The sequence below is a fragment of the Bos indicus x Bos taurus genome, chromosome 18 (assembly GCF_003369695.1).
Source record: "Bos indicus x Bos taurus breed Angus x Brahman F1 hybrid chromosome 18, Bos_hybrid_MaternalHap_v2.0, whole genome shotgun sequence".
Classification (NCBI taxonomy): domain Eukaryota; kingdom Metazoa; phylum Chordata; class Mammalia; order Artiodactyla; family Bovidae; genus Bos; species Bos indicus x Bos taurus.
The window spans coordinates 11964004-12032871 of NC_040093.1; the positions used below are offsets into that span (position 1 = coordinate 11964004).

The following is a 68868-nucleotide window of genomic DNA, read 5'->3' on the forward strand; positions in this document are numbered from 1 at the left end:
CCTAGGTATTTTATCTTTTAGTTAAAAGTTTTGTACCACCAGTGGTAAATACCTTTCCCACTGTAACCATCTCCATAGTAATGCAGTTTCCTCTTGGTATCTTTTTTTTTTTAAGTCTTTGCTGAATTTGTCACAACACTGCCTGTGTTTTGGTTTTTGGCCCCCGAGGCATGTGGGATCTTATCTCCCCAAGCAGGGATGGAACCCACATCCCCTGCATTGGAAGGCAAAGTCTTAACCACTGGACTGCCAGGGAAGTCCCTACCTCTTGATATCTTAAGTCTCATTACCCTAAAATAATGGCTTGCTCTTTTTTTTAAAAAGTCCCAATTTGCTGTTTGAATCAAAAACTTGCTGTGTAACTGTTGGCAGTCCTGTTTGCATCCCTGATGCGGAAGATAGCAATCCAGGCTCATCTGTTCTAACAGGATCCTGTCTTGTGGATTGTTGAAGCATATTACTCCTGACTGATAGACTCTCCCCTTCCCTGGGTTGTAGACTTCTGCAGGTGCCTGGAGGCACCACCAACATGGATCCAATCATAAATGTTATCTTGTAGCTTTGACCTTTCCGGAGAGTTATTTAGTTACATCTCCTGATCATTGCTGTGTGACCCAGAAAAAAGATTCATATCTGATTCTGTGCAAAACTGTGTATTGTGCACGAACATAGCCACTAATGAGTCCACTGAGTTGAAAAATTGTTTTCAATGTTTTCTATTATGCCAAAATCCTTAGTGGGTAGTTATAGAAGTGTTTGATAAGAGTGTTGAATGATATTTAGGGAAATCATTTGGGGCTTTTGGGTGGAGAAAGAGGTGTCTTATTTCCTCAATTGAAACAGTTATTTATTCTCCAATTTTCTATTTTGTGCTTTTGGGGGAATGGATTAGATTTGGGTGATGAGGGATGGCTGTTTAAAGAGATAAACACCTACATATGTAATAAATTGCGTATACAATCTATTTAGAAAATACATGTACATATAAAGAATATGTAGTGGCCAAATTCTGCATTCTGGAGGGTCAACATTATTGAGTATAACTTACATACAATAAACTGCATCAGTCAAAGCACAAAGTGGGAGGAGGATTGTTTTTTGCCTCGAGAACTGTGGGATCTTAGTTCCCTGACCAAGGATCGAACCCACGCTCCATGCAGTGGAAGCTCAGAGTCCTAACCTCAGGACCACCGGGGGAGTTGAAGGATGAGTTTTGACAGATACTTACACTCGTGAAAAACCACCACCACAAAACACAGTATTCCCACTGCCTCCCCAGATTTCCTCATGCTCCTTTGCAGTTATTTCCTTCCTTCGCCCCGGGTCCAGCCACCACTAATCTGCTTTTGATTCTGAAGGATTTCCTTTTGTCTCTTAGAATTTCACAGTAGCAGAATCATACAGTATGGAGCTTTCTGCATCAGTTCCTTTGACTCAGCATAATGCTTTAGAAATTCAGTCATGTCTTCACATGTATCAGGAGTTCATCCCTCCCCCTGTCCACCTTAATTACTGAGAAGTATTCCATTGTCTGGATGTATACAGCTTGTTTCATGTGTTCAAGGACATTGCATCGTTTCCAGTTGGGAGTTGCCGGGCATAAAAGTGCACTTGTAAACATGTCTTTGTGTGCCATTCGCTTTTCAGACCAAATACTCTGTAATGTCCAGTGGTGATACACAAGAGACGCTACTTAGTAAATGCATTGGCCCATCTGACAGCCACTGAGACATTTCCTCCCACTGTGCCTAGTGTTAACCCTGGGCTGCTGGGTCAGGGGGAGATCTAGGGCGGGGTCCCCAGAGAGAGCCAGGGTAATAGGGTACTCTTGGTGGTCCAGCGGTCGGGGCTCTGCACTTCCACGGAAGGAGGCATGGGTTCCATCCCTGGTCTGGGAAATAAGATCCCCCATGCTGCACAGGGACACAAAAATTAAATTAAACATGAGGGACTCTTGGCAGAGACCATTTACCAATGAATTAATAACCCGTAAGTTAATGCTTTTGTGTTTAAACCACAGGCAGGGCCACACCAGTGCTTGTGCTGACTTCCATGTCAGCTCTGGGAAAGTCCTCTCAGTTCTCCTGAAATGAGGTTCATAGGTAATATAACCCACTCACACCTGATATTAAAATGATTCCAAAAAGCAGCAAGGTCCTGCTATGCAACACAGAGAACTAGATTCAGTATCCTACAATAAGCCATAACAGAAAGGAGTGTGTGTGTGTGTGTACAACTGAATCACTTTGCTGCACAGCAGTGATTAACATAACATTGTAAATCAACTATATTTGGATCAGAAATAAAAATTTAAAAAGCAAATCCTTTCACACACACAAAATAATCCCATATTGCCCAAACTGTAAGAAAAAGGAGAAATAAAAGAATAGGAATTTGGGACTTTGCTGGTGGTCCAGTGGTTAAGAATCCACCTTCCGACGCAGGGGATATGGATTTGATCCCTGATTGCGGAACTAAGATCCCACATTGTGGTAGGCCACCCTCCCTTCGTGGTGCCTCAGATGGTAAAGAATCTGCTTGCCATGCAGGAGACACAGGTTTGATCCCTGGGTGAGGAAGATCCCCTGGAGAAGGGAATGGTTTACCTTGGTTTCTTGCCTGGAGAATTCCATGGACAGAGAAGCCTGGTAGGCTACAGTCCTGCCAGGGGTTGCAAAGAGTCTGACACGACTAAGTGCCTAACTCTAGCTGCTGCTGCTAAGTCGCTTCAGTTGTGTTCGACTCTGTGCAACCCCAGAGACGACAGCCCACCAGGCTCCCCTGTCCCTGGGATTCTCCAGGCAAGAACACTGGGCCAGCCCGCCATTACTAAGCCCGAGAGCTCTTGAGCCCATGCTCCACAATAAGAGAAACCTGTGTACCGCAAGGAAGACCCAGTGCAGCCAAAATAGCAAATAAATAAAAACTTTAAAAAAACGATAAAAATTTATAATATGTATTTCAATATGCAGATATGTGGGGCCATCTCCCCAGAAGCTGAGAAAAACCAAACATTTACACCTGTAAAGTAGGCAGCTCCCTAGTCTGCTATAAACACGCAACATAAGTATCAAGTTACTGAGAACCAGGTGGAACATGATTTTTTGATATTGTTGACAATCCCTGGCCAAGCTTTGAACAAAACCTGATACTTCCCTCATCTTTCATGGTAGTTGCACTTCCTGGAAAATTCAGAACTAGTGAAAACCATCCAATAAGGACTTTGTGTTTGCCCAAGGAGAGTCTAGTTCTGGACTTGGATAATTCTTAACCAGGGTTTTCCAAGTAGGGCTGAAATTTCATTCATTTGTGCTAATGTGGATGGGCTGGTTGTTAAAATATTGAAAAAGCTTCCGTTCTGGCTGGTGAACAGTATAAGAGTAATTGAGAAAGCAGTAAAATTCAAAAAGACAAATTGCAACAAACTTATTAGTTCAAGTTAGTTGTTTTGATAGGTTTTCTGTCATCCCATTACTTAGTTGAATATAAAGATATTGAGCAAAGTGATTACACAATATTTTAAGGGCTAGAAAAGTCTCAAACGTAATTGCTGTAAGTTCAGGAACTGCAGAGAGTTCGAAAAAAAAAAACCACCAACACACTAAGTTTGAGTCTAAGAGAAATTCTTTATCTACTGAGATCTCAAGTTTCTAATGATTCTCATTTAATGGAAAGTTGCTAGAAGCATATGATGTGGTTCCTTTCTCAAACCACAGCTAAGAAAAGGTTGTTTTAAATATATATATGTACATATATTTCATGTATATATGCATATACAGCTGTGTCAATCAAGAAGTCACACCAACAATTTCTAAATGAAACAAAACCATTACCATAATTTAAGTGATTTGAGCTTCAAGTTAGGTTCTTGGCAATAAGAAGTATGGATATATAGATAATTTTGATCATTTTGAGAATTAAAAAATATTTTAAAATGTGATATATATATTGATTTATACATTTATATTACCATACCAGTTGCAAAATATTTTGAATATCACCAGTCCTTCGTGAATGCCTGATGGGACATTTTGAAACACTATGTGACAAGGGTCCCTGCTTCGTTGTGTGCAGGTGCCCTGCGTATAAGACATTTCCCTGGACTGTGCAGAGAGCCAAGAACACTGTCCAACCACATCGATAACCTGAATCATCCCCGTAAGTTTCCAGAATGTTCCCTGGGAACCCAACAGACTGCCAGCAGTTGGCAGGTTCAGTGGTTAGAAACAGAGGCTGCATTATAAGAGGTCAGGCTTGGGATGTCTGAGCCTCTGGAGATTGGGCCGAAGTGGCATTTAGCTTCTCTTGCTGGTGAAGCCTTCTCCTCCAAGGGCTTCACACTTCTGCAAGATCACCAATCCCTCCACTGGTTCAGAGAAGCAGTGACTTGCCTACGGTCACAAAGAAAGACAAGAGCCACACTTGGTCCTGACTCACAACCCCTTTACTCCTGCAGGTCAAGGATCACCGTTACCTACTTCTCAGGTGCATACTGAGGTGCAGGGAAGCAGAGTCCCTCATGGCCCAAGTTCATAATGGGAGGACACAGCAGTCCTTGGATTTGAACCCAGGCCTCTCCCTTTTCAGAGCCTGTGCTCTCAAAGCCAAGTGCACATACCCAAGGGGTGTGCAGGACATGTCACTGGGATAAGGCTGATCAACAAAGCCCTCTCTATTTTTTAATTTTAAAATGGAATAAGTTGAGCTGTATTACTAATATACAGAATGCCAGTAGTGCCTGGATATAATTTAGCAATAAACACGCATATTGGAGGTACATGTCCAAGCAGGATTTCCTCTGAGGTGCCCGATCACCAGAGGAAGGCTGCCACCGCGTCACCTGCTAAGTGGTTTGGCTTCCCAAGCCCCCACCTTGGGGTACCACATCTGCAAAGACGATGTGGGCAACGGCAGTGAAGTCTCCAGACTGACAGCCTGGGTTCGAGTCCCCCACTCTGACACTTCCCAAGCTGTCCGGCCTTGGACAAGAGACTATCAGTTTTCTCCTCTGTAAAATTAAAATAATAGCAGCTCTCACCTCAGACGGTAGAGGTGAGGGATAAGTCAGTTACTCCGTGTGAAATGTTGAGAACGAAGCCTGATATACAGTAAGTGCTCAGTAAATGTGAGCTATGAGGACTGTTCATCCTGCCTTGCGAGTGGGCGAACAGGTGCAGAGAGCTAAAATAATGAGGTAACCCAGTTTAGTGGCCTGGGGTTGGGATCCAGAACCATATCTGCATCTCTGAGCTCTGAGCCTGCTTCCTTCTCTGCAAGATGGGGTGAATAGCAGCATGCACCCCCCCAGGGCTCGCCCAAGAGGGAAGGAGGTCATTTTCTGAAAAAAAAAAAAAAAAAAAAAGGGGGTGGTGGTGGTGGTGTGCGGATTGTTATCCTGTCCAGCCAGGCTCAAGAGACCAGAGCGAAGACCAAAGTCTCAAAAGACTTTAAAGCCAGTGAACCCAGGTCCTGGGCTTATGCTTGCCTTGGCACCAAGGTAGGACAAGGTCGCCCTCTAGTGGCGAAAGCAACTCAACAGCCAAGCGTCCTGGGCTCTGCGCTAGACTCCGAGGGTTCGCGCGCAAAACCGAAGGAAACCCGAGGCACAGAAAAATTGCAACAAGACAGTCTGACCCCAGAACCTACACTCATATTCTCCTTCTCTTTCAAAAACTGTCCCAGCCCCAGAGCCCTGGTTCTGGAACTCTTGGGTAGGGTGCATCCTTGACATCCGGGGCTTGGCGGTTTCGCATCCCTGGCCCGCCCACCAAACGCCAGCTGCACCAAGCAGAGGACAGCGCCCTGTGCCTGAATGTTCTCTGGACGCCGGGAGCAGGCACGGCAGCTTCAACTGCTTCCCCCCAAACTCAGGAGCGCCGGGTTGGGATATTCGGGGTTCTCGATGACCCCGGGGCCGAACTTGAGTTCCAGGAAGCGGCGGTAGTTGTTAGGCGCCTGCGCCACGAAGCCTGCAAAGGGCAGGGGCACGAGAGGTTGCAGGAAGTGTTCGGGGAACTCGACATCCTGCCGGTGGTCCAGCCACGTGTCCTTGGTCATGACCCCGTTCCGGGGGTAGAAGGGCCACAGGTCCACGTGCAGGTGGTTGCTCTCGCTGTACTGCACGCGGAAGAAGTCGCCCTCCACCGCCTTCTCCCACACGAAGCCGCGCTCGTCCACCACCGAGCCTGCCTCGGCGCCCCGAAGCTGCTCGCAGTTGCCCACGTCCTCCAGGTAGATGCCCAGGTCCACATCGTAGTCCCATGGGATGATGTCCCCGTGGCGGGCCGCCCCCAGCAGCGAGCCGCCTTCCAGCCAGTAGCGCACGCCAGCCGCCTCCAGCACGCCCACCACGTAGCGGGCCGTCTCGCGCAGTGCGCGCAGGCAGCATGGGGGCGTCCAGCGCTCCTCATACAGGTAGGCCGGCGTGTCGCCCACCACCGTCCCGAAGCAGCGCGGGGTCTCTTTGTTGCAGCCGAACCACTCGAGCCGCCCGCCCTCCCAGCTTACCAGGCGGACGCCCAGCGCTCGCAGCAGCGCCGCCCGCCGTGCGCGCCCCTCACGCTCCGCCTTCCAGCGCGCATGGGCCGTGGCCAGTGGAGGCTGGCGCGCCACGCCGAAGGGCAGGTCCAGCATTTGCACCGTCCAGCCGCGGAGGGCGGTCTGCAGGAAGAGGCCGGTGCCCACGGGCCGGGCCAGGGGTGCCGAGAGATTGAAGAGGTCGCGGGCGCGCAGGAGCACCACGGCGTCCCCGTCCAGGGCGTCGCAGCGCGGTGCGGAGGGTGCTGGGCCGTAGCGGGCGGTCCACTCCCGCAGGCTGACGTTCAGGGCCAGGCACCGGGCTGGGTTGGCCGAAGCGATGGGAGCGGCCACCAGGCGTGCGCCGCCCGCTCGGAGCACCTCGACCATGCGCTCCAGCTGGCCTGGTGCCTCGGCCCTTGCCCCGTCGGGCACCAGGGCCACGTACTCGGTGGCCACGTACGTCTCCGGGCGCGAGGCTGAGGCGGGTCGGTCCAGGGCGGGCTGGAGCAGCGCCAGGCGAACGTTGGGAATGCGGGGCAGGGCCAGGGGCGGGTAAGGGAGCGTGTCGGCCACCACCACCACCGGCTGGGTGGGCTCTTGCTGCAGGAAAGAGTCCACCAGCTCGGGTACCGCGTTGTCAAAGGCCTCGAACTCTCGCACCAAGATGGTGACACGGGGGCCAGAGGTGGATCCACGGCGAGAACCCCTGGTCCGGGAGCTCCTGGGCTGGTGATGCAGCCATGAGACGTAGAACAGGACCAGAAGGTTGAGGGTGATGGCGGCTGCCAGGGCAGCCTGGCAGCGGGTGAGCCGCATGGGGCTGAAGTCAGGCCCTAGCCGAGCTTCCGGGGTATCCTGGGGTGGGGGTGGGGTGATAAAAGGGGAGACTGGAACTGGTGTCAGAAACTCCCCCACCCATCCTCAGCCCTGTCTTCCTCTCCCAGCCCTTTCTTTATTTTTCAGTTCTGACTTTTCCTCCTACAGGAAGCCCTCCCTGATCCCAGGCTGAGTCTGGGATCCTTCAGCCCCCTCTCTGGTCTCCTTTAGCCTCCCCCAGGTTCTCTGACTCTAGCTTACCACTCTAATTCATTACGGGTAGGGACAAAGCTGTGTGAGGGGGGTCCAGAGCCTGTCTTTGTCACTGTTGGGTCCCCACAGCCACCCAGCCCAGAGCCAGGGACACACTAGATGCTCAGAAGTTTTTATCAAATGAACCACCTTCCCGTCTTCCTTGTTCAATCCCACCATTTTATTCATTGTCAACTTCTTCAGTTTCGGGTTCAGTTACAAATGCCCAGACCCCTTCATTGCCTGCTCTTACCCCAGGTCTTTCCTTCCTTCCCCTCCCACACTGTGGCCCTGGGGTCAGAGCTGTGGCCATCCAGCCCCTCTCCCCTACTGTCTCCTCCTCACTTCCTCAAATCCTGTGCCATCTGGCCATCTCTTTCCTGATGATCAGCCAGATGGTTTTGCAAGAAAAGCTAGAAGTTTTAAGTCAGAAATTCCAATTTGTAACGTTGGCCACTAATTAATTTTCTTTTTTAATGGAATGGGTCAAACTCAAAGAAACAGGAAGTAGATGGTGGTTGCCAGGGACCATGGGGGAAGGAGAAAGGGAATTGTTAGTTAATGGGAATGGAATTCCAGTTTTGCAAGACAAAAAAGTTCTGGAGATTGCTTCCCCAATAGTATGAATATACATAACTCTACTAAACTCTACACTTGAAAACAGTTAAGATGACAAATCTTGCTATGTGTCTTTTGTTACAATTAAAAAATAATTTTTTAAAAAGTAGAGTATGTGCATGCTAAATCGCTTTACTCGTGTCCAACTCTTTGTGACCCTATGGACTGTAGCCTACCACACTCCTCTGTCCTTGGGATTCTCCAGGCAAGAATACTGGAGTGGTTTGCCATTTGCTTCTCCAGGGAAACTTCCCGATCCAGGGATTGAACCTGCATCTCTTAGGTCTCCTGCATTGGCAGGCAGGTTCTTTATCACTAGAGCCACCTGGGAAGCTGCTCTCCCCACCCCCAAAAAAGTAGAGTGGGCTGCATCAAAGGAAAGGCTGTACTCCATAGAGCACCCTCTACGGTCTGTTCACTGGTCACATTTCTAGGCAACCCCCAGGTGGCGCTGTCTCCCTTCCTCATCACAACTTGACGCTTGCGCGGGTTTCCAGCATAGAAGGAATAACTAACTCGCCCCATTTTGAGCAGATACTCAAGAAACAGTTTCCTCACGAAGGATCATCTTAGGTTCAATCCGTCCCAGAAAGGGAGACATTAGAGACCCAGCTAATCTTCCTCCCTCCTGAGTACTTCTGACCCCTCCTCTTCATTCCCCCAGCTCCTGCTTCAATCCAGGTTCACCCAGATCCCCACTCAGCCTCCTCCTGGTCTCCTGACCAAGCCCCTTCCTCATGGTAGCCACAGGGGTCTGCAGAAAGCACACCTTCTCTTGCTCAGAATCTGCCATGGCTCCCTAGTGCTCTGGGGAGAAAGTCTAAGTTTCTCACAATGTCCCACAAGGTGTGACCTGCCTGCCCAGCCCTGTCTCCTGCCACACTTCCTCGAATTCTGAGCCTAAGCCATCTTGGGCTTTGCTTCAAACAGATCTTATTCACCCCCACCACACACGATTTTTAAATTTTTTCTGGCCATACTGCACTGCTTGTGGGAGCTTAGCTCCCTGACCAGGGATTGAACCCAGGCCCACAGCTGTGAAAGCTCAGAGCCCTAACCACTAGACCACCAGGGAATTCCCAAACAGTCTTATTTCTAAGCCTTTCCATATCCTGTTCCTCCTGCCTGGAAGAGTCTCTCTTGAACACCTTCTCCCCATGCCTCTCTTCCTCTGGAGAACTCCTGCTTATGTTCAGGCTTCAGCTCAGATGCCCCCCTCCTCCAGGAAGCCCTCCCTGAACCACCAGCTGAGTGAGAAATTCCCTCTAGGCTCCTAGAGCCCTTGGGCTGCCCATTCTGGTTTGCCACTGTCTGGGAATGGGTCTGTCTGCCCCCACTAGACTGTGAGCCCCAAGAGGACAGAGCCAGGGCTGTCTTGATCACCGCTGTGTTCCTTGCATGCAGCTGGACACTGAAAATGTACTTGGAGAAAAGATGATGACCTGGGACATGGTTTCTGTGTGTCTGTGTAGCCCACTCAGGTCCCCAGGGCTGCACGGGGGCTATGTACCTGGGGCCCTGCCCTGGTCTCCCTGTCTCTTCTCTTTCACCCACCAGGAACACCCTCCCATCCCCTTCAGCCATCCAGGCCTGCTTGTCCTTCTCTGATCCAATTCAGATGGCGCTTAAGAATCTGCGTTGCACTTTCAGAGTGACTTGTTATTCTTTAGGACCTTGGAATTGACTTCTGGACCTTCCATGGACCCCTCCTTCCTTTCACCCTTCAGCATCTATTTGTGGAACTCTACAACACAGAGGGCACTGTCCTAGGCAGTGGGGACCCAGCCGTGGACACATAACATAAGAGACAGACGAGACTCCTGAGCTCGGACAACGCACATTACAGTAGGGGGAGGAGACTTTGAAACCACAGAATGTTTGGGGTCTTAAAAACCTGAGAATTTTAGCGCTCAGGTACACAGAAGCACAGAACAGACCCTTAGGTGGTTTCAGAATCGTCTAACAATTCTAAAGAGACCATCCTGGGACTTCCCTGGTGGTCCAGTGGTTAAGACTCTGTGCTTCCAATGCGGGTTCAATCTCTGGTCAGGGAACTGAGAATTGCACATGCCGCTGTGTAGCCAAAAAGTAAAAATTAAAAATTGAGGACTGCTTGGCTTCACTTACAAAAAAAATAGAGACCATCCTGCTGCTTCACCCTTGTCCTCTATGGTCTGGGTCCCACTCGGGGCCCAGAGGGATCCTGTTCCACTTTGACTTAGATCCTGTCCTGCCCGCGTCTGCTCTCAAACCTTCTGTGGCTGGAGACTGACTCAAATGGAGGGCCAGAGTCTTCACGGGGACCCACAGAGCCCCACGTGACCCCTGCCCTCTCCCACTCAGCTGCAGTCACGTGGACCACCATTCTCCAAATACACCCAGGAGACCTCAGCTGCAGCACTCACTTGTTCCGTCTGCCTGGACGCTCTCCCGGCCCAGCAGCAGCTGCATGCCCCCCACCCCCGCCTCGCCAGCCATCAGATCTTGGCCCCTTCCTTTGGCAACCCTACTTAAAACGCCTCACCCTATCACCCTCATACTTCCTATGTCTTTTTTCCTCTCCTAATAGTTCTCATGTAGATGTGACTTATCTTGTGTCTTGTTTTGTCTGTTTTGTTTCATGTTGTATACCTGGAACATGGCTCAGTACCCTGCCCACTCCAGGTGCTCAATAAATTTGCGTGGAAAGAATGACTGATTCCTGTTATTCAAATGTGGAACCTGAGCCCCAGAGAGAGGAAGGTCAGAGGGAGCAGAATCCAGGTCTCCATCCCCCAGCCCTGACTTTCACTAGGCACTGTCTGGCTGACTCTGGGCCAGGAGGTGCCCAATAGAACACAGGACGGGAGCTGGTTTCTCAGAGACCAGTGGGTGTGAGAGCCAAACGAGGAGATGATGGGACCAGCGAAGAGAGAGAGAGGACTCATCTAGTACCGTGACAAGTTCGGTCTTGGCTTCCCCAACTGTAAAGACTCAAAAACACTGGGGCCAAGTGGGTGAAACGAGGCTTCTGAAAGATCATAACAGGATCATAATAATATCAGCAATTCTAGCCACTCATGCTGTGCCAGACTGTATTCTAAGCATTTTACCAGTATAAACTCGTTTAATCTTCACATTTGATCACATTAAAAGATGAGGAAACTGAGGCACAGAAAAGTGAAGTCACTTGCTGCAGGTCACACAGAGGGGAAGTGGCCAACCCAGGACTGGATGGGGAAGCTGGGTTCAGAGTTCTGATTTTAGCCAATAAACTTGGCTGTCTCTTTTGGGTCCACAAAGACAGTCTGACTCTCAGCCCATCTTCAGTGAGACAACCCTCTTTCCCCAGTCCTCACCTAACAGGTGCTTTCAAAGCTGAATATGACCTGTTAATTAATTTAACTCGTTACTCAACAAACAGGTATTTATTGAGTGTCCTCTGTGTTCTGGAGACCCAGGATGAACCAGACAGTGGTTGGGCAGGTCCTTCCAGAGGCTGTAAGACAGACAAAATCCCTGCAAACAACTTATAGACAGAGCAGGAAAACAAAAGCGGGTGTGAGCGAGAAAAAGTGGTCAGTGAGGAGAGGATTGTTAAGCTGAGACTGTCCTGCCATTGCCCACGAAACAGTGTAAGAGGATCGATACTCACTTCAGGCCAGGCTTCACCTGGCCTGAGTCTCAATGGCTGCATCTGTAGAATGGTAATGTGATGGATAAAGAAAACGTCTGACGTGTGGAGAAACCTTTGGGGACAAGGGCAGTTTCCCCATGAGTGCTGGTAACACTGAGGGATTTCTTACCTTTTAGGTTGCAGGATGAGGGAGCTTCAGGGGGGCGGTTCCAGCCCAGCTCAGCTGCACCGCTGAGGGAAGGAGAAACCAGGAGACCCCAAATCAGTCAATTTCACACAACAGAACACAATTTCATCTCACCTACAAAAGTGAGATGGGAAGGATGTCATAGCAACGTATAACCACCCCTTCTTTCATAAATGTGTCCAGAAAGGTCAGACTCGGAGTGACAGAAGGTGTTACCATGACAACCCCTTCCCTAGACCCACTCCATCCTGAGAGACAATCTTAAAGTGTCCTTTACCGTGGTGGGTCTTAGGGTCACTGGAAGGGGGACTGCCCCCATTACCATAGTAACCAGGACTTCGCTTTGCTTGTTTCTCACCTCTCTGGGGATGGTCCAGGCCTTGTAACCATAGCAACTACTTCTCAGCAGAGCATCTCCTCTAAATAAAAACACCTGGTTGGTTTGGTCCACAGACCTCCCACGATGGGAAAGGGGGAGATGGTTACCATGGTAATGCCAACTGTGTGGCTGGGGGGAGGGGCTGGGAAAGAGCTGCTTCCCTCAGCAGTGTCCTTGGGGCTGGGGTCCTTTCTACCTGAGTGCTAGGTGAGGTTGCCATAGTAACCGATGAGGGTAGGGGCATAAGGACCACCAGGGACTTGGGTTACCTTAGCAACCTCTTCCTGGTGCAGGGCCAGGAGAGAGTTGGAGCTCCATAACCACAAAGGTGGAAGGGAGGGGAGGCTAAGGGTGTTCCAGACTGGGAGGAGTTACCATGACAACCGACCTGGGCCAAAAATCAGGATGGGGTCATTGCTGAAACCACCCCTGGTGGTAGTTCTTTCCCTCAAAGAGTGACAGTGATTGTGGAGGAGAGTGCTATTTGGGTCTGGAGAGGGCTAGAGTCTTTCTTTGGGGTGAAACGGGAGGAGGGGGGGTAGAAAGCGGTCCCTCCCCAAGTACCGCGTTTCCCAGGGGCGACCCTCGCGCGGGGCCTGGATCGCGTTTGCCCTCCTCCGGGCGCGCGCCCCCTTTCCGCCCCGCGCCCCCTCCCACGCGCGCGCCTTCGGGGTCGACCCGGGTGGGCGAGGCGCGCGCCCGACTTCGTTCCCGTCACCCGCCCCCCGGCCCCCACCGAGCGCGCGCGCGAGGACTGGCGCGGCCGCGCAGGCGCGCGAGGCACAGCGGGCGCGCGGGCCGGCCCCGGGGCCTCCATGATGGAGGAGCGAGCGGCCGCCGCCGTCGCCGCCGCCGCCTCCTCCTGCCGCCCGCTGGGCTCCGGCGCGGGCCCCGGCCCGACGGGGGCGGCCCTGGTCTCCGTCCCCGCCCCCGGGCCCGGCCCGGCTGCCAAGGGAGGCGGTGGCGGCGGAGGCAGCCCCGGTCCCACAGCGGGACCGGAGCCCCTGAGCCTGCCCGGGATCCTACACTTTATCCAGCACGAGTGGGCGCGCTTCGAAGCGGAGAAAGCCCGCTGGGAGGCCGAGCGCGCCGAGCTGCAGGTGAGCACACCCCCGGGACCCCCGACCCTCGCCCGCCCGGCCCGGCCCAGCCTCACCCGCCGCCGCCGCCGCCGCCATCTTGGAGCAATGGCCGCCGGGACGGCCGGGGGGGCGGGAGGGGACGGCGACCGGCCGGGAGCCGGAGTGAGGGGCCGGCCGAGGGGCGTCCGGAGGGCACCCGGGCGGCCGGCGGCGGGAGGGGGGCCCGCGCGGTCGCCGGGAGAAGGCGGCGCGGGCGACTCGAGCCTGCTGAAGGGGGAGTAGGAGTGAACCGGCTGGCGGAAAGGTTCCTGAGAAAGTGGCCTCGGGAGGCCGAGGGGACCCCAGGAGAGCTCAGCGAAGGGCGTTGGGAGAGGATGGAGGGGTCTTGTATACGAGTGAGCCAAAAGCTCCCAGGGTGCCGCACGAGGGACTCCGCATTCCGTCCCCGACCAGGTGCGCTTTGGAGGTGGAGCCCGATGGACCCCGGGTGGGTGAGAGGGGGCGTCGGGGGTGACCTGGGATCAGCCGGGGGCGAGACCGGGGCGGGGAGCCCGTGTGAGTCGAGAGAGGAAGTCCGGGAGCCCGGGACGGGTGGGTGTTTCGGAGCGTTTGGACTGGAGGGACTGAATGACGGCTGTGTTGAGGACTCCAAGGATGCGGAGCAAGGTCTCCGGGCGGGAGGTGGGGGGGCGTGAAGGTGTGTGACCTCTCTGAGGAGGAGGAAACTTTGGGGAGCCCCGGCAGGCCTGGCTTCCGAGTGCAGGGTAGGGGTCCCAGGGTTGGAAGCACAAATGGAGGCAGGACGTGAGCCAGGAGCCTGTGTTGGAAGAGAACGGAGAGCCGAAACTCTTTGGGGATATGGAGGCGTGGGGGCCCCCGCCGTGAGATGGGAGGTGTGTGGGATGTCAGATGGAGAACCCCCGAACTGGAGTATGGGAGGGTCAAACTTGGCCAGCTGTGGAGAGGGGCGGTGGGATGGAGACAGTGAAGAGGAATCGGGGGACCTGGGGCATGGCATGGGGAGCCTTTTTGTAGGAGCAGGAAGACAGCCAGAGGAAACATTTCAGAAAGATCCTGGGGTGGGAGGTGTTCGTGGAAGTTTCTGGGAAAGGATCCTATGGTTTGTGGAGTAGATTCGGGGAGGGAGGTGTCCTGAGATGTTTGGAAGAGGCTGAGGAGCTGGGCTGGGTTTTGTGACCTTGAGAAGTGTGGGTCAGTTGGCACAGTGTCCTGAGGAGCCTGGTATCCCAGTGGCAAGGATTTGGAGGGTTGGGGCATTGTTAGCAGAAGTCAGTATCTCCTTCTAGCATCTGGTCTTTCCTCTTCTGAGTTGCTGTTTCGTATCTGGTTGAGGTGGGGACCCAAGTAAATAACCAGATTAGAATTTTCTTCCTAGGATGACTAAAGAGAGCATCGCACACTTCTCCCACCCCGAAAGGGATCTTCACTGTGTGGTAGCTGAGGCTTGGGGTTAGGGTGGGAGAGAAAGCCTTATGTAAGTACCCCTTGCTATGGTATCCCATCTCCACTTCCCAAGCGCTTGCCCAGGGTCTTATTAGATCTTCTCAATACCCCCATTGTGGAGACAGGGCCAAGGACATTGCCCTTATTTAGCAATTATAATAGCAGCTGCTATTTATTGAGTATGTATTATGGGCAAGACACTGTATTAGACACGGCAGATACATGGTATCGCTTAGTCCTTGCAACATTCTGGGAGGGTGGGGGATGTTATTCCCCTTCCCTTCCTTTTCAAAAATAATCAAAAGAGGAAGTGGAGATTTGGAGAAGGTCAGTAATATATCGAGGGTCACAGCCTGTGGGTGGCAGGGGTGGTCTCTGGGCTTTCAAGCCCATGGATTATACCCATCTGACGCCCAGGACAGATGACAAGCTTGTTTCAGGGCAGCTCAGTGACCTTCCCAGGATCATCCACGCGGTCATAGCAGACCAGGGTACCCTACAGCACCCACCATGCTGCTGCCTCATCTTTGAGACCAGCAAGAGGAGAGATGCGTGTGCTCCTGCACTTAGTGATCCTTCTTGGAGGCTGAGCGGAAGTGGTGGTTTGTGCCCCGTTGGGCTGTCCTTTGTCCGGGCTCCAGCGTCACTTATTTTGTACTCTTTTGTTGTCGTTGTTCTGTTACATTAGTAAATTTCAAGGATCTCAGAAGTGCCTGTGTGTATAGATGTACACACACACCCAAGTGAGTGAGAAGGGAAGGAGCCGCTCCCCCAAACCCTATCATTGCTATAAAAGTAATTTAGCTCTGTGTGTGTAATATATGAAATCCTATTCCGTTCGGTTTTAGTCGCTCAGTCGTGTCTGACTCTTTGTGACCCCATGGACTGCATCACGCCAGGCCTCCCTGTCCATCACCAGCTCCCGGAGTTTACTCAAACTCATGTCCATCGAGTCGGTGATGCCATCCAGCCATCTCGTTCTCTGTCGTCCCCTTCTCCTCCTGCCTTTTACATCCTATTACATGCATCATTTTGTGACTTATTTTCACGTACTTATACATCTTTTGCGCTTCTTTCGTATGAGCACACAGAGCGCTTATTATTTTGGGGAACTGCACCCCGCGGGTGTCTGCGCCCACAGCTCATTTAGTTTGTGTCCCCTTAATGGATTTTTTGGTAGTTTCCAGGTTTTGCCCATTGGAAGTGGCTGCAGGGACTGTCCTCGTATTCCCTCTTGTGTGAGTGTACAGCAGAATAAACAGGTGGGGTGGAGGAATAGACGTGTTTATAAACTGGTGATTGGTTCTGCCAAGTTGTCCCACATTTACACTCCCCGCAGCAGCACCTCTTTTTATACACTTTTACTTGAGCACTTATCACTTAGAGAGGTGTGACTTCTCCCGCGAGAGCCTTCAAGGCCTGGACTGCGTCAGATTCCCCATAAACCCCGAATACCTCTTCTCCAAATAGCTTCTTTGTGCAGCTGCTCCTGGCACCAGACAATCAGTGTGGGGGAATGGCAGAAAAGGCAACTTCTTGGGAGGTCCTGCCAGGAGGCACCCGGAAGATGGGAGCAGGGAGCTGGCATCGTGGGGGGATTCTGAGAAGGAGGTGATAAGGTTTCTGCCCTTCAGAAACTTCCAGGCTAACGGAGAAGGCTGGTTTGCGCAGGGGGTTACAGAGGTTCGCACGCAGTTGATATTTCAGTGGTGTGGCTGTGGCACTTCTGCAAAGAGCTGTGAGCTTTTTTGAGGACAAGAGGAACCTCGAGGGGGTGGGGGTGGGGGTCTGACTGGACATTCAGGGATGAGCAGGGGCAGCGAGTACACTGTTGCAGGTGGAGAAGATGGGGAGCTGGTCCCCGCCCCCTGCCCCTCCACCGCCCCCGCCAGCCTCACAAGGAGCTCTGAGGGATCCACAGGGACTCAACCCTGCCAGAGCCTGGGGAGGAGGGAGTGGAGTGCAGGAGACACAGGGCCAGATGGGACTGAAGGGCCCGGGAGCTGGGGGACGAAAGCTTGGGATGGGGAGAGTCAGCAAGGGCTCCGGGGAGGACTGAGATAGCCAGGTTCCTCCCGTGCCGCCTGGATGGGGAGGGAACAGCCGGAGGAGAGGCTGCCGCCCTGTCTCAGTGGCAGTGGGCGGAGGTGCTGGTTGGGTAGAGAACTTCCAGATGCCAGCCTTGCCTGCCAGCCTGCCGCGGCCCCGGCAGGTCAGGCAGCCGCGGCCGTGTGGCTGTGACCGCTGGTGTGCGCAGGGTGGGAGGGCCGGGCCCCCAGCGCTTCCCCTCTCTGTGGCATTCCACCAGCTCAGGACACTTCACCCACGTGTTTCTGGTTCTCCTTCTCCTTTCTTTGCCGGAGGAACTGGGAAGGGGACCACAGAGCAGAGTGATATTCTCGCATCATCATTGGATGGGCGCTCAGGGAGCAAGGGAGGCCATGGGGGGTGAGCAGGGCGTGACTCTGACCCTGCTTCTCCCCCTCCATTTTCTTCCCCCACAGGTGAGGGCCACCTCCTTAGTACCCTAAACCCACTCCTCACCCCCCTGCCTGTTCCTGGTTTGAGCCCCCGTCATTTCTCTCTAGGATCTGCCTCCTTCTGTGACTGGTTTCTGGGCCTTTAGCTTGTCCCTCTCCCTGCCCCTGCCCCTGAGCAGGTTTGATGACATCTCTCGTCTGCTGAAAAAGCCCTTCCATAGCTTCCCCTGTGTTTTACGGTGGGTTTCAAACTCGTTTGCATGGTCTGTGATTCTTTGTCAGGCCGACAAGCTTCTCTTGACTTCCCTCACTAACCCTTTTACGCATTCTCAGATGGAGCCGTACCGGCCCTTGTAGAGTTTGCCGTTCTCTACCAGCTGCGCATTCCACCCCTGGCCGCCTGCTAACCAGGCTCAGGTCTCAGCTGAACTGTCACTTCTTCACAGAGGTGTCCCTCCTCCCCACCCTCCTCTGTTCCCTCCTGGGGTGCGAGTCGAGTCGTGTGTTAGCTGTGGCTGCTTGTGCCCGGCCCGTGCCCTGGACTGAGGGCTCTGTGGGGCCAGGAGGCGCTCATCTTCTCTGTTACTCCGCCAGCCCCGCACCCTGAACCTGTCCCATCACAGGCGGTCACCAGTGTCTAGTGGGGAACGCCTGTGGGCTCAGCAGGCGGGGCAGGCACCCAGTATCAGAAACTTGTGGGTGGAAGCCCAGAGTGGCGAGGGCATAGGGAGACGGGGACCTGGGGCATGTGTTTGGTGATCAACCTCGTCTTCTCCGCCACTGCCCTCACCTTCTAAAACTCACTCCGGACAGCGTTGATTTGGGTGGCTGAGAAGATCCACAAAGGACATAAATTCAAACTCCGAAGATGTTGATCACGTGTGGCCTTAGATATTTATGAACACACCTGTTGATTTAAAGCGTAGAGAAAAGAAGTATTGGGAGGAGTCCCTTTCTCTCAGTGGACAGGTGAGGTTTATTTTCTGTAGCACATCTGTGACACATACTTATTTGTTCACTGCTGGTCCCACACCCTCCTCTAAAATATGAACTTCATCTTGTTCAGTTCTGTGTCCAGGATTGTATCTGATACATAGTAAATATTTGTGGAGTGAATGAAAGATGCTTTTGTTGTGCGTTAACATGTGCGAAGAAAGGAAGTCTGCCCTTGCAGTTATACTTACGGGGCAAACTCATTAGAAGTGGGACTGCCAGGACAAAAGGAGTGTGTATTTAACATGTTTGCGGATGTGGCCAGATTGCCCGCTGGAGGGGTTTGTGAACTTGTGGCCCCCCCGGCGGTGCCCGAGTGTGCCTTTTCCTCTGGCCCTGCACTCAGGGCAGTGCTCAGCAGTACTCAGCCCACATTTGATTCTTTACTGACCTGAGGGAGAGACCTGGTCCCTGGAGCAGGAGGCGGGTGACGGGAGGCATTTGGGCACAGGGCCGTATGGGGCATAAGTGCCAGGGGCAGGGAGGTCGGGGCTCTTCGAGCCCCAGGGTGAGGAGAAAGCATGTTCATGGGCATCTGAGAGGCCACCAACCACGGACAGTCCTGGAGCAAGGCTTTGGGAATGTTCACCGCCTGGCAAAGGTGTCTGGGGGCTCTCCTGAGGGAGCTGCGGAAGTTCTTCAGCAAGCTCGTGATGTGTGAGGGTCGGCTCCAGGACGACGCAGCTGCCGGGGTGGGCAGGAGGCCTGTCAGCCACGGACACCTCTGCTCCATGGTCTCAGGTCTCGAGGATCCTAGCTCCCGTGAAGAACCGGGCCCCGGGACTTTTCTGGTGGTCCAGTGGTTTAGAATCTGCCTTCCAAAGCAGAGGATGTGAGTTTGATCGCTGGTCGGGGAACTGGGATTCTACATGCAGCCAGGTAGCTAAGCCCACAAGGGAAGCCTGTGGACCACAAGGAGAGATCCCACATGCCTGCATGCCAGAACTGAGACCCAATGCAGCCAAATAATTAAGTACTTTGAGAGAATAAAAATAACAAGAGGTGGGAGCTGACATTTGTTAGCCCTTCATCTGTGCCAGGCTTTGGACTGAGAACAACTTAACACGTGAGGAGCAGGCACTCTCAGGAGCCCCATTTTTTGGAAGGGGAAGGGGAGGTTCAGAGAGGGCTGATGACCCGCCTAAGATTGTGCCTTGTGGAAGTGGCCGAGCCAGGGCTGAAGCTCGGGTGGTCCCAGCCTGGGTCAGAGGAGCACTTGAGGGGAAGCCAGGGAGGAGCACGGCACTCAGGGCTCTGGCACTGGGCTTCCGGAACATGGTCGGGGGCCAGGAGCATGCCTGGAAGGCAGTTGGTGTCTCCAAAAGGCCCGTTGACAGGCCAGAGCAGACGGGGGCAGACCGGGCCAGCAGACAGTGTGAAGTGGTTGGCAGGGGTCCAGGGTCATGTCTGTGACATGTCTCCCTTCCTCTGGGCTGACTCCCCCAGGACGGTCGGCCCCACCGTGGAGGTCAGGCGGCGAAGCTGTTGCATTGCAGCGGGAGCCGAGCCGAACCACCCACTCCTGTCCCTAGACTCCAGAAGCAGCTTCCCACACCCCCCAGAGACAGAAGCTCTGCTTGAACAGTGCTGTGCCACCTCCCCCAACAACCTCGGGGACGGCACCTGCCCGGGGATGGGGGAGGAGGCGCCCAGGGCTCTTAATACCTACCGCCCCCACTTTCTCCCCAGAGGTGGGGGCCCAGGGAGCCCCAAGCTGTTCCCATTTAGTCTCTCTTCAGTCGTCTCATCGCGGGTGACAGGGAAACAGATCCAGCCGCCCTCTCATTGCCCCGCTGAACCCTGGCTCAGGGTCTCCACTCTTGAAGAACTGGCTGCTGCATGTCCCGGGGGTGGGGGTGCTGGAGCTGTCTGCCCCGAGCGAGCACGGGACACAGGTCGGCGAGCCTGAGCCCTGCCGTCCCCCACCCCCTTCTGTCCACCCGCAGGCTCAGGTGGCCTTCCTCCAGGGAGAGAGGAAGGGGCAGGAGAATCTCAAGACGGACCTGGTGCGGCGGATCAAGATGCTGGAATACGCGTTGAAGCAGGAGAGGTGAGCCCTGCCGTGCCCTGGCTGCCTGCCCTCAGGGATCGAGCCCCTGGGAGAATCCTCTCCTCCATGACTCAGTACTGCACGGTCCAGGAGAGGGGGGCAGAACAGGCCCTCGTGGGTGGGGTTCAGGGCAGACCGCAAGCAACGGCTTCATCATGGTGGCGGCCCACCACATGGCAGACAGCACACAGTCCTCGTCTCATCCCTCCCTTCCAGGGGCCCGATGGGTGCAGGTGAGGCTTCTGGAGGGAGAGGACTTCTTCAAGGACTCTAGAGCTGGGACAGCAGCCCGGTGTGCCCGGCTCCCAAGCAGCGGGCTCGCCACAGTGCCATCTGTGCCACCGCCTCCGCCACGGCTGCTTCCCAGTCAGGCAGGGCGGAGGGCGGAGGAGAGCGAGAACCCGGGCTCTGGGATTCTGGAGGCGAGGGCTGGCCCTGTCGACGCTTCGGTGCCTCTCATTCATTCATCATTTGACCTTTTAGGGCCAAATACCATAAATTGAAATTTGGGACAGACCTGAACCAGGGAGAGAAGAAGCCAGAACTGTCGGAACCAGGTACCCACGCCAGCCTGATCCTCCCCGCATGCCCGCCCCCTGCAAACCGAGCGTGACAGAGCAGAGATGGACTCCTGAGTCTCAAATGCTCCACGGAGAGCAGCTTGGCCGGGACCGGGAGTGGTTGGGTCTCACTCATGGTGCCCTTCTGTTGGGGGGCAGGGGGCAGGGAAGGCCTGGGAGTCCCGCCCGCTGACCCTCTCTCTCAGGCAGACAGACGCACGAGGCCCCTGGGAGTCGGAGCTCCTAGGAAAAGGGCAGGGAAGGCCTGGGAGTCCTGCCCGCTGTCCCTCTGTCTGTCTGAGGCAGACAGACACACGAGGCCCCTCGGAGCTCCTAGAAAGAGGCATCAGTTCACCATCGGGGAAGTAGGGAGGGTGTTCAGGTGGAGGGAGGAGGGTCCAGGAGCGCGGAGACGTGGAAGAGTGTGGTGTGTTCACAAGGTGAGGCTGCGGCAGCCATCGTTCTTCATGTCGAACGCTGACCAGAGCGCCTTCCACAAGGACAGGTCTGTGTTGACCAATACAGTCCAGGCACCTAGCTGGCCACATAATAGATGCCTGATAAATATTCGATGAGGAAAGTAAACAGGCTGCCTCATTCAGTCCTCACAGCAGTCCCAAGAGGTGGGTGCTGTGATTGTTAACTTCGTTTCTCAGATAAGGAAACTGAGGCTCAGAGAGGTAAACCGACCTGCTCAGGCCACATAGCCGGGAAGTGGCTGAGGCAGACTGGGCGTCATCTGCCTGTTCGTTCAGAGCCAAGCCCGTTTGCTGTGTGGGGAAATAGCAGAACAGAGTCTGAAGACAGTCCGGGGACGGTCTGGGGAGTGACCCAAAGAGACCAGAGAGGAGGAGGGCAGGGGAAGAGGGAGGCTCCGGGCCCTCCCAGCATGTGGCTCCACAGTGACCGACTTGGGTTTGAGGGTGAGGACAGGGCTGGTGGAGGAGGTGGTGGGCGCCTGGATGGTGCCCTCAAGACAGCCCGCCTCCTTTCTCTCTACCCTGCAGTCTCCAATGGCCCCGTGGAGTCGGTCACCCTGGAGAACAGCCCGCTGGTGTGGAAGGAGGGGCGGCAGCTTCTCCGACAGTGAGTGCGCGCCGGGCCAGGGCGGAGGCTGGGCCACGGAGATAAGCCCGGGGACGCCACAGTCCTTCCTGTCCCCACTGGGGACCATGAGTTCTCAGGATCCCTGCTGGCCACAGCCGAGAGGGCCCATCACCCTGTGGGGGTGGAGCGTGGGAAGACTCCTGGCAGGAGGCAGCCCTGGGAGACCCCCACACTTGGAAAGCAATCCCACATGCCCTTTTCCCCTCCCCAGGATGTAATGTTAAGATTTTTTTGCTCTTCATTAGAGAGATACGTGTGTTTTAGAAAACTTGGGAAACAGGAAAACACAGAAAAGAACAAAAATCACCCATAATTCCACCACCCAGGGAATTTCATGCGCCTGTAAACATTTTGACACACAGGCTTTCTCGTCTGTGTATTTGTATCTGTGCGTGTGTGTGTGTTTTATAAAAGCAGGGGTTCCCCCTTTGCATTGTTTCATAAGGCATTGCTTTTAAGTGTTGTCAGTGTTTCTCCACGTAAATTAATTATGTTGCATCATTTCAAGACCTATGTAATCATTTGTTATGTGGATAATCATAATTTCCTGTGGCCAGTCTCTTCTTGTGTATTTTGTTGAAGGCATTTTTTTAATAGACAGTGTGACAAACACCAGGAAGTTATTTGTCCGTATCCTTGATTTCCTTACACTAAACGTCAGAGAGGATAGTTGCAGTTGCTAGCTTAAAGGGCGTGCACACAGTGATGACAGAAGGATTGTCCCAGACGACGCCTGCCAGGTACTGTTATGTGCCCGGCGCTGGGCCAAACGCCCGGCACACAAGGATTCCTCACGGAAATCCCCGGGCAGTGTAACTGCTAGCGTTCCCCTCATTTTCACAGGCGAAAAAAACAAGGTGCAGAGAGGGCATCCGTGCAGAAGATCTCAGCTAATAAGTGGAAGGTCTGACGTGTGATCTTAGGAACCCGTCCCCGGAGCCCAGCTCCTTCTACCCCACCTGCCCTGCCTCCCCCGCCTCTCCCTGGTGGTGGGGGCAGAGGAGCCTCAGACACACACACACGTGCCCAAGATGGTGTGTCTGTTGTTGCCCAAGGGGCAAGGTCACGGTCAACAGAAAAGGCTCTGCGGGCGCCCCCTGAGGACCAGCCAGGGACTCCTGTCTCCAGTGATTTGAAGCCACAAATACTCATAGTTGAATTTTTTCCGTTTTTTTTAGCCTTTTTTTTTTAGCCTTTAGGCCAGTCTCAGCTGGCTTCAGGTTTTGTAATCCTGGGGGTAATAAATGCTCGTGTGTAGAGTAAATGACAGAAGTTCCTACTGACATCCCTAATCTCACTCTGCAGAGATCTCTGCTCTGAAGTTCAGTGTGTTTCTTTCTAGGCCTGGTGCAGGGCATGATACAAATGTGTCTTTGTGTGTGGTCTATCCTTAGACGTTCTTTTTTTTTTTTTTTTTTTTACAAACACTTGAATTGTAAGGAACACTTAACTTACAATTTCTGTTGTACTATTTATTGAGCAGGCCCTCTCCTCTTTGGGCTTCCCAGGTGGCTCAGTGGTAAAGAATCCGCCTGCAATGCAGGAGCCGTTAAGAGACACGGGTTCGATCCCTAGGTCGGGAAGATCCCCTGAAGAAGGGACGACAACCTGCTTCAGTATTCTTGGACAGAGGAGCCTGGTGGGCTACGGTCCATGGGCTCACAAGGGATCGGACGAGACTGAGCACGCATTGAGCACTTGGCACTCTGCCTCGTTTATCCTGTGCCTAGTGTCCCATCAGCCATCTACTTCCACAGTCCTCATCAGAAGATGTGTGGGTCGGCCCCTGCCTTTAGGTCCCCCAAATGTACATTGTCTCTGCGAGCATCTGCAACAGCGTGATGCCCACGTAGAAAGGCTCAGGGGAATGCTTACGTGAGATTTCGGTGTGTTGTCTTCAGTTGCTTCTCCAAAAAGGCTGGCCCAGCTTGCATCCGTCCCTGCGGTATAGAAAGGAGCCATGTGGTGCCTGACCCACCCCGGTTCCACCTCCCCGGCCCGACCTGTCCTGGTTCTGCCTCCCTGCAGGTACCTGGAAGAGGTCGGCTACACTGACACCATCCTGGATATGCGGTCCAAGCGCGTGCGCTCCCTCCTGGGCCGCTCGTTAGAGCTCAACGGGGCCGCCGAGCCCAGCGAAGGGGGCCCTAGGGCCCCTCCGGTGCCCGGGGGGCTCAGCGGCGGAGAATCGCTGCTGGTGAAACAGATCGAGGAGCAGATCAAGAGGTGAGCCCTGGGGTCTGGAGGGTGTCTACCCACCACTTCCCCTCCATGAGGCTGGTCGATGATCTGGGGTCACATCCTTCCTGGAGCGTATCGTGGGCTCCTCTGCTCCGGAACCCGCTGTCAATCCCTTGTGGGATGTACAGATTCTGTCCTGGGTGGCCCTCCCCTGGCGTCATCTCCGTGCTGCTGCGCTGCATAGCTCCCCTCCGGCCTGGCCCTGCCCGAGGCTTTGGCCCTGCCTGAGGCTCCGGCCTGCACGCGCCCCATCAAACGCCAGGTCCCTACTGAAGGCAGCCCTGGGCCCACGCCAGGACCTGGGGAGCATAGCCCAACATGTGGTCACTGCCCCCCGGGGAGCTCTCCTGTGTTCATTCTCTCGTCGGTAGCTGCTGTTTGTCAGAAAATAACTAAATTGCTGATGATGTGAGGAGGTCTATGAAAGGCAGTGAGAAAGCAGTGGGAGGGGGCTTCCCTGTGGTCCAGTGGTTAAGACTTTCCCAGGTCGAGAGCGAAGATCCCACATGCCTCACGGCCAAAAGCCCAAACATAAAACAGACACAATATTATAACAAAGTCAGTAAAGACTTTTAAAACGATCTACATCAAAAAAGAAAAAAAAAATCTTAATTTAAGAGAAAAAGAGAGATGGGAGAAGCAGTACTGCTTAGGACAGGATGACGTTTGGGCAGAGAACTGCATGGAGTGGAGGCCGAGCCAGCCAAGTAGCTGGGAGGGGAGTGTTCTCGGTAAAGGATCCAGGACAAGAGAGGGCTGGCACGCCCAGGAGCAGGCAGAGGCTGGCATGGGGGCAGCGCTGCCAGTACGTGGTTCCGTGGTCTGTGGTGAGGCTGAGATCTCAGGAGTCCGATCACAGCGGGCCTCACGGGCCACGATGAGGAGTTTGGAGACAAGCTTGTGGTTTCGAGCCAGGGTGTGACATCATCTCATAGCCTTGGTCTTCTTCGAGATGGAGAGGCTGACTGAGGGCTGGGCTGGGAGCAGGGAGGGCCGATTGGAGACTCCTGGAGATGTCCAGGCCAGAGATGGTGGATGTCAGCAGTGAAGGGGTGAGGCTGGTCCGCTTCTCAGTGGGTTTTCAGCAGGAGCCGACAATAACAAGAGGACTGGCTGTAGGGGGAAATGCAAAGAAACTGGGGTAACTGGAGGGTGGAGTCTGAGCAGCTAGGAGCAGCGCTAACCCAGGTGGGGGACTTCAAGGGGGCCATTCAGAACGAGTGGAGTGTGAGGTGTCTGTGTGAGCCCCCGTGGCGAGGGTAGGGGCAGCACTTGACTCATAAATGTATCTCCAGTTTACCAGCACACAGGCGGGCTTGAAAACCCTGGGGCTGGGCAGTCACTGAGGCAGAGGGTGTGGAGATGGCGCCCAGGAAGGAGCCTGTTCCACGTGTGGAGGCCCCCAGAGGAGCAGGGAGGCTGGGAAGTGAGGGCTGGGGGCTGGACTGGCAGCCCAGGGGTGGGAGGTCTCTACCGAGTGGCACCCGTCTCGCCCGGGCAGCTGACAAGAGCGCTTGGAGGATCAGCCCGGTGGCAACCTCCTTTTGGGAGGCTGTTCGCGTTAGTCTGAACTTCGAATTCTGCCCTCCTTTCTGCCCTGGAGTCACGTTTGGTGACTCCATTTGGCAAATGACTCCTTGGCTTAAACTTGTCATCCCAAGGGAGCCACGCAACAGCAGGCCCAGAGGTGGACGGGCAGCACTGTCTGGTGGTGGGGAAGGCGCAGGCCGTGTGGGGCCCGAGCAGTCATGGAATGACTGGTTCCGCTTCCCTGCCACCGGATGTGTCCCTGCCGTGCTGAGTGTGCGTGGTTCGGCTGTGGTGACAGGGGCTGCGGAGTCAGTGGCGATCTCTCAACCAGCTCTCTTGTCTGACTCAGCACACGCTGGGGATGTGTGGTCAGGGTGGGGGTCTGGTCTGGAACCGCTCTGGGGAGGGTCAGAGCTCAGTGAGGGGTCTAGCCGGGGTCCACCCTGCCGAGGCTGGGCTCCAAGCCCCATGCACGGTCAGAGTCGAGGCTCCCCTGGGCTCAGGCTCCGGCCCCCCAGCCTCCGTGCACTCCCAGCCGAGCTTTGTCGCCCGGCAGGACTGACCCCCCCCTCTGCCCCACCCCCATCCTGGGCAGGAACGCGGCCGGCAAGGACGGCAGAGAGCGCTTGGGTGGCTCGGTGCTGGAGCAGATCCCCTTCCTGCAGCACTGCGAGGACGATGACAGTGACGAGGATGATGAGCTGGATGGTGCGCAGCACAGGAAGCAGCGAGTGAAGGTGAGCACGCTGGCCACGCCCAGCAGGAGCCCCTTCCGCAGAGGGCCTCCAGGGCGTGCTCGGCTCTTCTGAGGGCTGCTCCATCCCTTCCCCACGTCCCGGCTCCTGCCAGCCATGCTGTGGCCTCTGGTCCCTTCCGAGGCACCTTAATCGTTTTTGTTAGGGCAACCCCTTCTCCACCTGTACCCCCGTCATTCTTTCCACATTCCCTCCTTGGGCTCTGATGTTTCCAAGAGGCCTATCCTGAATCCCCAGGCCAGGCCAGCCCCGAGACGCCCTCTCATGGCGTGTTCTCCTTCCTGCCAGCCCAATCACAGTGGGACTTGGAAATGTTCTGATGTGCCCCCAGCTCTGTCTCCCGCAGTAGACAGTGAGCTCCCTGAGCCAGGGGCTGTGTGGGTCTTTTCTCTTCCCTCCCCAGCACCCTTAGGGGATGTGGCCGAGCTCCCAGCGTAGCCTTAAGTCAGGTTGGGGGGCTCTGGGGGACACTTCATAGGATGCGAGTGTCTGGTCTGCTGTTGGTGTCCCAGGCCCAGGGACACTGCTCACAGGGTAGAGTCCAAGTCTTCTCAGCTTGGCCTGGAGGTCGGGCTCCGACCGCATTTCACCCCCGCTCCTGAACTGCCGGAGCCCAGTGCTCCTGCCATCCTGACGGCGCTGTCCTTAGGCAGGGCCTGGTCTCACCGGTCAGTGTAGGCCTTGTGGGCCAGGCTCTGTGCTGGCAGCGAGGACAGGGAGACATCAAGGCCTGGTCCCTGCAGGGAGGAGCTTGTGGCCAGCAGTGGGCTTATAGGTAGTCACAGGCAGGTACACGAACCCATGAGGGGGGGCCTGAGGGAGAGGAGACAGCCTCAGGGGCTTTCCTTGACCAGCTCTTCCCACCTGAACTCCCTTGCTCCCCTTCTCCCCACAGGGTCAGGAATCTCCTCTGGGCTGCCCCATCCTGACCGGGACCACCCTGGGTCCTCCCTGTCTGGTGTCAGGCCTGTTTTGGCCTCCACTCTGTATCCAGGGCCCCCACCATGGCTTAGCACAGGGTCCCACGCAGGTCAGGCGCTCAGTGACCACGCTGAGGGGAACGGAGTGCCCGGAGCCGGAGCCCTGGCCTTGGGGCTCCAGGAAGAGCAGGGTGTCTCTGAGTCCAGAGCACCTGGTCCCTCCTGCCCCCTGCTAGATTTCCACTCCTTTCTCAGGTCTCCCTCAGCCCCCTCTGGGAAACTCCCCTCTCCCCTGCACTCCTGTTAGAAATGCTCGCGTGCTCCCCACGGTGACCACCTCTGTCCCCACGTCTGTCCCACACACCCTGTCAGGCGGCTCCCTGTGCAGGGTCTCACGCTTCCCTAGGCCTCTGTCTCCACGAGTGCCTCCCAGAGTGGCTACTGGCCTGGCTCTATAACCGGGGTCACGTGATTCTCTTTGTCATGGTTTCGGCCTCAGAGGCTGGTAGTCTGTTTCTGAGTTGTTGAGGAATTCAGTAAAATGAGTCCTGGGAGTTCTCTGGCGGTCCAGTGGTTAGGACTTGGCGCTTTCACTGCTGCGGCCCAGGTTCAGTCCCAGCTCAGGGAACTGCAATCCCATAAGCCCCCACATGGCAGGGCCAAAGATAAATGAATAAGTAAATAAAATCTGTATGTTTGAAAAATAAATGAGTTCACACTGGATAGACGCATGGCATTGACGGTCCCAGGCGGTGAGAGAGAAGCAAGGCCCCTCTCAAGGACCAAGCCCTACTGTCCTCTCTCTGGGCAGGCCAGGTCTTCTCCCAGAAAGGAAGGGGAAGGCAGTCACATCCCATCCCCCTCCTCCCACACAGGCCAGAGGCTGGCCCCTCAAGATGCCCTAGCGCAGCCACCTCCATGTCCATACCCTCGAGACCCAGCTTGGGGTGCTGAGCCTCTGGGACGGAGTCACCCGCGCCCCGGAGGAATTCACAGCCTGACTGAACCTGGATCCAGGCTGGGGACACTGAGGAAGGGGAAGGCTTCCTGGAAGAGGTAGCATTTGAGTCCACTGGTCCTGGAGTCCCAGTGCTGAGGGCGGGCTGTGTCCTAAGCCAGCACTGAAAGCAGAACTCAGATATCCAAACGGTCTTTGAAAACTCTGAAACTCTCTTTAAGCGATCTAAGTGCAGTCTGTGAAGAGCCCAGTACACAGCTCCCTCCCGGACGGCACTTGATGTAAAGCACTTGATGTAAAGCATAGTGATGCGTAGGAAGTGGGAGGCTGAAGGATTACGTGCGAGATGTCACTTCCCGAGGCTGCGTCTCAAAGGTGTCTGGTGGGAAATGCAGGCGCGATGCTGCCCCTCAGTTCACAGGCCTGGGATGGGGTCCAAGCTCGTGGACTGAGGAAAACGAGAGGATTTGGTTCTCAGACCTGGTTACGACCGACTGTGGGAAAACTCAGCAGACTCTGTGTTCACTCGCCCAGCATTCTGTTTCTCAGAAAGGAAGACCTGGGGTGTTTTCTCATTCTAAAAGTAGCTCCTGCTTGTTATATAAGAAAACAAAAATGCAGCCAGTATAGGAGTTATCGGGAAGACTTGGAGACCCCCGGGTAACCTCACACCCCAAAGCTTGTCTTTGATGTATGTGGAATGGCTTGGACCTGGGCCAAGGGGCTTCTGCTCAGCCTCAGTTTCCTTAATCTGTAATATGGGAATAATAATTAGAAGAGTGATAACTGTTCGCGGGGTTGTGAAATCATGTGCGAAGCTGATCAGTGCCCTGAGTAACTCAGAGAGGCCAGCACTGTGCTAAGTGTTCATCGTCATTACTGTTGTAGCCATGGATCTGATCTCACTTCGTAGTGTCTCCTTCGACGCCCGTACACCCATACACCCAAATATAGCTTCCCTTGCCCCTGAAACAAGTTGTCATATTATCTGACGTTGTTTTCATGAGAAGTGTACTGGGCTAGGAGGCAGGGCACGGGGGAGCAGGTCCAGCCTGGGCGAAAGGAGGAGGGCCCTGTGTGGGGGTCCATGCGGGCAGCAGCGAAAGGGGTCTCCAGAGCCAGGCTGGGGGCTGGCACGCCCCGAGGGCTTCCAGTAGGGGGAGCATGGCGGCAGGCTGTGGGACTGGGGGCCACGGGCGGGAACGCTGGTTTCCCCGCTCTGAGCGAGCAAGTCGGCCGGGGCCCTGAGCTCTCTTCTGGTCTCCGCGCCCCAGCTGCCATCCAAGGCCCTGGCCCCTGAGACGGAGGACGAAGACGAGGAGGATGACTCGGAGGACGCTATCAGCGAGTTTGACTTCCTGGGCTCAGGAGAGGACGGGGAGGGCCCGCACGACCCGCGGCGTTGTGCTGCAGAGGGCGCCCACCATGAACTGGGTGAGCTGGGGCATCCGGGCCGGCCTTCCTCGCCGCGGGCACCACCGCCTGCGCCTGCAGCTGCTTCCTGCCCCAGGGTCCCCACCAGCCGGATACACTTCCTGAGAGGAGAGTGGCCCTGCAGAGCCGGCGGCTGCACCGCCGTGGCCAGGCTTTGTCCCCTTCCCTGGAGAATCTCATGGGGTCACAGGCAGGCCCAGCTCTTCCTGAGGCAGAGCCTCCAGCCCTCCAGCCCTGGGAGGATAGGGAGGGGAGGGGGGACAGGATGCAGACCCAGCGCGGGGGAGGCAGGGGGGCAGCGCTTCCTGTCCTATGACTCTGAGCTCCGAGGCCCCGGGGTCATGTAGGATGGCGGGGGGGATTGAGGCCATGGAGGGTCCCCTCTCCGTCTGTCTCCTCCGCCTGTCCCCCACCCCTACTCAGAGCCCAGGGCTCTCCAGCCCCCCCACAGTGGCAGGGGAGCACCCTCCCCACGTGGCTGAGTGGCCAGTCAGTGATGCCCGCCCGCCTGCGCCCTGTGCCTGCAGAAAGCCGGCGGGTCAAACTTCAGGGGATCTTGGCTGACCTTCGGGATGTGGATGGGCTGCCCCCCAAAGTGACCGGCCCACCTCCCGGCACCCCCCAGCCCCGGCCCCACGAAGGTAAGCAGCCCCTGCACCCTGGCCCAATCCTGAGGGCCCCACGGCAGAGGGAGGCTGCAGAAACTAAGGCCTGGGCTTCTGTGTCCTCAGGGTCGAGGCCCAGCCTCTCTCTGGTCTGCAGCCTCCCTGTCCCAAAAGTTCGTCTGTCTATCTCTGTCTCCCTCTCTTTTTGTCTGTCCTGCCCTGTCTGACTCTCCCTGTTTCTTTCTCTCCAGCTGTGATTCTTGATCTTGTCCTCTCCCTGCCTGTCTGTCTCCCTTCTCACCTCTCTCCGCCTCTTTCTGTCTCTCTCTCTCCCGGCCCCTCTCTGCCCCCTCCCTCCCCTCCCCCTACCAGGTTCCTTTGGCTTCTCCTCAGACGTTTTCATCATGGACACTATCGGGGCGGGGAGGTGAGCCTGGGGGACTTGGCAGATCTCACCGTCACCAACGACAACGACCTCAGCTGTGATGTAAGTCCTTGGGGTGCCCCATCCCTCGTGGGCCCCCCCAGGCATCCGGTGCAGCGCTGGGACTGGCTGAGCTCTGGCCGGGTGCCTGCCTGCACCCAGTCCCTCACACAGCAGGACGATGTGAGATCATTTGCCAGCTCACCCTGTGTCACAGGGGTGCCGATGCAGGCAGGCGCTGGGACTTGACGGGGTCACCAAGGTGCCTGGCCTGGCAGGCTCTGGGGCCTGGGTTTCAGTCACGCTGCCAGGCTGCTCCTCTCAGCAATGCTCCCTCCCACCCCAGACTTCCCATGCACCTCAAATCTAGGACCCACCATAGGCGCGAAGCAGGAGCAAAGGGGTGCTGAGTCCAAATACAGCATCAGAGGCGGCAGATGCTTTTGGGTTGGGGCAGAGCAGGTAGGAGTCTGTGCAGAAGGTGGGGATTGTGAATGGGAAGGTGACCTCCAGCCACAAAACAAAACAAAAACAGGCTGATCTGGTATGAGTGGAGGCTGGTGGGGCAGTGGGGCTGGAGTGCAGAGAGACCTCAGGGCCAGTGTCCTGAGCCTGAGATCTGTGGCCAGGCCGCTGGCTCTCCGGACGTCTCTGAAGCGGGCGCGTGTGAGCTTCTTCCTGTGGTAGGATGCTTACCGCAGCTTCCAGCGAGACTCCATGCGGTTGGTGATCTGAGCCAGGTTAGGCATTCTAGGGGTCGGGGGGCAGGTTGGGAGAGTTTGAGCAGGAAGATGCAGGGTTCTTCTGCTCCCCCAAAATGAAATGGAGACACTTCCCATCCGGGGCTGCATACGCATGAGGGGGTAGACCCTCTAGTCCTGAACAACTGTGGCAGGAGCGATGACCTCGAGTGACAGAGCCCAGATGTAGGGGTCCGTCGGGGTGCACCCCGCCTTAGGGCAGGGCACTGAGGCTTGCCTGACAGTCTGCTCGTCTCCTTTCCCCAGGGGCCCTCCCTGGGTCCCCTACCTCGAGAGCAACACCATGGTCCATCAGGCCCTCTGTGGTGTCTCAGGGACTCTCTCCCAGAGGCCTGTGGACTCTGCTCCCCGGTCTCTCCCACACGGTGTGCTGGTCCCCTTCTCCACTCCCCGTGTCGGGTCTGCCTCACCACTCCCTGGGAGACTTCCCTGGGGACCTCCTCCCGCCTCTCTCTGCAGCCACTCTCCTCTTCCCCAGTCCAGCACCCCCGCCATGGAGCAGCCAGAACAACCTGGGCCATTCCTCTGCTCTAAACCCTCCCGAGGGCCCCCCCCGCAACCCCGTCCCTGAGAAGGAGCAGCAGGTTCCTGAGTGTGGGCCAGCCTTCTAGGGCTCTTCCCCTGCCGCTCTCCCTCACTTGCTGGGGCCCTGGCCTCCTCTCAGCTCAAGATCCGCCTTTGCTCTGTCTGCCTCAGGGACTTTGCACATTCGGTTCCGCCCTCTGTTCCCTTCATTTACCTAGTAACATCCTGATCACATGTCATTTCCCCAGGAACGCCTTACTGACCCGCACAGATGGGGACGGGTTGCCCGGCACCTCCTCTCAGTGCATCTGAAATTTATGGCACTGCTTGTTAATCATCTCTGTGATGGAGACCATCTCTGACCATCTCCCCCAGGCTCCCCCTGAATGGGGACACCCCAGGGCTTGGGCTCACCGTTGCTCCTCAGAAGCTAGCATGGGCCCTGCACACTGCAGGAACTCACTGAGCAAGTGAGGGGGCGCTGCGGGCGGGCGAGAAGGAAGCGGCCGGGCCCGGGCCAGAGGCTCGTGTGTGCCGTGTGCCACTTCATGTGGGGCTGGGTTGTGGGGACCGCCAGCTGGGATGGGCAGACCCTGAGGCAGCTCCCCCACCCCAGCTGTCTGACAGCAAAGACGCCTTCAAGAAGACCTGGAACCCCAAGTTCACTCTCCGCTCCCACTATGATGGCATCCGCTCCCTGGCTTTCCACCACAGCCAGTCGGCTTTGCTCACCGCTTCCGAGGACGGCACGCTCAAGCTCTGGAACCTGCAGAAGGCAGTCACAGCCAAGAAGTGAGGGCAGCAGCCCTGGGGTGGAGGGCTGGGCGGGGATGTCCAGGCGTGAGGATACAGGGTGACCCCGGCTCCTCTGCCTGCCCACAGGAATGCCGCGCTAGACGTGGAGCCTATCCACGCCTTCCGGGCTCACAGGTAGGGAAGCGCCCCTGCCCCCGTGGCAGCCTGCCCCTGGCCCGCTCACTACCATCCTGGGGGCCAGGGCAGACGGCAGGGCAGCCAAAGGCTTCAGGTCCCCGTGGCCTCTGCACACACCCCACCCTCTCCTGGCGCCCTGCAGACTTCTGGTGCCCCACATCTGGTTCTCGGCACAGCCTTTAGAGGAGTGGGGGAGGCTGGGGACGGGCAGCTAGCCTGGGTGGCCGAACCAGAGGTCCAGATGCCAGATTCCTTTTCAGCAGCCTTGAAATACGCTAGCGGTGTACCCTCAGGTCCCGTTGAGGGGAGGAGGTGAGCCCAGAGTGTCTGGTCCCCACTTCACCCCACCTCGGTATCCTCCAGGGGCCCCGTGTTGGCTGTGGCCATGGGCAGCCACAGTGAATACTGTTACAGTGGTGGGGCAGACGCCCGCATCCACAGCTGGAAGATTCCAGACCTCAACATGGACCCCTACGATGGTTACGGTGAGGACAGCTCCCTCCCATCTTCCTTTCCCTACCACCCACCTGTCCCTGGGGGCCTCTTGGTTCCTCAGCACCCAGGCTTCACACTTCTAGAACTCAGGAGGGAATGCCAAGGGCTCCCACTCTGGGGAAGCCAGGACCCAGGTGATTCAGCACGTGACCGAGGGTCAGATGAGACGAGGCAGCAAAGGGCCGATGGGTGAGCGATGCACAGAGCAGCTCATTGGGGTGGAGCTTTGGGACAAAGCCAGGCAAAGGCGTGGTGGCCCTGGCAGCACCTCACGGTCTCCGCCTGCATCTGCGTGGTGGAGCGGAGGGGCCAGTGCAGGGGAGGTGGAGACGCTGGCTGGGCTGGGCTGCAGGGTTTACTGTTAAGTGGAGAAGGGAGCAGACCGTCCCCTTTGGTCAGTGTCCGTGTCCCTGCCCTCTGACACCTCTTTTGATAATGCTTTTGATCACACACTTGGCTCCATGCCGCAGCATGTCGGGGCAGAGTTTGGGGATCTGTGTCTCCTCTCAGGATCGTCTCACCCTGTCAAAGGTCAGGGGTCAGCCCCAGGCAATGTCTGCTGTTCGCCCGGCAGGCTGTCACATGTTGGGTGTCAGCAGGGCCCAGCCAGAGCACCCCACGTGGACCCAAGTGACCAGGGAGGCCATGGTGAGAACAACCAGAGGGCTTTGGAGGAGAGAGTAGGCAAGAAAAGACCGCGGGGACAGAGGGTGGGGCTGACTCCAGGGGCCAGGCTGCAGAAGTCTTGGCCCTTATCTCCTTAACTGAGTCCTAAAAGGTACGTCCCATGCAGGGCTTTATGGCAGGCACTGTCGTGGGCCTGGGGGAACGGCTTGGGAGCCAGATCATCCCTACCTCTGGAGCTTCCACTCTGGGGGCGTTGAAAGCCTGAAACCTTCGCAGAACAGCCGGCCCACAGTTGCAGCCTGAGCAGCTCTGAGGGCATGAGGACTGGGGGCGGGGGGTGACTTGGCAGAGCTGGGGCTGCCGGGCTGTCCGAGCTGGAGCTGGGCCGCGGCCCTGATGCAGCCCTCTCCCCACTCCGGCGGGTCCAGACCCGAGCGTGTTGAGCCACGTCCTGGAGGGCCACGGGGACGCCGTGTGGGGCCTGGCCTTCAGCCCCGCCTCCCAGCGCCTGGCCTCCTGCTCTGCCGATGGCTCCGTCCGCATCTGGGACCCCAGCAACAGCAGCCCGACCTGTCTCTGCACCTTTTCCACAGCCAGCGGTGAGGGGCAGGGCGAGGGGCCGTGACACCCGGGGGTGGAGGCCCCAGAGGAGGGTGACTCCTGACGAGGGCCCAGGCTTCCCGTCACAGGGCAGGAGCAGGGCTGTTGGCAGCCTTCCTCTCCTCTGCCTTCAGATCACGGGACCCCCACCTCAGTGGCCTTCACCAGCACCGAGCCTGCCCACATCGTGGCCTCCTTTCGTTCTGGCGACACCGTCCTGTATGACCTGGAGGCTGGCAGTGCGCTCCTCACGCTGGACTCCCGGGGGAACAGTGGTAAGGGGGTGCCCAGAGCCAGGGGCTGAGGTCTGAATGCTTCCAGGGCCCCAGTTTCTCCTGGGGCTTTGGTGACCTATTGCCCAGTCAGTGGACAGTGGCTGCCCTGCCCTCCGCAGGGCTCTGAGCAGGATGGAGATCAAGTCCCAGTCACTGTGCCCTTACGGACAGCTCCAGAGGGCTGAGGGAGAGATCCCAGGGGCTCCCCTGTAGGCTCTCGGTGGAGCAGAAGCACTGCCCTCACGGTGGCCACCCCTCCTGCTTGCCCCGGGGCCATGCAGTGTCCACGGCACAGATGGAGAAGCCCTGGGCCCTGGAGGGAGCGGCTGGGGCGCCCAGCCCTGCTCGGCATCTCGGCAGAGGACAGGGATGGGATGGTAGTTCTCCTCTTGTCTTTGTCCCTCCTGATCTCCCTACTTCCGCCCCACTTTACTTTTTCTGCTTTCTCTCCTTTTCAGGCCCAACCCAGATCAATCAGGTGGTGAGTCACCCCAGCCAGCCCCTCACCATCACCGCCCACGACGACAGAGGCATCCGTTTTCTGGACAACCGCACAGGTGAGGCCCAGCCTCCCCGGCCCCCGCTCACCTGTGCTGGTGGGAGGCAGGGTGAGCCCAGCTCAGAGCGGGAGATTGGTCAGTCCACCTTGGAGGCTCAGTGTCCCTGCTAGCCCCTGCACCTTTCCAGGCTGGGCGCAGAGTGGAAAAGTAACCTGCCGCCCACCCTCTCTCTCTGCAGGGAAATTGGTGCACTCCATGGTCGCCCACCTGGATGCGGTCACCTGCCTCGCCGTGGACCCCAATGGCGTCTTCCTGATGTCAGGAAGTAAGTCGGGAGCCTCCTGGCCCCTCAGGAGTGAGGGCGCGTGCCCTTCCCGGCAGGAGAGGGAGAGGAGTGCTCGGGGGCTCCCTGAGGCTGGGCTGCTGGTGGGAGTGCTGTCTGAGCAGGGCTCAGGAGCCCCTCTGTGGCTGGTTAGAGTGGTCACGGGGGTGGGGTCATTGGAGCCACGGTAGGCACGCTCCCACACGGCCCTGTTGTATTTGAATGAGGTTGGTACTGCAGCCCCCATTGTGCACATGTGGAAACTGGGCCTAGAGAACTCACTTCACTTGGTCACAGCCCAGCGGGTTGCAGGGATTGACGTTCAGGCCTATCTGACTCTCAGTCCCCGCAAGACAGGGGACTCTTAGCAGTTGGGGCACCTGCTGTTTGTGGATAAAGACACCAAGCCCCAGTGACCGCGGGGCTGCTCCTCAATGGCGTGGCTGGGACTCGGGTGGATGGAGAAGGGGCTGAAACTCCCCAGGAGGGTGAAGGGGGTGCACTGGCCTGACCAGAGCCCACCCTGCCCCGGGATATCAGCAAATGCGTGCACGCACAGAGGCACGAGCTATGGTGTTGGAGGGCGGGGTGGCCCAGGACTGTTCAGCTGTCTCCAGGGAGGCCAGGTTCAGGAGGCAGGTCTGGGCGGGGAGCTGGGGAACCTGGAGCTGCTGAGCGACAGCCCCTTCTGCTCCCGCACCCGCACAGGCCACGACTGCTCACTGCGTTTGTGGAGCCTGGACAACAAGACGTGTGTTCAGGAGATCACAGCCCACCGCAAGAAGCATGAGGAGGCCATCCACGCGGTCGCCTGCCACCCCAGCAAGGCCCTCATCGCCAGTGCGGGCGCCGACGCCCTGGCCAAGGTCTTCGTATGATGCCCACCTGGCCCCCCAGCCCAGGCTGCCACCCTGGCTGGGGGGTGGGGCCGGGCAGTGGGACTGAGGTGAGGGGATGGAGGGAGGGAGGCTTGGGTTGGGAGGGCAGAAGCCCCTGGCACCCTCACTCCCGCCTGGCATTTCCAGCGGGTGCCAAATCCCGACACCCTAGCTGGGATGCCCTGCGAGAATTGCCAGGGTGGCCCCAGGCGTTCAAAGGAAGGGCCAGAACTGCCTGATCTCTGGCACTCTGGAGACTGTGGTCCAGCCTCCCCTCCCTTCTGTCTCCTGCAGGTGACTCCCGGCCTCGGTCTGGAGGCCCCAAGGCCTGGCCGCCTCCCGCCTGCCTTGGGGCCTGGTGGTGCTATGGGCCCTCTCCCCAGGAGGCCCTTCCCGCGGCCTCCCGCCGGGTGCGGCCTCCTTCAGGAATTGCCCTCCAGCTTGGTCTCTGGGAATTTTCCCTTTACCCTGGCACCCACTCCGGGTCTCTGAGCCTCCTTCTCGGGAGCCACACATCCAGGCCTGGGTGTCCTTGGGGCTCAACTTTTCCAAGATGCCAGAAGGTGCCGGGTTCTCTTTTGGAACCCCTGACCGCTCCTCTCCACCTCCCTGGCCCCGGGTGGGAGCCGGGTGGGAGGCGCCCCCACGCCCCTACTCTGGGTCTGCTGGGGCCCTGGAGCCAGCTACAGGCCGGGATCGTCCTCCCTGCGGGGGCCTCCCCACCTCCCCACCAGCGTGCCCAGTGATCCCCCTCCCCTCAGTTCCCTCAGCACAGCTTTCCAGACACTACCCAGTGCTGCCAGGGCCAGTAACTGCCTGGGGAGCAGGTGATGCCCTCGGGGGAGCGCCTGACCCTACCTCCCCCAACACTCCTCCAAGGGCAGTCTCCCAAACCCCCATGGGGTTACCCATGAGGGGAGAGATAGCGTTCTCTTGCCCCTCCGCAGGGCATGGAGGGTAGAGTGGGGTCCCCTGGGCCCCCCATAACTCCCTGTATATCTGTATAAATAAATGGGATTTTAATGGAGCCCCCCCCCCCACGTTGTTATCACTGTGTGATAGTCTGTCTGTTTCCGCTCCTGACCCTTCACTCTCTTCCTCTATTTATTTCACTCTGTTTTGGGTTCCACCCTGTGCCCCCAGGCCCCCCTCCCAGGTTCCTGTTTATAAGCCCCATTCCCTCCGCCCTGACTTGTACGTGAAACTTGTCTCAATAAACCCTTTGGAGTAAGATGGGTGGCAGTGCTGACTGTCGAGGGCACCGGGGACTTTCGGGGAGGAGTCACCGGCTCCGCCAGGGGTGGGTGGAGCTTGGGGAGAGGAGATAGGATGGGTTGGGGTTTTGTGGTAGGGTTGCGGGGGCAGAGCTTGGGCGGGGTGTGGGTGGAGGGACGGAAGTGGGGGCACAGGACCGAATCTCCCCATGCCCCTCCTTTCAGTCCCTAAGCGCTCCCTCCCCAGGGGCTCGAGCAGCAGCCTGAGGGGGCAGAGCCCTGACTGGCCAGTGATACACATGACAGTTCAGCTCAAGACTCTTGTCCCCCGTCTGCCCCCAGCGTGGCAGCGAAAAGCTAGTCGCGAAGTCAACGTGCCGACCCAGAGTACTGAACACCCCCTTTCCGTACCTGCCTGCATGGGGTGTAGGGCCTGCCAAGGGCCTGGGGCCTGCCCACTCGGAACACCTCCACCCTCCTGGGACTCCTCTCCTTCTCGAGGTGGCCAAATCTCAGTGGCTGGGTGTTCCCTCAGCGGGAGCCAGACCCTGTGCTTAGCTCTTCGGGTGCCATTGCACCGGGTTCCCACAACCTCAGACCATGACATGTGTTGCAGAGGATGAGAGATGGAGGCCGGGCCTCGAGGCAGCCCCGCAGGTTGTTCAGGGCCCAGCAGGTCATCAGAGTTTGTATCCAGTCCCTGGGGACCCCCTCTGCTTGCTCGGAGGCCTCCACCCCTACCAGCCAGGGGTCCTTGGGCCAATCCCAGCATCTCTCTGGACCTCAGCATCCCCAGAAAAGAGAGCCAGACAGTAATGCCCACCTCCTGGCTTATCAAGGGCTGCCCCCCAATGCCCAGAACAGGGCCTGCCGCCTGTCAGGGCCCCATGAACACTTAGGGAAGGATGAAGGCCTGTGAAGGGCACTTGAGGAAGGATGAAACCCTGAGAAGTACACACTGCTGTTGGGACTTCACGGTGGCAGTCGCCCGCCCGTCTGGACAGAGGGCACAGGTGGGCAGAGGGCCATCAGGTGAGGCTGACAGGAGCCCAGCTTCAGGCGCCACGCAGCCTCACCCCCCCCCCACCATCCCTCTAGGCTCCGTGCTGCTTCCCCAGGTGGTGGTTTAGGTTTTCACCCCAGCCTCAGACTTCCTTCCCCAGCCCCAGCCAGCCCCCGGATGTGGTGGCAGATTCGCTACTGTACCGACCTCAGCTGCCCCAAACAGCCCTCTTAGGAGCAGCAGGGGGCTCGTCTTGAGGTCCTCACCCCCACCCAGCCCTGCTGGTCGGGAGCCCATCTCAACCTGGGTGCCTCTGGGGCTCAGCCAGGCCGTGGCCTCTCGATGCAGCCCATGGGCGGCAGCTACCTGCTGGATGATCTTGGACAAGTCACTCTGCCTTTCTGAGGGTTCAGCTTCCGGTATGTAAACTAAATGGTAGCCACCCTTATTATTAGCTGGGGAGGAAAAATCAAGTCCAAATGGCTCCTTGAAGGGGTGTTTTATGACAGGCCTGGCACATTCTAGGGCCTCAATTCATACTTGCTGAATGACTGAGCAAACCCACCCACAGCACCTGAGTGTCTGAGGTGCGCACCCCTTTATCTCAGCACATTAGAGTCACAGCCAGCAGGACTGAGCTTCTGCTGTGTTGTAGGCACACTTACACCGTCTCATCCTCACAAAGACCCTCGGGGTCAGTCCAATTGTCCCATCTGAGAGATAAGAGAAACAGGCTCAGAGTGGAGAAGTCACCAACCTAAAGTTACCCAGAGATAAGACACGTGCACACTTCCCCAGAACAATGTGCTTTCCCTCTGTGAGGTGGTGAGGATGTGTGGTCCTCCCTGGTTGCTATGGTTCTTTCAGGCTCCCCGAGGCTTTTATCTGGCTCTTCACCCTTCTAAAGACTGGGGCAGAGTGGGAAGCTGACTACAGGAGGAAGGAAACTACACCCCTTCTCCACCGCCCTGCGCCTGACTCTACCAGTCCTGACACTCCAGTCTGTTCGTGGCACTTTGGCCACGGTCGTTGGAGCAAGACCTGAGGCAAGGATCTCTGTCCATCTGGAGGCCTCGGTCTTCCCACCTGTGGAATGGGCTGGGGTGTGTCGCGAGGGAGGACGGTGACGCTCTGGGAAGACACAGGCTCACTCCGGAGAGCGGACCGGACCTGACACCGTCTCCCACCCTTTCCCCTGCGGTGGGCGCCGGATGCAGGCCAGGCGAGATGGCTCCTTTCCTTAAAGGGCCAGAAGCCTCTTCAGCCCCGGCCTCGAGACCTGTGGTGGGGGTGAGGGTGGCTTGCTCCTCCCTTACCAGCTGAGGGAAAAGTCAACTTTCCAGACAAGGCTTTGTTGGTGGGAGGAATCAGTCTCTCCTGCCAGTCCTGCATCTCCCACCCCAGGTCCCCAGGCCTGGGCGGGGGAGGTGTTACCCCCAACTTGGAGGCGCGCTGAGCCCGCCCTCCTCTTCCGCCCCCAGGCTCTCATCAGGTTCCACCCTCTCTGACGTCACCAAGAGCGGTGCCGATTGGCCGACTGAACTGTCACTCTAAACACTTCCTCCTGGGCCGCCGCCGCTGAGTTAAACTTTGGAGGGGGAAAAAGAGCCACCGGCTCCCTGCGCTGGGCGACTTTCCCATCCCTCCCACCCCCCGCCACCCCACTGCCGATGGTAACACCGCCTTCCCCGCGGGCCCCGACCGAATTTTTCTCCAACTTCCGAGACCCGTGAGATTCCCTCCTTAGCACCCCGGCCCTCGGGATCCCTCTGCCCATCCCCGGGCCCGCCATCGGATCCCTGGGATCCATTCGATCCCCGACTCAGAGGCTCCTGCTCTCCACCCCCAAGGTCTGGTGAATCCCTCTGGCCCCCTTCTTAAATGGATCATCTTTCTAGAGCCACTGACTTCTCGACTCCACCTGCTCCCTTTCCAATCCCTTCTCTCTCCACGGATCCTTTGGATCCTGGGCTCTTTTGATCGCTGTGACCCGGACCTACTAGATTTCTTCTTTGATTTCTTGGTATCTCCCAATCGCTGGCCCCTCTCCCCAAAAGCACTAGATTTCTCCTTTCTGATCATCTGTGTTCCTTTAATTCCCCGGGTGGGTGTCTGATCCATTGGATTCCTTTTCTCTAACTTCCCAGGGTCCCACCATCCTCGAGTTCCCTCAACCTGCCAGGCACGGTTCTCTTCTTGGATTCCCGGGATCCCCGCTTATAAGATCCCTGGGATACAGTGACCCAAGCCTCCCTGCTCAGGCTTCTCCAACCCGATCCCGGGGTGGGTGCCGGGCGGCGGACCCCGGGCCTCGCCCTATGGCCGCCGCCCCCTCGCATCCCGCCGGGCTCCCGGGCTCTCCCGGGCCGGGGTCACCTTCGCCCTCCGGCGGCTTGGAACTGCAGTCGCCGCCACCGCTGCTGCCCCAGGTCCCGGCCCCGGGCTCGGGGGTCTCCTTCCACATCCAGATCGGGCTGACCCGCGAGTTCGTGCTGTTGCCCGCCGCCTCTGAGCTGGCCCACGTGAAGCAGCTGGCTTGCTCCATCGTTGACCAGAAGGTGAGCACACAGGTTTCCCACCCCCGCCCCAGCTTTAGGAGAGGTCTGGGGGGTGGGGGGGCGCTGGCAGAGGTGGCTTCGAGCCCAGTATAAGGAAGGGGGAGAGAAGTGGGCTGAGCCTTGGGCTGCTGAGGGGTGGGGGTGCAGCATTGGCCCCCCAGTTGCCTCCTCACCCCACTACCCCTTTGAGAGAGGCCTGGTCCGGGGTGGGGTGCCCCAGAGGCCTCCCCGAATTGCTTGTCCCTGCATGTTGTTGTTTGCTGCAGACAGCAGGGAGGAAGGGAGGGGCCAGCCAGGTGTAGGCGCCCAGAAGGAGCAGGCGGGAGCCCCAGATGTGGGAGACCTCTCTGCCTGGGCTCACCCCAGCCTCCCTCCGACTTGGTGAAAACAGTAGAAATTGAAGCCGGGCCGGCCTGGGCGATCGGGTGACATGTGTGGGTGTGGGTGTGAGTGCGCACCCTGGACTAACTGCCAGGGGCAAGTGAGGTCTCAGGGACCAATTTCTGCCCTCCCCCAGGACAGAGGTGTGTGTGGAGGGGCAGGCGCGCCTCTTCAAAATCCCCAGAGGTTCTGAGGTCTCTGTCCCCGCTCCTGATCGGTGTCCCCACCCTTCAGCTCTGAGGCTGGCCTGTCAACACGAGCCTTCCCCACTCCACCCCACTCTTTGCTTTGGACATCACGGTCACTGGGGTTGAGGCCTGGAGAATCTCGTCAAGGGGAAAAGCGGGTGGGACACAGTGTTTGAATTCTAGAACACTAAAAGTTAGAATAGTGGGCTACTCTACTGTTGGAATTTTTGACTTTAAAAATGTTAGAATTCTACATTGTTGGAATATGCAACTGCTAGGTAACTGACTCCTCTGGTATTGAAGTGTTCAAACATTAGACCCTGAGGTGGTTGAAATACTAAAACATTAAAATGTTGGAATATTCTATTCCCGTGTTGTTAGAATCCTAGAGCATTAAAATGTTAGAATTTTGGTACGCTGGGTTGTCGAAAACTTTCAGGCTAAGATATTCAAATATTAGAATCCTAGTTTGGCAGATCCCTACAACATTAAAATATTAGGCTACTGCTAATCTAGGTAGTTAAGTCTAAACGTTATAATAATTTGTTGGAATCTAGAAATGAATCCTATCATAGGAGCATGCTGGAATCCCCAAATATTCAAATTCTAGAATCTTCTTAGACTCCTGGGAATGGATTCTCTGGGCTTCAGCGAAAACATGAGGAGCCTGGCCAACTCTCCCATTTTACAGACAAGGAAACTTAGAGAAAGACCTCCGGGGCAGTCAGGACTCAAGTCCTGGCACCTGGAGACCCTCTCCCAGCAGCAAGAACAGATGAGTTTCCTTTGCCACCAACCCCCCTTCCCCTTAACCAGCTCCCACACCCAACTCAGCCTGCTCCTTAGGGAAACAGGCTGGGGAGAGAGCAGTTGTTCCCTGGGTAAGATTCTTTATCTGCTCAAGTCCTCAGCCTACCCCCTCAGGCCTCACCCCAGTTTTCTCTTCTGCCCCGCTGTCCAGGTGTAGTAGGGCCCCTTTCCTTCCTTCCAGCGGCTCCACCTGGGAGGTTTCACTTTCTGTTCTACAGGTTTCATTTCCTGCCCCTCCTCTCCCTAAGCTGGGGACCGGGGCACCTGGGTCCTTGGGGCTTTGGGTAGGGGCACCCTGCCTATCTCCCAACTCCTTGGAGCCCTAGACTTTCTGCACCACCCCCCCTCCCCACCCCCCACCCCCCAACCAGGAGTCTTAAATCTCCTCCTTCCAGATTGCCCAGCCCCAGTGCTGGGCGTGGAGCCAGGTAACAGGGACAATAGATTCAGGAAGGAAACTGGGGGTTGGGGGACAAGGAGGGGGGAGGCGGGGGGCTGCGGGAGCAGGAGGTGGTGTGGAGATAAGGGAAGGGGTGCTCACTCAGCCCTGCCCCTCTCACTTCCAGAAGATTCTAGGTCCCCAAGATCCCAGAGCCAGTCTCCCTCCCCAACTCTGGCAGGCGGCTCTCGCCCAGCACACCTGGGTCTCTGGCACCCTGCCCGGCTCGGCTCGAGCTGGGTTTGGGAGGGTACAGACAGGAAGCAAGGGGCTGCGGGGTCTCTTGAGTTTCCGGGGGAAACAGCCCGCCCTGCCCTGGGAAGGTTCCAGACCGCTGCTCTGAGCTTTTCCGTCACCACGTCCCTCTCCCGCCCCCTCAGTTCCCCGAATGTGGCTTCTACGGCCTTTACGACAAGATCCTGCTCTTCAAACATGACCCCACGTCGGCCAACCTCCTGCAGTTGGTGCGCTCCGCCGGAGACATCCAGGAGGGCGACCTGGTGGAGGTGGTATTGTCGGGTGAGAGGCCGAGGCCCGCCTAGGGGCGGAGCCTCGAGCGGGGGGGCGGGACATCGGTAGGAGGCGGGGCGGGGTAGGCCCAGAAACTTAGTTCTTCAAGTTAGGGACCCGCGGTTCTAAGCGCTGGCTGCAAATTAGGAGCCCCGCGGGAGCTCCTAAAAACTCCCGCTTCCCGGAATAGGTAGATGTGGTCCCTGCACACCGTGGAATTCGCCCCGCACTGAACGTAAATGAGCCAGAGCAACCCGGATGGATCTCACACATCTTGCTTAAGGGACAGAAGCTAAGCTAGGCATTGAATCATGCCATTTACGAAGCACAAAGACATTTACGCTATTTTGGCAGAAGCCAGGAGAGTGGGTGCCTCTGAGGAAGCTGCGGTGGGCGGGTCACAGTGGTTGAAACTTCCATTTATCCATCAGGATGCTGGTGACACGGCGTGAACAGCTTGACGGTTCATCGAGCTATGCGTTTCTGATTTGGCCCTTTCTAGACCTATGTGTCACCTTGATATAAAGTTCAAAATGTTTTGCTGTCTGTCTCCTCTCGATGACATACTTAATTCAATCAGATTCTGCAGCAGGAGATGAAACCCGGGCACCTGGATTTTCAGCCAGAATCTAGCCCACCCACTGGCCCTTCCCATTTGATAGATGCGCAAGCTCTCAGCACTTAGAGGAATCTTTAGCCCTTGGTTCTTTCAGAAAGGCTGAGGTGGGTGGGAAGCACCTTCCTTACTCTGGTTGTGTGCCCCCCCGCCCTGCCCACCCCCATCCCCATCCCCACCCCCACCCTGAGTGCTGCAATGCTTAGTAAAATTTGCTGGATGGATGGATGACAATTAGAAGTTTGGATTTACCTCCATCCTAGAGTCTCACAACCCTTGGATGTTTATCTTCATCCTGGTTCTCCCCTCAAACCCTAGTCTTCTTTATGTAGCTATCTTCCTGATGCTTTCACCGGGTGCCTCCAGGCATCTCAGATATAGCCTGTCCAAGACAGAAATCTTGATTTTGCCTTCTTTTTTTGTTGTTGCACCGCTGGGCATATGGGATCTTAGTTCCCCCACCAAGGATTGGACCCATGCCCTCTGCAGTGGAAGTGCAGTGTCTTAACCACTGGACCACCAGGAAAGTCCCCTGCCCTTCTAACTCTTCTCTTCCCACAATCTCCTCCAGCTTGGTGAAGGGTATCACACAGGTGCTCATGCCCCAACTTTGAGGCATCCCTGACTCTTCTTTTTCCCGTACCCCTTTACTTGGTCCATCATCAGACCTACTGATCTCACCCTTAATTTACATCCTGAAGCTACTTCTTAGTCTCTCCATGGATCCAAGCCACCATCACTTCCTGCCTAGATTACTGCAGTAACACCTAAGTCAACCCATGACATTCCACTGTTCAGAATCCTCCCATGGCCCCCCAGTACCCTTGGAAGAAAAAATGCAAACTCCTCTTCAATGTGGTCTCAAGGCTGTGCATGACCTGGCCCCTGCCAATTCCCTGAATTCATCTCTTAACACTGTCCTTCTTACTTTCTTTGTTCCAACCATCTTGTCTGCCTTCTGTCCCTTGAAGAAGCTAAGCTCCCTCCCACCTCAGGGCCTTTGCACTTGCTGTTTTGTTTTTGGTTTTGGCTTTTGGCAGTTTTTTTTTTTTTAACATTTCTTTACTTATTTTGCTACGCCAAGTCTTTTTTTCGGCTTGTGGGATCTAGTTCCCTGTCCAGGGATCAAACCTGGGCCTCCTGCATTGGGAATGCAGAATCTTAGTCACTGAATCACCAGGAAGTCCCTATTCTTCTTCTTCTTCTTCTTTTTTTTTTTTAGTGTTTCTCGTCTCTTTCTTGAAAAGAATGTCAGCTCTCTGAGAGTGGGGCGAAAAATCTCTCTTGTTCAGAGCTTTATCCTGAGTGTGTAAACAGTGCTTGGCACATAGACACAGTCCCCTTTCCATTGCATAATATAAGAAAAGTAACTTAATGATAGACAAAAAATTGGGGTGGGGGTAGGGAGCCCAACAAGATTTAGTCCAAAAACAAAACTTTTAAAATAATAGCTAACATATTATTGAGCATTTTCTCTGTGTCAGGTACTGTTTTAAAGAGTTTTCCAGGACTTCCCTGTCAGTCCAGTTATTAGGACTCCAAGCTCACTGCCAAGGGCCCAGGTTTAATCCCTGGTCTGGGAACTAAAATCCCATCAGCAATATGGTAAGATGCAAAACAAAACAAACAAAAAAAAAAAAACAAAAAAGTAGAGCTTTCCATATATTCTTTTAATCCATAAAAAAGAACTGTAAGCAGATACTATTAAGATACTGGGCACGGAGATGTCCCTGGTAGTACAGTGGCTAAGACTCTGTGCTCGCAATGCAGGGGGCCCGGGTTCGATCTCTGGTTGGGGAACTAGATCCCACATCCCACAGCTAAGATCCAATGCAGCCAAATAAATAAAGTACTTAAAAGAAAGAAAAAGGATACTGGGCCTGTTCTTTGCTAGATTCCTGCATGGCCCAGACTCTTACCTTTTTCAGGCCTGTATCCTCATGTCATCTCCTCAAGAAAGCCTTCCCTGAGTACCTATTTTATTTTGGCCGTGTAGCACAGCTTTCAAGGATCTTAGTTCCCCCACCAGGGATTGATCCCCAGCCCCAGGCAGTGAAAGCACCAAGTCCTAACCACTGGACCGCCAGGGACTTCCCCTGGCCACCTATTTAAAATGGTACCTCTTGCATCTTCCCTATCTAACCTCTTTGCTTAATTTTTCTCCCAAGCATTTACTGACTTCTCACTTAGTGTATATTTTATTGCTTAAAAATTTCAGAAGCAGTATGTATGTACAGTGGCTCAGGAAGATCCCCTGGAGAAGGGAATGGCAACCCACTTTAGTATTCTTGCCTGGAGAATCCCACAGACAGAGGGTCCTGGCGGGCTATGGTCCATGGGCTCGCAAAGAGTCGGACACAACTAGCAACTAACACTCTCATGTACAGGGTTAAAAGCATGAACTCTAGAGCCACCCTGGCCTGGATTTGAATTTGAGTTCTGCACCTTGCTAACTGTCTGACCTTGGGCAGCTTGCTTCACCTACTGTGCTGTAGTCTTTTTTTCATCTAGAAAATAGGGATAATCATGTCCCTCAGTGGGCTCTTGAGAAGGCTAAATTTGTTAATATTATAAAGTACTCAGCACAGTGTGGCTTGGTGGCTCAGTGGTAGAGAACCCACCTGCCAATTCAGGAGACACAGGTGTGATCCCTAGATCAGAAAGATCCCTCTGGAGAAGGAAATGGCAGCCCACTCTAGTATTCTTGCCTGGGAAATCCCGTGGTGGGCTACAGACTCCACAAAAGACTGGAACACAACTTAGCAACTAACAGCAGTAACAACTCAGCATAGCGCCTGGCACAGAGTAACTGCTAGATTGAGAGGCTGTTAAATGAGAGTATTTCTCTTACTTGTTTGTCAGTCTCCCTTACTAGAGGCCAGGCAGAGATTTTGTCTGTGTTGTTCTGTGTAGTGTCCCCAGCCCCTGGAACAATATCCAGTAATTATCTGTTGAATTTCCATTTTACGGATGAGAAAAGTGAGAAACATAGGTATTTTATTTTGCTTTGTCTTTCTCTTTCTGTCTCTCTTTTTTTTTACACTTCCCAGATCAAGTAGATCATAAATTCTGAAGGTGGGACCCAAACATTTGTATTTTTTTTAAAACATTTTTAAATTGTGATGAAATATACATAACATAAAACTGCCATCTTAACCGTTTTAAAAGTCCAGTGTTTAGCAGTGTTAATCACATTCACATTGTTAGGCAATCAACCTAACAACCTCCAAAATTGCTTTCATATTGCAAAACTGGAACTCTGTACCCATTAAACAACTCCCCATTCCCCCTCCCCTCAGCTCCTGGCATAGGTACATAGATGTTCTGGCCAGTGGTGGAGCTGGGATTTGAACCCAGGTCGAATGTAGGATGCGAGTAAATGATTGAAGGAGAGATCAAACCTTGCAGCCGGGAGGACTGTGAGAAACCTGGGAACGCGGAGGCTGAAATGGCCACCGCTGGTCGCGGCTCAACCATGCGTCCCTCCCTGCTGCCTGCAGCTTCGGCCACCTTCGAGGACTTCCAGATCCGCCCGCACGCCCTCACCGTGCATTCGTACAGAGCGCCTGCCTTCTGCGACCATTGCGGGGAAATGCTCTTCGGCCTAGTTCGCCAGGGCCTCAAGTGCGATGGTGAGACACCGAGGGGGCTGGAGGCGGGGCCAAGAGGAAGGGCGTGAGTGTGAGGGCGGGGCCGAGGTGGAGCTCAGGACCTGGAGGTGGGGCCTAAGAGGAGGGGGCTCGGAAGGCGAGGTGAGCGCCCAGAGGCAGGGCTTGGGGGAGGAACTGGAGGTGGGGCAGGAGGCGGGGCCTGGGTGGGGGCGGGATCTGGGTGGGAGTTGGTTTGGGGGTGGCGGGTGGGGACTGGGAGGTGGAGCTCCGAGGGAGACGTAAGAGACAGAGGCTTTGGGGTAGAGAAGGGGTGATGGAGAAGAGAGCGGAACCCATACAAGTCAGGCACCAACGGGAGAAACAGCCTGTACGGATCACATATTAAGGGATATTTGGGGAAGGAATTGGATTCCAGGATTGTGGCCACTGGCAACTCTGAAATCCACGGTGTGGGTCGTCAGGAAGGGCAGGCTGGAACTCAGGCAAGAGTTGCTCTTTAAACCTTTCAACTGACTCAAACAGGCCCACCCAGATTAACTAGGATGATTTCCCTTTGTGGACTTGAATCACATCGCCAAATACCTTCGCAGTAACACAAAGATTAATAACTGGGGATGTGACACATAGAGCTGACCATCAGCGTCCACCCCTTGGCAACTTGGCACTTCCTTCTCCTAGGGCTGTCCTAACAAAAGATCATGGGCTGGGTGGTGTAAACAATGGAAATTTATATTCTCTTGGTTCTGGAGGCTGTAAAGTCCAAGATCTGGGTTCTGACAAGATATGGTTCCTGGTGAGGGCCGACTTCCTAGCTTGCCGATGGCCACCATCTCATTGTGTGCTCACACAGCACGTGGGGAGAGGGAGATTTTTCATGTCTCTTCTCTTTATAAGGATCCCAGTCCCCTGATCAGGGCCCCATCCTTAGGGCCTCACTTAAACTTAATTCCTTCCTTAAAGGCCCCATCTCCAAATACAGTCACATTGACGATTAGGGCTTCAATAGATGAATCTGGAGGAGAACACAAGCATTCAGTCCATAACAAGCACCTTTAACTCATCTCCTTAGGTCATACTTAAAAAAAAAAAAGGAACACAGTGTGTTCCTTTGAGACAAATTGTCTTAAGGTTAAGCCCAAGAGTTGGGATCCACAGGTTCACTGTTTCTGTCTTTGATGCTTCTGATCGGGAACGTTGAGATCACGCCTACCCTGAAGATGAGGGCTGCCTGTGTGTATGCATGCTAAGGTCGCTTCAGTCATGTCCGACTCTGCAACCTCATGGACCGTAGCCCGCCAGGCTCCTCTATCCATGGGTTCTCCAGGCAAGAATACTGGAGTGGGTTGCCATGCCCTCCTCCAGGAGATCTTCTCAACTCAGGAATCAAACCCATGTCTCCTGCGGCTCCTGCATTGCAGGCAGATTGTTTACCACTAAGCCACCAGGGAAGCCCAGGCTACAGTCTATGGGGTCGCATGACTGAAGCTACTGAGCAGCAACAACAGCCCTAAACATGCTTGTGGAGGACTTCCCTGGTGGGCCAGTTGGTAAGACTCCACTTTCCCACTGCAGGGGACACAGATTCGATCCCTGGTCGGGGAAGTAAGATCCTGCATGCCGCATGGCCAAAAAACAACAACAACAAAAACAAAGCATAATTAAATACACTTGTGGCATTATTTAAGGGCTCTAGAGATAATAGCTGTATTAGGCCTGCAAAAACCAATTTAGTGCATCCAAAGCTGCTATCAGTATTGCCGTCGTTTACACATCATATCCAACTCTTGATGTCTTGGTTTGCATAACCTTCATCACGGTGTATCCCTGGTGTCATTAAGTTCTAATGGCCATTCTCCGAGTGGACTTCATTGGCTTGGCATCACAGATGATGGTCCAAGTACACTTGGTTCCAAAAGAGGCCCAAATGCCTGTCCTTAAGGCCAGTGATAACCTTCCTACAGGAGATTGACTCCACTTTGGTATTCATGCTAGGAGTCAAAGATGAGATTCTGAAATTCGGTGAAGCATGTAAATGATTAAAGACAAACTGAGACATGGTTCCTGTGTGCGATTTGCCCCCCTGGAACTCCTAGCAGTGCCAGCAACGGTCCTGAGGCTTGCCTCTGCAGTTGTGACATTCGAGACTGCCTAGGAGGAATTACTGAACAGGAAAGTCTGCAACAGGCAGGCTGCCAGAAGACAGGTTTCATGAGGTATTTCAAAAGAAGTTTCCAAAGGATGGAGGAACGCTTTTTTTTTTTTTTTTTAGTATTTCTTTATTTGTTTGGCTGTGCTGGGTTTTAGTTGCAGCATTCCAACTGTTAGTTGGAGCATGTGGCATCTATTTCCCTGACCAGGAATCGAACCCAGGCCCCTTGCATTGGAAAGCATGGAGTCTTAGGCAAGGGAGTCCCTGAAGGAAGATTCTTTGCTCCAGAGGGCAGTCCTGGAGTCATCTGGAATTATCAGAGATGTATGGAGAAGTGTTCAGGAAGTCCAGTAGGAAATGACAAGCTGAGCCTGACTCTATCATGGTCAAGGATTAAAAATAGAAAAGAAAGAACAAAGTCACACTTCCACCTGATATGATACAACCATCCGGAGTGGGACTGAAAACGGGCTCTTTCTCCAGAAGGCAATGTCCTCGTGTGATAGTCCCTCTTCTCCTTTGATATCCTGTAAGTTAGATGTCAGGACTCTCCAGGTGGCTCAGTGTCAAAGAATCAGCCTGCCAATGAAGGAGACGTGGGTTCAATCCCTGAGTCGGGTAGAGCCCCTGGAGAAGGAAATGACAACCCACTCCAGTATTCTTGCCTGTAGAATCCCATGGACAGAGGAGCCCCGAGGTGCTACAGTCCATGGGGTGGCAAAAGAGTCAGACACGACTTAGCAACTGAACGACAACAACTTACATATCATGATATAAAGCTAGTTATTATTAATATGTTATAGGATAACGGGGTAGAAGAGGGAAGAAGAAAATATTTGGTATCCGCATGTATTCATAACAAAGTAAGGAAGAAATAGTCATAACTGTGAAGTCCTCGGGGGTGCAACTAGTCACGTGGCTTTGGCTTCCTTGTCTTCCTTCTCCACTGCCTGGTCCATATTTCCCTCGCCCTCAGCCAACACCTCACCTACCCAGGGTGGTGGCCCAAACCTTTCTTTCTTTCTTTCTTTTCCGGCTGCCCTACGCATCTTGGAGCTTATTTTCCCAACCAGGGATTGCACCGCATCCTCAACAGCGAAAGCGCAGAGTCCTAACCAACAGGACTGCCAGGGAATTCCCCAGACCTTTATTCCTGCAGTCTCTCAGCCCTTAGCAGTTCTGCCTGAATTGGGTTTTGTAGTTTTCCGTTGAAGTTAATTACACTAGGAAGAGGTATCTCGAGGGATCTGCTCTATTCCAGAGCTTCAGAAGAGGAGGAGGAGGGGGTGAGTGGAGCTTTAGAGCCCGGACCCGGTAGAGGCTCTGACCGTCTGGCGCCCCCCACAGGCTGCGGACTGAATTACCACAAGCGCTGTGCCTTCAGCATCCCCAACAACTGCAGCGGGGCGCGAAAGCGACGCCTGTCGTCCACGTCTCTGGCCAGCAGCCACTCGGTGCGCCTGGGCACCTCCGAGTCCCTGCTCAGCATGACTGATGAGCTGGTGAGCGGCTGGGGGAATGGAGAAGGTGAGTGGCTGGAGGCTGAGGGGGCTCCGGTGTGGGGGAATCTCACTGGAGTGTCCCTTCCACTCTTGACGTCTGATAGAGCCGTAGTACCACCGAGCTCGTCCCTCGCCGCCCTCCCTCGTCCTCCTCTTCATCTTCTGCCTCGTCCTACACCGGTCGCCCCATCGAGCTGGATAAGATGCTGCTGTCCAAGGTCAAGGTGCCACACACCTTCCTCATCCACAGCTACACACGGCCCACCGTCTGTCAGGCTTGCAAGAAACTCCTCAAGGGCCTCTTTCGCCAGGGCCTGCAGTGCAAAGGTCAGCGAGGGCCCCAGGGTGGGGGTGGGGACAGAGTCAGAATCCGCCCCCACACACACACACACACTCTAAGAGACTTAGGATCTCAGCTGGGCTTGTGGCTGGAAACAAGAACCTCTGGCCTGTTCTTTAGAAGCACAGGGTCTCAGAAGGGAGTGCCCTGAATCCTGGTGTTCTAGAACCTTTGGAATTCCGGAATCCTAGAACCTCAGTCCTTAGAAACTTGTAATCCTAGTGCCTGAGAAATCTAGATTCATATGACTCTCAGCATGGAATTCTTAAACTATAGAACTTGAGAATTCTCAAATCAGAGAATTATAGAAACATACGTTTCAAGACTTCTGGATCATAGGATTCAACAGAATGAATCACAGAACCTTCAGTTCAGTTCAGTCGCTCAGTCGTGTCCGACTCTTTGCGACCCCATGAATCGCAGCAGGCCAGGCCTCCCTGTCCATCACCAACTCAGCACAGAACCTTAGACTCAGAAATATTAAAGCTCTCAAATTATAGATTCTCAGGTGTCCATTGTTCGTTTTCATACCTTATTCAAGACTCCCCAGTGTATTTAATTGCATTGAGCAACTACAGCTTCATGCAACAAATTCTGGAAAATTCTCTTTTCATATCTATTCTATGACAAATATTATCTATGTCCTTGTTATGGTTTCTTAGATACACCCATCATTTAAAAGTGGGCATTTAATTTCCAAATACATGGGATTTTTAAAGTTAAAAAAAAAAAGATTCTCAGAATGTTACAACTTTAAAACCATAGGAAGCGAGAATGATAGTGAAGTGAAGTCGCTCAGTTGTGTCCAACTCTTTGCGACCCCATGGACTATAGCCTACCAGGCTCCTCTGTCTATGGGATTTTCCAGGCAATAGTCCTGGAGTGGATTGCCATTTCCTTCTCCAGGGGATATTCCCAGTCCAGGGATTGAACCCGGGTCTCCCGCATTGTAGACAGACGCTTTACCATAGAAACCTAGAAACAACACTTTTGAGTCTGAGAAGTCTAGAACCATATAGCCTCGGAGGCATCCTAGAAATCTAGGATCCCAGAACTTTGAATGATCAAATTCTGGAATACCAGAAGTCTAGATTCATAAAAAGTTAGAGCCATCCAATTCTAGGATTCATCAGAACAAGCAAATTCTAGAATCTTAGATGTTTGGCGCTAAAGAACCGTAGAAACAAGTTCTAGGTTAATGGGTGTACAGAATCCTAAGAATTTTGACACTCTCAGATTCTAGAGGCTTAGAAGTCTAGAATCATAGAAGTGTAGAGTCACTAAATTTAGACTCTTTGAGTCCTAGGACTGTCAAGCCATGAACACTTCATCTGGCCCTCTTCCATTTAATCGAGCCACTCCATAGTTGAGGACTTTGACTCAAAGGCAGGATGACCAGAGTAGGACCAGTTAGCTTTCCTGCCCCACAAAGTAAGAACAGACTCTTTTGAGACTAGGGGCTAGGGGGTCAAGGGTTAACCCTTAGAGGTGACCTCTCTTCTCCCCCTCCCACTCATCTCCACATTCCTTGTCCTCCTACCACCAGATTGCAAGTTCAACTGTCACAAACGCTGCGCCACCCGCGTCCCTAACGACTGTCTGGGGGAGGCACTCATCAATGGAGGTAAGAAGCTAGGGGTGCTGAGTGGGAAAGGGCGACAGGACTGGGTGGAGGTCCCTCTGATTTCCCTGTCCCCCAGATGTGCCCATGGAGGAGGCCACTGATTTCAGCGAGGCTGACAAGAGCTCCCTCACAGATGAGCCAGATGACTCTGGTTTCATCCCCGGCTCCCACTCGGAAAATGCTCTCCATGCCAGCGAGGAGGAAGAAGGCGAGGGGGGCAAATCTGAGAGGTACCCAGGGCCCCATCCAGCGAAGGCCCTTCCGCGTCCCTACTGTGGGTTGACTTCACCCTGTGCTTTTACATTTCCCAGTTTCCTGAGATCTGTTGCAGGAATAGCAAGCAACCTGGTGTGGCTGAAGCAGGGAGAACGAGGGGAAAAGGATAGGAAGTGAAGCCGGCGGGGGGTACTCAGATCACAGTGGTCACCCCGAGTTTCCTCCTAGTACTACCGGCCCTGGCCGCCTGGAACCTCAGGATCCCTTTCTCCCAGGTCTTTCCTATCACTAACAGTGATAAGCTCTCAGAGCTGGACCTTGAAGCACTTGAGAAGAGAGGACTATTGGGAGAGGCAGCCTATTTCATAGATGAGGAAATTGAGTCTCAGAGAGGCAAAGAGAAGTGGCCACAGTCAGTGAAGTCCAATTTCTCACACAGGGATCAAGAGATTGTTGGCTCTGGAGTTGCACGGCCACTTAATTTTTCTCTGCCTTCATTTCCTCACTGTAACAACAGTATGTGCACAGCGGCACTGAGAGGCTGAGCCACTTGCTTGGTATCACACAACTGGCTCCACAATCAGTGGGTTCAGGACTCATTACCGCTTACTGGGGGCCCACGATGTGCCAAACACTCTGCTAAACTGTTAAGAAGGGCTTCACTTCTCACAACACCACCTTTGGTTGGAGAAACTGAGGCACGAAGAGATTAGTACTTGCCAGGCAGCCTGACTTTGGAAACCAGCCTCTTAATGTGGGTCTCTCAAGAGTCGTCTTCCTCATTATGGTAAATCTGGAAACACAGGCAAAAAAGTGGGGCCGAAATCGCCCTAGCTACCCAGAGATTGACTCCCACTTCCCCACCCCTCCCCCTGCTGTAGCCCCAGGCACTATGGTTATTTTCTGCTTGTAACTTCTCACTCCTTCTCTCCCCGACTCTCAGCTCCCTGGGGTACATCCCCCTAATGAGGGTGGTGCAGTCAGTGCGACACACAACGCGGAAATCCAGCACGACGCTTCGAGAGGGCTGGGTGGTTCATTACAGCAACAAGGATACACTGGTGAGTGGGGGCGGGGAGCCAGGTAGGTGGGGCTAGAGTTGGAGGAGGTGGGGTTTGAGGGGGCGGGGCTGGTTGGGGCTTGGAATGGGCGGAGTCATGCTGGAGGCAGAGCTTGAAATGGGTGGCTCTAGGGTCTTGGGGGCGGGGCGAGATTTGGGGGCGGGACTAAGGCAAGGTCAGGGGTGAGGCGGGGCTAGAATTAGGGGCGGGATTTGGCTGGGATTAGAGTCAGAGCTGCAGTAGTATGGGGGGCAGACGACCTCACCCTCTCAAGCACCTCTCCCAACAGAGGAAGCGGCACTATTGGCGCCTGGACTGCAAGTGCATCACGCTCTTCCAGAACAACACGACCAACAGATACTACAAGGTGGGCCTTCTGGCTCCCAAGTCCCCCAGCCCTCTCTTCTTTGTCCGCTGTATTTTCCCTTCCTCTCTCAGTTGCTTCAGCCAAACGCCTGCGAATCACACCCTCTGCCCACCCCCTGCTTGTACGCTCCCATCCCTTCAGCAAGTGTCGCCTACGACGCTGTGCCCTCAGTTTGATTTCGGCTCCATCACTTTTCAGCTGGGGGACCCAGGCAAGTTACCTCACCTCTCTGCCCCCTGCGCCTCTCACCTGTAAAGGGCGTCCAAGAATAGTCCTTGCCTCGGGGCTGTGCCAGAATTCAAAGAGATAATCTATGTGGAGCAATTAGTTTAGGACCAGGCGTATGTTAAGTTCCATTTAACTCCCAGTAATTTTAAGTGTGTTATCATTATTACTTTATAGTTAATTTTTTGAATTCTTTCTTTGTATTTATTCATCAGTGCCTCCCATGCCAGTCCTGGGTTCCAGCACCTCTCCTCCTGGGTCCTTGCTTCTGCCTTCGACCTCACTGTCTTTTTCCACACAACAGTCAGAGGAGTCCATTAAAACCATTACAACCTCCCAGTAGCTCCCACTACCCTTGGAATAAAACCCAGACACCTCACTGTTTATCTGCTCTGGAGCATCCTCCTAACCCGTCCCATGGCTGCTTTCTCCTCATCCTTCCCATCTTCCTCAAGCCATGTTATCTTAAATACCATCCCTGTTGCAACATCTCCATCTCCTGGTTTGTTTGGTTTGGCCAAGCGGCATGTGGGATCATCCCTGACCAGGGATCGAACCTGTGCCGCCTACATTGGGAGCTCGGAGTCCTAACCACTGGACCCCCAGTAAAGTCCTGGCTCCTGGCTTTATTGGTTTCACAAGTCTCTCTCTCTCATTCTTTCCTTCTTTTCTTCCTCCCTTCCTTTGTCTTTCAACACTTTCCAAAGCATTTCTTCCTCTCCATAGACCCTCCACCTTCTCTCCTCCCAGGGCCCCCTCTGCCTCCCTCCTCGTCTCCTCTGTCAGTCCCATCCTCTCTCATTCCCTTCCACACACAGTTGGAGAGAAATGCTCCCTGCCTTGCACTAAACCCTTCCATGGTTCCCCAGGGCCCTGGAGACAAAGCCCAGGCTCCTGCCTGTGGCCCATTAGGCCCTGCAGAGCTGACCCTAGCCTGATCTCCCTTTTTTATGCATCAAACCTGGCATACGTACTTTGTGCCAGGCACCATCCATGTAATGGGGATATGGCATGTCCCTTGAAGACAAACCTTTTCTACCTCAGGACCTTTGCACATGCTTCCCCCCCAACATTCCTCCACCAGCTGGCCTCTTCTTACCTTTCTGATCTCTGCTTCAATGTAAATTCCACCAGGAGGCCTTTCCTGACCACTCCATGCAAACCAGGCTCTTCCCCACCAACCCTGGATTCTGTGTGCTCATCTGAGTAAGTAGAGAGCTCCAGGTCTGCCCAGAGCCCTCACGCATTTTTCTGTCCTGCCAGGAAATTCCACTGTCCGAAATCCTCACCGTGGAGCCAGCCCAGAACTTCAGCCTTGTGCCACCAGGCACCAACCCACACTGCTTCGAGATTGTCACTGCCAATGCCACCTACTTTGTGGGAGAAACCCCTGGTGGGGCCCCAGGAGGGCCCAGTGGGCAGGGGGCCGAGACTGCCCGGGGCTGGGAAACGGCCATCCGTCAGGCCCTGATGCCTGTCATCCTCCAGGACGCACCCAGCGCCCCAGGCCACGCACCCCACAGTAAGGGCCCCACTCCAGATCCCTGTGAAGAGGGGTCTCGGAGGGCTTGGGTAGGGCCCTGGAAAAGGGAAGTGCTAGGGAATGGCAGAGCGGAGAATGTAGCTTCTGGTCTCAGCAGAAATCAGTCTAAATCATTAAGCCCCAGACCTCACATGTAGCCTTGGGCATGTCACTTCCCCTTTCTGAGTCTTGTCCCGGGGCAGGTAATGACTCCTTCACGTTGTGAGTTCAGACCTTTTAATTCGTGCTCCTTTGTGCCTGGCCTGTGCCCAGACAGTGCTGTGGGGTCAGCTGTGACCAAAACAGCCCAGGACCCGCTCTTCCGGGACTCACAGTCCCGGAAGGAAGATAGACCTGTCCCCAGACACTGATGACTCACAGTTGGCAGGGCTGGGACAGGGGAGCCAGAGGGCTATGGGAGCTCAGAGTGGGGTGACTAACCCAGGCTGAGTGTCCAGGAGGGCTTCCTGGAGGAGTCAACATCCAGGCTAAGACATGGAAGTTGAGGAGGGGTGAAATGAAGAGAAAGGAAATGGGAAATCATTTCAGGCAGAGGCAAAGGATGATCAGAGTCCTGGTTTACTATGTTATGGAGCTCATAGTCCAGGGTAACTGACAGATGTTCATCAGATCTTCCTGGGTGAATGACAAGTGGGATGTAGAACGTGTGCTAGAGGAATCCGATGTGGTCCCAGGGTGACATGTGAGCTGAGACTGGGAGACTGGGAGGAGGATTTAACTTGGCAACCCGCTCCAGTGTTCTTGCCTGGAGAATCCCAGGGATGGTGGAGCCTGGTGGGCTGCTGTCTATGGGGTCGCACAGAGTCGGACACGACTGAAGCAACTTAGCAGCAGCAGCAGCAGAGTGAGAGAAAGAGCATTCCTGGCAGAGGGAAGAGCAAGTGCCAAGGACCGGAGATAGGAAAGACTTTGACGTATGGGAGGCCTGGCGAGGAAGCCTGAGTGTCAGGATCGCACAACAGCAAGGGAGAGGATGAAGTCAAAGAGGCAGAGGGACCAGACACTTCCTGTTAGGCTATTTAAGGGACTTGGCCTTCCCCCTCAGGACACTGTGGAGCCATAGCAGAATTTTTTTTAATTAAAAAAATATTTATTTATTTGGCTGTGCCAGGTCTTAGTTGCAGCACACGAGAGCTTTAGTTGGGGCATGGGAACTCGTAGTTGCAGCCTGTGGGATCTAGTTCCCTGACCAGGGATTGAACTCAGCCCCCTGCATTGGGAGTGTGAAGTCTTAGCTACTGGACCACCAGGGAAGTCCCCATGGCAGGGTTTTGAGCAGGGGAAGGACAGAGTTAGGCTTATGCTTTGGCAAGATCCCTCTGGCTTCCCTATGGAGGGGGAATAGGAGAGATGGAGACAGGACAGGGAGACCAGGGAGGAGGCTAAGGGGCAAGGACTGAATATTCCTCAGGGAGGGGACAGATGTTCAAATGGCAGAAGGATCAGGACTTTGGAAATGTCTGGCCCTGGTTGGGTTGGTAGTGGGGCAAATTCACGGGAAGAAGCCTGAGTCAGTTTCCTACTGAGCCCCAGTTTCCTCCTCAGTAAAATGGGATCATCATGCCTCCCTTGGGGCTGAGATCACAGAATGAAATGCTCGGTGAACTGCTTCATGACAACATATTTTGAGCTCCTCTCATTTCCTCCTCCCACTGGCCCTAGGAGGGAGGTCCTTTTATCATTCTCGTTCTTCGGGATGAGGAAACTGAGGTTCTTAGTGAATGAGTCTAGTCTAACTACTGGCTCCAGAGGGTGGAGTTATGGGTGATCTTGAGCCTGGGGTCTCCTCACGTCCGCCTTCCCCCTCTCCCCAGGACAAGCTTCTCTGAGCATCTCTGTGTCTAACAGCCAGATTCAAGAGAATGTGGTAAGACCCTACCCACACCCAGCAGCCCCAAGGATGTGCCCGCCCCTACCGCCTACCACCCCCTAGCTCTCCCACCCTCCCAGCTTCCTTGACCACCCCCCATCGCCAGGTGCACCTCTGACTTTCCCTCTCCCCACCCTGCAGGACATCGCCACTGTCTACCAGATCTTCCCAGATGAGGTCCTGGGCTCCGGCCAGTTTGGAGTGGTCTATGGCGGTAAGGATGTTTCAAGAGCCGACCTAGAAAGGCGTCCTGCGGGTTTCTGGGCCCCAGATTGCCCCCCTTTTTTTAAATTATTTATTTATTTGGCTTCTCTGGGTTACGGCACACAGGGTCTTTGATCTTCACGGTGGCATGTGGGATCTAGTTCCCTGACCAGGAATTGAACCCGGGCCCCTGCATTGGGAGCTTAGAGTCTTAGCCACTGGACCACCAGGGAAGTCCCCAGACCTCCCCTTCTGATTGGCCACATGCTCACCTCCTTTTCTAGTTGATTAAGAAAGCTGGATCCTGGGGGCAGATGCTTGCAGGCTCACGTTTTCTCACTCGGAAAGGCCAGTGACTTTCTCCCGTTATTAATAGGAAGGTAAACTCTGCCCTGATTGGCCACAGAGCTAGATGCTGGATTCTGATTGGTTACAAATCTAGTTTCTTATGTTATAGCGCCTCAGAGCTCTGACTTTACCTTCCTTCATTCTACCTTTATTCCTAGGCGCCCCCCCCCAACCCTTGACATCGCTCCTGGGGGCCCCTCAGAGCCCCCTTGGTGGCTTTTCATCCACCTCTGCCCAACTGTAGCTGTGTGTCACTAGTGGGGTCTTCCTCTTGCCAGGACTGGAAGGTCCTGCTCCTCTCATCCCCCACCTCCCCTACCCTTTCCCCAGGGAAGCACCGGAAGACAGGCCGGGATGTGGCAGTAAAGGTCATCGACAAACTGCGTTTCCCCACCAAGCAGGAGAGCCAACTCCGGAACGAAGTGGCCATTCTGCAGGTGACCCCTGGAGTCTGTGGTCCCGCTCTGCCCCCATCCCCACCCTGCAAGGACTTGCCCTTCCCACTTTCTCCAGTCTGCGGGTGGTCAGGGAAGGCTTCCTAGAGGAGGCGGTATGCATGTTGAGACTGAAGGGGTGGTGTACGTATTCTTACAGAAGGACCAGCCTGTGCAAAGCTCCAGAGTTGAGAGGGAACACAAAGTCTTCTAGGAACTTGAAGGGGTTCAAGGTTACTAGATGGTTTATGTGAAGCAAGGTGGTAGGCGGTGAGGCTAGGGAACAGGGTGGGGTCCCACCCTATGGGCTTTCTCCTGAGGGTGCTAGGGAGCCATGGAAAGATTTTGAGCAAAGAAGGGGACAGAGTCAGATGTGTGAACTTTAGAAAGATCCCACTGGCTGCTATTGGAGTGGAGGTGGAAGGTTTGTGGGGCTGGTGCCTGGAGCCCTGGGAGGAGGCTGGGTGGGGACCTGTGTGAACAGATGGGGTTCAGCTAGGCAAGGGTTGGGGAAGAGCCAGGAGGGCGGGGATTTAAAAGATACAGATGTACAAAGCTCCTTCCCATATCTTCAGGCTCCCTTCCCTCTTGCTCCCTCAACCCTGGGCCTTCACCACAATTTCATAATGTAAAGATCCTTCTGGACACCTGGTGGTGCGGGAGGGGTGGTCCTCTCTGGGGCTGTGGACACCCTTTCCCCTCCCCCACTGCCACCCCCAGGGGGGAATGGCCCTCCAGGGACATCCTCTTGTTTGTTGTCCGCCCACTCCTGTGGCTTGTCCTCTGGGGTCCCAAGCTCATGGGTGACCTGGGTCCTGACCCCCCTCCTCCCCACCCCACCTCACCCACCCCAGAGCCTGCGGCACCCAGGGATTGTCAATCTGGAATGTATGTTCGAGACCCCGGAGAAGGTGTTCGTGGTGATGGAGAAGCTGCACGGGGACATGCTGGAGATGATCCTCTCCAGCGAAAAGGGCCGGCTGCCTGAGCGCCTCACCAAGTTCCTCATCACCCAGGTGCGCATGCCCCGCCCACCACCCGCCTCCCCAGCCTGGCTCCTCACCTGTCCTGCAAGACGCACCTGTGCTGTGTGCCCTGAAGGGCAGGCAGACATTGGGTGAGAATCATAATCACAGATAAGAGAAAATGTAGTAATAGAGTAATAACGATCAGAAAAAGTATTAGAATGATACTTTTAAAATTATAATAGAATATGATAGAACAGTTAGTAGAATAACAGTAATAGAGTAATAACAATAGATACATAATAAGACAAGTTGAAAATAATAGAGCAGTAATAATAATATTATAGAAAATAACTATTATTTTTTATCTTTTATTACTTTATATAATGAGTCAGGCTCACTGGGCCTGACTTCACAAAGAAAAAGGGAAGGAGAGAGAAGCCTTTCTCTGGGGAGCTCATTCATTCATTTATTAAATGGTTCAGCAAACAGTGTCTGGCCCCATGTTGGGCAGTGTGAGGACACAGCGGTGACCTCGATAGCCCTGGGTCTGCACAGTGATCACCCGGAGTGGGCAAGGCTGAGATGGGGGTGCTGATAATGAGAATGATAAACAATGTGGTCACTAACTTTTATTGAGCCCTTACTGGATGCCAGCCACTGTTTTAGTTCATGTAATCTTCCTAGCAACCCATGTGGTAGTGGTTATTACTACTCCCATTTTACTGTGGCTCAGAGACTTTAAGTAACTCACCCAGAGTCACACAGCTGGTGGGATTTAAACCTGGAAGCATGCTTTTACCGAGTAAAGTCAAACAGTGTCTTAGTCGCTCAGTCATGTCTGACTCTTTGCAACACTATGAACTGTATGTAGCCCACCAGGCTCCTCTGTCCATGGAATTCTCCAGGCAAGAATACTGGGGTGGGATGCCATTCCCTTCTCCAAAAGTCAAACTAATTTGTGTTATTTGTCTCTGTGTGCGTACATACATTTAAATTGATTTCACATCACATATAATACTGTTGTTCTGCTTCTTACTTTCTTCACTGTAATAGTGCTTCTGAAAGACCGTTCTATTTCAGTATGTAGTTAGCAGAACTGTCTCTTTGTCTTAATTGTATCCCATGAAAATATCACTAAATTCTCCAGTTCCTGAGCATGTAGTTGGTTTCACTATCCCACTACTGCAAACAACAGCCTGTGAACATTTGTCTACAAACATCGATAGGCTCTGGTGGGAGGATTTCAATAGAACATGTTTCAAATAGTAGACTCCCGAGCCTAAGGAAATGTGCTTAAAATTTTTTTGAAAGGTGTTGCCCAGTTATTCTCTAAAACCTCTTTCAATCTTTGTTCTCACCAACAGAGTTTGAGGGTGTCTATTTTCTCAGTCCTTACTCTGGATAATATATTCACCAGTCCTTTTTTTTTTTCCCTCAAGCCACATAGCTTGAGGGATTTTGGTTCCTGACCAGGGGTTGAACGTGGGCCACAGCAGTGAAAGTGCTGAGTCCTAGCCACTGGACTGCCAGGGAATTCCCAATATAATCACTAGGCTTAAAGGTGGAAAAATAATACTTCATATGGCTTCACTTGGTGGTTTAAAAATTACGAGTGAGGTTGAGCATATTTTCACACATTTATTGACCTGTGCTTTATGTACTGTTTGGCCATTTTTTTCAGTTGTATTATTCTTATTGAATTGTAAAGAGTTCTTTGCATATGAAGGACCCTGGATCTTTGTTGCTTGTGTTGTTCCCATCTTTTATCCCAGTATTTCTTTTCCTCTTCATTTTGTTTGTGGTGTTTACTTTCATTTTGGGGGTTTCACAGCCTTCTTGGAAAGATCTTCCCACCTGGTTGGGCCCACACTTAATTCGGGGACATGTTCTCTGTCGGGTGAAAAGTCTCCTGTGCTGGCTTCCTTTCTCCAGGCCCAGCACCCTTCCTCTCCCAAGCTGTCTGCCTTTGTCAGCCTGGCTTGTGGGGTGGGGATAGAAACTCACTGAGTCAGGCCCATCTCGACTTCAGGTGGGGAGAGGAAACTGCCTGCCTTCAGCAACTGAGGCAGTTTCTCTTTCATTCTGGTCTTTCATCTCTTTCTCTCTTTTTGTCTGTGCTCTTCTCTATCTTTCTCTCTCTCTGCAGATTTCTGCTTTTTGCCTCTTGCCTGCCCCACCCCAAGTCCTGGGCTAAGCCCTATACCTCATGAACTTATAAACTTCACAACCATCTTTGAGGTAGGTATTACTATAATCTCCATTTTACAGATGAGGAAACTGAGGTTGAGGGGTTTCCTAGGTCTCGCCCAAGGTCATACAGGTACAAGGTCACACTGCCAGGTAGCAGTCTGGCCGAGGTTTGAACCTGGGTCTGTCCAGCTTCCCATCTACCCTCTTTGTTCACCATATTTACTAAGGGTTGGGAAAATCAGTAAACTGAAGCTATGTAGGAGAGGATGTCCATATATAGCTTTGGACCTCCAGTCTCTCTGTCTGTGGAGTGAGGAACTTGGACCTCAGCAATAGCTTCCATATAGCATTTCCATACTCCAAAATCATCCAGTGAAAACAACGAAAAAGCCCAAATATTTCAGTTCTAAGATATAAATTACAGCTTCATGCTTATGTCACACTTCTGACAATTTGACATTTTGAGTTGTGTAGAATCAAGGAAAATCATGGCTTCCATAGATAAGTAGTTACAAATGGTAACGTTTTTATGTGGTTTTTTTTTGCATTTATTTATTTTTGGCTGTGCTGGATCTTCATTGCAGCCTGGCTTTTCTCTAGTTGTGGCGAGTGTGGGCTTCTCATTGCAGTGGCTTCTCTTTTTGTGGAGCACAGGCTCTTGGGTTCAAGGGCTTCAGTAGTTGCGGCTCCCGGGCGCCAGAGACCAGGTTCAATAGTTGGGAGCAGGGGCTTAGTTGCTCTGCAGCATGTGCAGTCTTCCCAGATCAGAGAGTTAATCCATGTCTCCTGCATTAGCATATAGATTCTTTACCACTAAGCCGCTAGGGAAGACCAACAGTTTTTTGTTTGTTTGTTTAAGTCAGCTCACCTTGCCATCATAGAATACTCTTAAATTAACAGCTACAGCAGGAAAAGTTTTATTTGAAACACTCACAGGAAGGTGTCCACTAACAGGCCATCACAAGAATAATAACCAAAACAACAACAATAATAATAGCTCACATGGAGTGCTTGCTGTGTGCCAGACACTGCCCTAAGCACTTCATATACCTCACTCAACTCACTTAAAGCTCACAGCAACCCATGAGGATGGTTTCTATTATTACCCCCATTTTACAGGTGAGAACACTGAGACCCAGAGAGGTAAAGTGACTTGCTGTAGGCATCAGGCTAGTAAGTGTGGAGCCAGGTTTGCTACCTTGATAAGGCTGGCTCTCAAACCCACCTAACACCCACTTAACACCCCACCTCTTAAGGGTGTTATGTTTGATTTATGTCATATTGGTATTGTTTGTAATTGTTTAGTATTTCAGGTTTTTAATCCGTGAAAAAATATTTTTTTAAAAATGGAATCACACAACAGCACCTCCTTGAAACCGCTGCATTATTCATAGCTCTTTTCCAGCAGGATCTGCATGTCAAAGGGTGTCAGGATCTTCCCAAACCCCCTGCTCCAGTTCAGTCTCCCTAGAATTATATGTCCAACTTCTGTCTTTGACTGAAATGGTTCTGGGGTTCTGAGCTTCTTCTTTGGCGCTCCAGTGCCTTCCCTGGTCCGGAGCGGGGGGGTGGAGTTGGGGGGCGGGTGCTGGTGATGGCATGGATGGGGTTTGGAGGGCTGGCTGCTGAAGGCAGAATCTCACAGCAGGGACTCTTCTAACTTTTTTACTGGTGCCATCTCCTCCCCTCAGATTCTGGTGGCTTTGAGACACCTTCACTTCAAGAATATCGTCCACTGTGACTTGAAACCAGAAAACGTGTTGCTGTCATCAGCTGACCCATTTCCTCAGGTCAGAAATGTCCCCTCCTTATTTGGGGAAGTCCATCTAACACTAACGGTGGGTCGGGACTGTGTTAATCAAGATAATTAATCAGCCACAGAGACCCAAGATAATGGCTTAAGTGAGACAGAGGCTTGCTTCTCACTCATGGAGGGACCAGCATAATCATTTTGAGGGTGAAAAAGCAGTGCAATGGTGTTGGGACCACAGCTCCTGCTGTCTTGTTCTGGCCTTTCTATGGCGTTGCCTGGTCTTCATGGTTCCTGTTGTGCCGCTGCTGCCCCGCCTCCCAATGTAAAAGGACAATGCGGGGGAGGAAACAAACGGGGTAGAAGAAACGGATGCATCCTTTTCCTTCCCTAAGGTAATACTATGAACTTGCACGGGGCACGCCTCACATTCCATTGGCCATAACTTGATCACGTGGGGCTTTCAAAAGGACGCTGGGAAATGTAGTTTTCATTCTGAGCGGGCGAGTGGCTCATTAAAAATCCGGAATTTTTATTAAGAGGAGAAGCAGAGAACAGATCGGAGAAGGCAATGGCACCCCACTCCAGTACTCTTGCCTGGAAAATCCCATGGATGGAGGAGCCTGGAAGGCTGCAGTCCATGGGGTCGCTGAGGGTCGGACACGACTGAGCGACTTCACTTTCACTTTTCACTTTGATGCATTGGAGAAGGAAATGGCAACCCACTCCAGTGTTCTTGCCTGGAGAATCCCAGGGACAGGGGAGCCTGGTGGGCTGCCGTCTATGGGGTCACACACAGTCGGACACGACTGAAGTGACTTAGCAATAGCAATAGAGAACAGATATTGGAGGGGAGCGACTGGTAATTTCTTCTGTGGGTCTCTTAGGAAAACAGTTTTTTGGTGTTCTTCTTTGTTTGTTTTTAATATTTATTTATTTATTTGGCTGCTCCTGGTCTTAGTTGCCACACGTGGGATCTTCGATCTTCCCTTTCATATGTGAGATCTTTTTTAGTTGCAGCATGTGGGATCTAGTTCCCTGACCAGGGATCAAACCCAGGCCCCTTGCATTGGGAACGTAGCCTCTTAGCCACTGGGCCACCAGGGAGGTCCCAGGAAAACAATTTTGATGAGCCTCTGACTGGTTGGATGAGCATCCCCTTGGGGCAAAGCCCGATTGAGCAAGGGTGATGATTGTAACAGCTCCAGTTGATTGGGTGCCCACTGTGGTTAAGGGCCTTTAGCTACAGGTTCTCATTTAGCCCCTCCACATCCCTGTGAAGTTTTTGCTTCCTTATCTCTCTTTTGTGATTATTTCATTTCATTTTAAAAGTTCATTTTGGTCATCAACTAAAAATTATTGTGTGCCTACTATGTGCCAAGCTGCATGCTGGAGCATTAGGAACTGTAGTAAGTAGAGACATCCCCATCTGCATGCCCACTGGTTTACAACTGGGGCTGATTTTGCACCCCAGGGGATATTTGACAACATTGGAGACGTTTTTGGTTGTCACAAGCTGTTTGAGGGGGAGCGTTACTACTGGCATGGAGGGATTGCTGAGCATCTGACAGTGCACAGGATAGCCCCAAAATACAAGACTGTCTTTCCCTAATGTCAGTAGTGCAGAGTATGAGAAACTCTAACTTACAGCAGGAATATCCACTAGAAATATAATGGACTGGGACTTATTTCCCTGGTGGTTCAGTGGCTAAGACTCTGTGCTCCCAAAGCAGGGGGCTGGGATTCGATCCCTGGTCAGGAAACTAGATCCCACATGATACAACAATTATTTATAAAGATAAATTAATAAAAAAGAAATATAATGTGATCTCCTATCTATAATTTTACATTTTCTAGTAAGCCACATTTTTTAAAAACTGAAGAGAAACTGGTGAAATTAATTTTGCTAATATACTTTATTCTAGTATATCTAAATATTACCATTTCAACACGTAATCAACCACATAAACATTATTAATGAAATATTCTTTCTTTTCCTACTAAGTCTTCCAAATCTGGTGTGTATTTTACACTTAAAGTAAATCTCAATTTGGGTAATAAACTTCTATGAGAAATACTTGATTTTGCACTTAGATTTCAGAAAGTTAACAGTTGGGAAAGTAAGTTGACACACCCAAGTTGTTCCAAGCTTATTTAAAAATTATCCAATAAAAAAATCTAGGACCCCCTTTAAAATATAAATTAATTAAAATTAAATAAAAAATAGTTTCTCAGTTGCACTTGCCACATTCAGGTGCTCTGCAGCCACATGTGGCCACCATACTGGACAGCAAAGCTCAAAGAGGAAAGATGAAATATTGGTCAAATTGTCACAAGAATGTAATTATATCTGTGATGAGTTCTGTGACACAGTTCTATGAGCTCAAACTGTATAGCCCAGTGGAAGGTCAGAGAAAATTTATCTGAAGAAAGAGTAGGTTTTTTGGGGGGAGGGGACAAGTGTTCTAGTCAGTGGGAGCAGCCTGTGCAAAGGCCCTGTGGTGTACTTAAAAAAAAAAAGTTTTATTGAGATATAATGTGCATACTATACAATTTACCACTTTATACAATTTAGTGGTTTTTAGGGTATTCAGAGTTGTGCAACCATCACCATGATCAATTTTGGAACATTTTCATAACCACAAAAGAAACCTCATACTTCTAGCCAACATCCTCCAATTGCACCATCCCCCTACCCACAACAACTAATCTACTTTATGTGGATTTGTCAGAGCATTTTATGTAAATGGAATAAACAAACACTTCTGTGTGTGTGTGTGTGTGTGTGTGTGTGTGCTCAGTAGCTTCAGTCGTGTCCAACTCTTTGCAACCCCATGGGCTATAGCCCACCAGGCTCCTCTGTCCCTGGGATTCTCCAGGCAAGAATACTGGAGTGCGTTGCCATGCCCTCCTCCAGGGGATCTTCCTGACCCAGGCATTGAACCTGGTTTCCTGCACTGCAGGCAGATTCTTTACCATCTGAACCACCAGGGAAGCCCATTATACATGGCCATAAAAAGAAGTAAACTACTGACACATGCTGTAACATAAATGAACCTTGAAAACAATTAAGAAAAAGAAGCCAGTCACAAAGGATGGCATATTATATTATTGTATGTTCCATATTGTGTATTTCATGTGTACATATATGGAATATACAATAATAATATGTCATTATTTGTGGCTGGCTTCTTTCCCTTAATGTTTTCAAGGTTCATTTATGTTATAGCATGTGTCAGTACTTCACTTCTTTTTATGTCCATTTAATATTCCATCATAAGATAGGTAGAAAAGGGTGGATCTTAGAAAAGTAAAAGATTATAAGGTCTGTTAAAAGGGCAAAGGATCCTAGGAAAAGGCTGTCAGATTTGGGTCAGGGGTTGGGGTGTGGCTGTTTTTGAATGCAATAGAGGCTTGGGGCAATAGTGAGCCAGAGGAGGGTTTTGAGTAGGGGAGGGACAGTATACAAATAGAGGTGGCAGCTGCCTATGGACTGGTAGGCAGCAGACAGGACCTTGAACCCAGACTTGCTGGCTCTGAAGCCTATCCATGACCCTAGACTGCCTCCAACAAGGGCGAGGTAGGTTCACACCTATTACCATGGATGCGGTGCTTAGCTGTTTACATGCTGGGTGCCCTTTAATCCCCAGGGAAGCCTGATCCGCAGCTGCTGTTAACATCCTCAACCCGGATGACAAAAACGGGGCTTTGAGAACTTCTGTCCCTCAGCTGAGATCCCCGAGGCTCTCTCTACGCCCGCCGCTGCTCCTATCATTTTCCCATGTATTTACTCTTTCAATTCACACAGCACCCTTTAAGGTAGGGACTGTTAGCATCGCCA

General features: G+C 53.9%; 3 protein-coding genes across 6 annotated transcripts in view; 2 read left to right on the forward strand and 1 right to left on the reverse strand.

Annotated features, from left to right (window-relative positions):
• Positions 1-2942: 2942 nt before the first annotated feature.
• FKRP (fukutin related protein) lies at positions 2943-13588 on the reverse strand. 2 transcript variants are annotated; one of them, XM_027515379.1, is made up of 3 exons: positions 13544-13588; positions 11991-12052; positions 2943-7374 (listed from the first exon to the last, which is right to left on the reverse strand). In XM_027515379.1, the coding sequence occupies exon 3, from the start codon at positions 7333-7335 to the stop codon at positions 5848-5850; it is 1488 nt and encodes a 495-aa protein (XP_027371180.1). In that variant the 5' UTR covers positions 7336-7374; positions 11991-12052; positions 13544-13588; the 3' UTR covers positions 2943-5847. The 2 variants fall into 2 exon arrangements, with proteins under 2 accessions (XP_027371180.1, XP_027371178.1); XM_027515377.1 differs by lacking the exon at positions 13544-13588 and having other exon boundaries at positions 11991-13004.
• On the forward strand, positions 13186-38139 carry STRN4 (striatin 4). Its single transcript, XM_027515375.1, is given in 19 exon segments — positions 13186-13487; positions 20353-20456; positions 20940-21013; positions 22024-22102; positions 24152-24349; positions 26490-26631; positions 29802-29961; positions 30489-30602; positions 30939-30980; positions 30983-31053; positions 32893-33068; positions 33159-33206; positions 33573-33694; positions 34760-34930; positions 35066-35206; positions 35665-35763; positions 35945-36031; positions 36737-36974; positions 37201-38139. Coding segments are annotated over 18 exon segments (2283 nt in total). The 5' UTR covers positions 13186-13202; the 3' UTR covers positions 36907-36974; positions 37201-38139.
• Positions 38140-40738: 2599 nt separating this feature from the next.
• Positions 40739-68868, forward strand: part of PRKD2 (protein kinase D2) — a 32636-nt gene continuing 4506 nt past the window's right edge. The window contains exons 1-16 of one of the 3 annotated variants that reach the window (XM_027515380.1): positions 40739-40973; positions 41271-41681; positions 43880-44018; positions 48126-48257; positions 51733-51887; positions 51992-52214; positions 53774-53851; positions 53928-54081; positions 55011-55128; positions 55418-55495; positions 56984-57242; positions 59078-59130; positions 59275-59347; positions 60016-60122; positions 60974-61135; positions 64969-65067. In XM_027515380.1, the coding sequence (XP_027371181.1) occupies positions 41442-41681; positions 43880-44018; positions 48126-48257; positions 51733-51887; positions 51992-52214; positions 53774-53851; positions 53928-54081; positions 55011-55128; positions 55418-55495; positions 56984-57242; positions 59078-59130; positions 59275-59347; positions 60016-60122; positions 60974-61135; positions 64969-65067 (2070 nt within the window). In that variant the 5' untranslated portion in view covers positions 40739-40973; positions 41271-41441. Of the gene's footprint in view, positions 40974-41270; positions 41682-43879; positions 44019-48125; positions 48258-51732; positions 51888-51991; positions 52215-53773; positions 53852-53927; positions 54082-55010; positions 55129-55417; positions 55496-56983; positions 57243-59077; positions 59131-59274; positions 59348-60015; positions 60123-60973; positions 61136-64968; positions 65068-68868 lie in introns of those variants that run through there. The other 2 variants (XM_027515382.1, XM_027515381.1) reach the window with 2 other exon arrangements.

What these genes read in the sequence shown, in the direction of transcription:
- FKRP (XM_027515379.1), bottom strand. Translation starts at nt 7,335, where the DNA reads ATGCGGCTCACCCGCTGCCAGGCTGCCCTGGCAGCCGCCATCACCCTC.